The following is a 72,089-nucleotide window of genomic DNA, read 5'->3' as shown; positions in this document are numbered from 1 at the left end:
GTGAAGTTACAAGTGTGGGCTGAGCGTATGAGTGTGTGTGAATTTTTGTGTGAATGAGTGTGCACATAGTAAAGAACTATAACCAAGTAACCAATTCGTTGATCTCTAATCTGCTTCCAGGTTCTTGCTTTCAGTGGTTGCTCGGCTAGCTTTTATGCTGTCCCATGACTCCATTCACAATGAGTAATGGATCGTTTCCGGGCCCTCACTCCCAGTTTTAATGAATACCAACGCTAATTAACTGACAGTAACATGTAGCTGCTCTTGGCTGCATGCATCTCTCACTGAGGTCATAATGGCTGTTGGTAATGTAATTTATTACTGTGTAAGGCACACTCTGGGACTCTCAATGTGAAGACCATTTTTGCAAGTGCCAAAGCATTGCAAAGCAGGCCTTTCATGGTAAGCTAATATGTTCCATAGCTTCTGGGCCTTGGCATAATGACGCATCAAAGTCACTATGGTTCTACAGGAATCCTGTAAAGATTTCCAACCACAGGACCATCTGTTGGGAAGGACAGAAGACCACTGTTTGAAGAAGGACTATTGCTTAGATCCTGGAATCAGAAATAGCAGCAGAACATCCTAAATGATCAGAACACCACATACCATTATTATTATTGTTGTTGTTTGCTTTAGAATTGTTTTGAGAGTGACAAAATTGCATCTCAAGGAGAAAAAACAACATCAAAGCAATACCAAGAATTTCTGTTTAGGAGAATAGAAGGCACTCAAGCCCTTGTATGTCCTACAATGAAGTCACTCGGGCAGCCTGCTTGAGGACCCAACTCTGTACTCCCCGTGAACTCTACCAAATTAGCTTTACACAACGCAGCCATCTTGCTTCTCTAGAGGATCAAAGTAGCTGGACCCAGGCCCAGTGTTCTGCTGATAACCAGTCACAGGATACGTTTGCACCCTGTTCTGCTCCTAGCACACCATGCTGCAGATTCCTCTGTATTTCCCAGCTTATATCCATACAGGGAACTTGGGTTCACATATTTCCTTCTATTATCTGAACTAATCTGGTGACTGGAGATCATTTATGTACCCTACACTCTTGTTACAACGATCTGGAACTATGTAACTATTTTTTTCTCATGTATGGGGCTACTGTTCCCAACCAAGTCCTTTTATCCTTCTTATAATAACTTTTGTAATAGTAACAGCACCTCCTTGTAACACTTAAAATGCTTGTCTCACAAGGGCAGCCTGACAAGGGAAAGTATGTCAATACAATTTTTAAAGGACAGCTGAATAGTGAAAAATCACAAGACTATCTAGTCGAAGTAATAACTAACAATAACAGTGAGAAAGATATATTACCAAAAAAAAAAAATTAGAGAGAATAATATGAGTTAGGATGGAATTTTAGCTGCTCAACAATGGGCATCATTGGTTGATGTGCCACACTTGGCCCACTATATGAATACATAGTAACTGTGACCATAAAATATTGAAACTGACTTTTAAAAAATGCCAGAACTTAAACATCCAAATTATTTTCCTCAACCCTGAAATCCTGTGGTTTTTCCAATACTACTACATTTATCTAAAAGCCTTGTGAAACTGCTCTTTTAGAAACACTGTTGAATTGAGTTTGTGAAAACTAAGAACAAAAAGCAGACTCATTACTTTGTAGTCACATCTTAAATTTGTCATCAAAGTGTTTAATCATCTTGATTACTCATCATATTCAGAGAGTTGGTTCCAAGTAACCTTGAAAAATCAAGCCAGACCTCTTTGAATGAACATTTACTGTCATATTTTTAACTTTATCAGATATTCTTAATAACACAAGTGATGTATGCTCAGTACAGGTCAAAGATATGTATAAGTAAAAAATAATAATCTCCATTTTCTTTCCTTTTTCTAATCTTGCTCAACTGAGCTAGTATAATATCCATGCTAAAGAATAATAAACAGTTATCTGTATTAACCTGGAGGGATGTCAAGATATATTTTAAATAAAAAAGAAAGAATGATATATAGTCAGCACTTCACGTCTACAGGTTCCACATCTGACGATTCAAGCAACCACAAATATTTGGAGAAAAAATAAAATAAAAATGACAATACAATAATAAAAATAATATAAAGAAGAAAAACAATATTCTGTAACAACTACTTATAGCATTTACGTTGTATTAGTGTTAAAAGTAATGTACAGATGATTTAAAGTATATAGGAAGATGTGTATAGGTTATATGAAAATACTATGCCATTTTATATCAGGGACTTGAGCATTGCAAACTTGGGTATCACACAGGTCCTGAAACCAATCCCCTGTGGATACCAAAGAATGACTGTACGCAGTATGACTCCATGTTTTTAAACAATTTTATCTATACATGTATAGCTCTATAGTATTGATATATCCAATTGTATTCAAACACTGCCCTGTAGATGGACAGTCAGGATATTTGCAATTTATTGCCTCTACAGGAAATGCTGCCAGAGACTTCCTTAATCATGAGCCTTTATGCCTAGGTGCCTTTATTTCTGTAGAAGATATCCCCTAAGGTAGAATTGCTGTGTCAAAATGTACATACCATTACTCCTAGGAAGAGGAAAAATGCATAGAATTAATAAAACATTACTAAAATTTAATTAATAGAAAAATTAGAAGCCCAATCTGTGTTTCCCTGTGCCCATGACCAGAGAATACTCGTCAGATAATTTAGTGTCTCCAATCATTCAGGAGAGACAGGATACTCTGAACACTTAACACAATAAGAAAAGCCAAGGTCATTACTGGAGAAAGGTTTTAGTGGGCCTCATAAAGTATACATACTGAGTGCTTCCTCTCTGCCAGGGATAGTCATAGGCATAACAGACATAGAAATGGATAAACTGGTCCCTGGTCCCAAGGAGGTTAAGGGTCTGGTAGAGAAGACAGACCAGTAATCACATTTACAGTACACTGTGAGAAGAGCTATGACAGAGACATGTACAAGTTGCACTGGAAACCCAGATATGGGTCACCCACAGTTCTTAAGATTGCCTAATATACATGTCGAATCACCACATGTGGCCAAGAAAGCACATAGAGCTGAGTTTGCTAAAAAGCTCAGTGATTAAGTACTAAAAACTCAATGATTAAGTCAAGTGGCAAGACACAGGCCAATAAATGATGTAATAGCAAGTTAAAGCTTTACAAGGTTATATTTAAGTTCTTTATTTTGAGAGCCCTAAAGACAGACTTGCATATATTTATACTGTAACTTTATAATGCTCATATTGGGGATAGGAACAAACACAACTTTCCAACTTGTAAAATCAATTTATTAAATGAAAATTTTTTTGACCCCCAGTATATCCACATCCATATAAGAAGACATTGTATAATGGGGTTTGACTGTATTTCTACAATCTTAATAAACAGAAGTCATTGAAAACACAACTCTTACTTTATGATTTGCTTTTTGTCGACAGGAGTGGATTTCCACATGACACAGCAATTACTGTTTAATTTAGCTTTAAAGATGAGCTATAAAATAAAAGAATCCAGGGAATATATTTTTAAATTGATGATGTGTTGGCTTCAAGAACATCTGCATAATCCACTTAAAAGGAAATGGTAAATGATGTGAGTGTAAAGAAGCACTACAGAAAACATTTCCATCAATTTTTTTTTTTTTTTTTTTTTTTTTTTTTTAAGACAGAGTCTTACTCTGTTGCCAGGCTGGGGTGCAGTGGCAAAATCGTGGCTTACTGGAACCTCCTCTGCCTCCCGGGTTCAAGTGATTCTCCTGCCTCAACCTCCCGAGTAGCTGGGATTACAAGCACACACTACCACGCCCAGTTAATTTTTGTATTTTTAGTAGAGATGGGGTTTCACCATGTTGGCCAGGCTGGTCTCGATCTCTTGACCTGGTGATCCACCTGCCTTGGCCTCCCAAAGTGCTGAGATTACAGGCATGAGCCACGGTGCCCAGCCCATCAATGCTTATTTTTAATCTAAAAATATATACTCTATAAAAGCAAAAATTTAACATTTGGGCTTTTCTTTGGAAAACTCTGGTTTTCTCAACCTCCCTGCCTATGCCCAACAGAGGAGAGGTATTTGCTGATTTTACATTTGTTTCTATAACATAAAGAATTCTTAAATAGTTTGCTTAAGTGAAATATTGTATACCTTCACTTAGCGCCTTCCCACAAAGAAATTAAAAATAAGGGTTTTTTTTTCCCCTGCTAAGGTCATTTTGCAAGGACTACAGTATATCAATGCGTAGCACTTATCTACACACCAGCAAACAATTCCTTCTTCCTTCCATCTCTCCCTTCCTTCCCTCCTATCTTCCTTGCTTCCTCTTTTTTTCAACAGTATTAACCAGTGACAATTGAATGCTTATCATGGTGCTATCTACACAGATTCCAAAAGCAATCTATTCCACTAAAGGGTTTTATAACACAGTGCAGTATTAGATTGTAAATATACATGATTAAGTTTAGAAGAGTTGAACATTTCTGGTTCAGTGTTGTTTAATAATTGTATCAATAGTATGAATGATTAAATAAAAGTCTGGTTTCCTAGGGACCAAACTGTTCTTCTGCCTTGGAGGATAATTTCTGAATCCCAAAGATCATAGTAAATTGGAAATGTCGTCAGATGAAAATAGATTAAAATCATTGAGAAAAACTGCCTGCTAATTTAGAAGTAGGAAAACTAGACTATTCAAATGAAATTATTGAGAATAACTTTTTGTGAAAGAATGACAGAAAAGTATTACTTACAGTAAATACAAAATTATTATAGTTATGTAGAATAATCACTTTTTCAGGGTGAACCTAATAGTTTGTAGGACCCAGAGGTAGTTATTGCTTGACATTCACTCACAATATTACTAAAGCACACTCATCAGTTGGGATATAGTAATTCAAAGAAACATTGACAAGCTTATAGAAGATTCACAGATATGTCTATATTTGTGATATAAATATTATTAATTTTGTTTATAAAGGCATTAAGCAGCCCCTGAGTATATTCACAGCATGACTCCACAGTGCCATTCTCTATCCCCACTGAGGGTGGACAAGCAGGTAAAGGAAACAGACAAGGAATAAAAGCTGCCCCTGTGGTTTGAGATCAGATCAATTCCTCATCTTTCTGAAATGTTTGCATGGTCCTTCCTAGAAATGGAAAGGAGCAAAAATCAAAACACTGACTTTAAAGCTAATTAATAAGCAAGCAGCTTGTCAGGAACTGTGAAAGCATAGCTATATTTCTTCCAAATTTTGACTAGAGAAATCTGTAGATACGGATTACTTACATATAACAGAGGCTTGTAATGTATGTGAGGGAGAGCTTTATGTTTTATTTATTCTTTTGTTTTATAATCTTCCTTCCATCACAATGGGTTTTAAACACTTTTCAAGGAGTCTGGGTAGAAGGTAGTGAGAGAGGTATGGTTTTTAAATATTCTTGAGTCCTCTCATAAAGCACAGGCAGAGAAAGTATGATAGCAAAACCATAATCCCTTGGGCAATGTGTGCAGCAAACAGGTGACAAGGTATCCCCTACAAACCCCTAGATACTGGGAGACGAACCACCCACAGCTGCAAGACCAATGTGAGGTCATCCTCAATGAAGGAAGAAGGAAGGTCAACAGGCCATCAGCATCCCTGGGAATAAGAGAACCCAATGAACACTCCCTGGAGGCCCCGTGCCAGCTGAGAGAGTGGCTTAGGTTACTTTTGTTCCACCAAAATTCCCTTCCAGGACAAAATCCCACAATGAGGAGAAATTGCTAGGGGAGAATCCAAATTGGGCAGGATGTGGCAAAAGGAACAGAAGAAAGAGAAGGTCCCAATATGTTCCATGAAAACAACAGAAAAGGGGACATTAGAGGCCTCAAATTAGAAAAAGCTACCCTAACTATCATCCCACTGGAAATGATGGAAAACTCATTTTCCTTAAAAATTAGCATCCAAAAAAAATGAGAGTTGAACTTATACAAAGATATCACATGAGACAGAGAAAGGCAAAACATCCATGCAAACAATTAAAATGAGTCAAAAGGAATACTTACAAAAGATAAAAAGTGTAGTACAATATTTAGCAACCACTTACATGAAACACAAGAAATGATAGAAGACAATAAAGAATAACCAATCAGATCTAAGAAAAACTAAAAAATGCGATAACTGAAGAAAATGAAAATTTGAAAAGAAAGGTGACAGAATTTATGAAAGATTTTAAAACAAAAGAAAAATAATATCATAATGTAAGACTAAACTAGAAGGGACACAAGAACAAGTAAATACAATCAATAATACCTTTATGAATTAGATGACCCAACAAACTAGAAATAGAAGGGAGCACCCTCAACCTGATGAAAGGCACTGATGAAGAACTCACAGCTAACCATACTTAATGATGAAAGACTAAATGGTTTTCCCCTAAAATAAGAAGTAAGACAGGGACATCTGCTCTTACCACTTCTATTTAACATTGTGCTGGAGAGTCTAGCCGGGCAATTAGGTAAATGAATAGACTAAAAGGTATTCTGATTGGACAAGAAAAAATAAAACTATCTCTATTTGAAGATGACACAGTATTGTATACAGAAAATCTTAAGGAATACATTAAAAAACATGATAGAACTAATATATGAGCATAGCAAAGTTGTATGATCCCAATGAGTATACAAAAATCAATTATATTTCTATAGAGTTACAATGAACAATCTAAATGAAATTAACAAAAAGCAATCTATTTTATAATACCATCAAAAGAATAAAATGCTCCCAATCAAAATTCGAATGACATGTTTTGCAGAAATAGAAAAAAAAAATCCTAAAATTCATATGGAACACAAAGACCCTGAATAGCCAACACAATCTTGAAAAAGATGAACAAAGCTGGAGACATCACACTTTCTGATTTCAAAATAGATTACAAAGTTACAGTAATTAAATCATATGGTACTAGTATAAAGACAAACATGTAGATCAATAGAATCAAATAGCCCAGAAATAAACCATGTATATATAGTCACCTAGTCTTTGACAAAAGTGCAAAGAAAATATAATAAGGAAAAGATAGTCTCTTCAACAAACGGTGCTGGGAAAACTGAATATCCACATGTAAAATAACAAAATTAGATCCTTATCTTACACCATACACAAAAATCAACTCAAAATGGATTAAAGACCTAAATGTAAGACCAGGAATGATAAAACTACCAGAACAAAACATAGGAAAAGTTTCTTGACATTGGTCTTGGCAATGATTTCTTGGATATGACACCAAAAGGACAGACAGACAACAAAAAGCAAAAATAAATATAGGACTACAGCAAAATCAAAAGCTGTGGCAGAGCAAAGGAAACAATCAACAGAATGAAAAGACAATCTATAGAAAAAAAGAATAAAAGAAAATCTTTACAAATCATATATCCGATAAGAGGTTAATACCCTAAATATATAAGGTACTACTACAACTCATTAGTAAAAATAAAAAAACAAATAATCCCATTTAAAAATGGGCAAAGGACTCTAACAAACATTTTTCCAAAGACATACAAATGGCCAATATGTATGTGGAAAAATGTTCAATATCACTAATCATCAAGGAAATGCAAGCCAAAACCACATTGCAATATAACCTCACACCTTGTTAGGATGGCTATCATCCAAAAAACACAAGACAACAGTGTTGGTGAGGATGTGGAGAACTTTGAAACCCTGTACACTATTGGTGGGAATGCAAAATAGCCACCATGGAAAATACTATGAAGGTTCCTCAATAATTTAAGAATAGAACCACCATATGATCCAGCAATCCCACTTCTGGGTATATATTCAAAAGAAATGAAGTTCGGATCTTAAAGAGATATCTGCACTACCTTGTTTACTGCAACACTATTTACAATAGCCAGGATGTAGAATAACCTAAATGTCCATTGATGGATAAAAGGATAAAGAAAGTGTGGTAGATGCATACAACGGAATATTATTCAGCATTAAAAAAGAAGGAAATGCTGAAATATGCGACAACATGGATAAACCTGGAAGACATTACGCTAAGTGAAGTAAGCCAAAGAAGGACAAATACTGCATGACTTCACTTGTATAAAGCATCTAAAATAATCAAACTCACAGAAGTAGAGAGCAGAACAGTGATTGCCAGAGGCTGAGGGCAGGAAGAAATGGGGAGTGGCTAACCAATGGATATAGAGTTTCAGTTATGCAAGATGAACAACTTCTAGAGATCTGCTATGCAACATACTGTCTATAGTTAGTAATAATGTATTGTACACTTAGAAACCTATTAAGAGGGTAGATCTGGTAAGTGTTCCTATCACAATAAAATGAAACTTTTTAAAGTTGCTATATCAGCAAATATTTTGTACTTGAGAATCTAAGTTGAATTCATTAGACACTACTTTCTCTATTTTGCAAGAATATTAATAAACACATATCTGCAAGAATAAATACACTTTTCCTAATTTTGCCCACTTGCAAATTCAAAAAAAGAAAAACTTAACCAGTGTCAATAAGCTTTCTCAGAGCTTTAACTGAGATCTCTAAATACCATGCCCCACTGAAAATAACCTGTTCTCCCTGCAGAAATGGCCAATTCCAAATCTGCAACAAAACAGTATGACAAGCCTGGAACACCTTGTCATACCAGAATCAAGGTCATCTCAAAAGATGTCAAAATATATCTTAAATAGGCTCCTGCTGACCAAAGATGGGACATTCTAAACATTACTAAAAATAATATCTGTAATACATCAAATATATGTATATTCATAAGTATATGAAGTATAAAAAACACTGATGGATAACTTCAGAACATGTTCAGTAATCAATTATTATTTTGAAAATTGATGAATAAACAGAAAGAGTCAAGCATTTAAAAGTCAAGCTCTTCCTATATGAATTATACATTAGTTAACCAAATAAGGGGATGTTTTTCTTCATAGAACTATTCCAGCTAAGAAATCATAAAGGAATTCTACAGTCAGATGAGAAGTATGCCAACATTAATAAAGTAATGGATCTAGGAAATACTCATTAATGGTGGCTAGCATGGTGGGAGGGTGGGGTGAATAGAAAGAGAGATTAAGACAGAGAAAGAGAGAGAGAGAGGGAGAACAACTTAAATACATGGACATATCTATGAGGTAATCTTGCTTAAAAAATAAAATGAATCTGACTATGCTCTAGATTTAACTATCAATCTACGAAAAATACAAGAAACATAGAAACACACACTAAACAACATTTCATGGATGCAATCAACAAAATCCAGACTGCAGGACACTCTACAGTACAAATGACCCAGTTCGTCAACAGAAAATTGCAAGGAAAAGAAAGGAAGATAGAAAAAGGTGGAAGGGGAACCAAGAAGTCAAAGGAGTCTTGAGAGACCTATAAAGCAATCTCTATGTATAGACTGTATTTGGATCTTGAATCAAACAAATTGTTAAATACACACACACACACACACACACACACGGCAAACTGCAAAGTGTGAACATTGAGTATTTGATGATAAGAAATTTCTTATTTTTAGGCATGAGAATATTATTGTCATTATATATTTTTTTGGGTCCCTATCTTTACAGAAACATTCTAAAATATTTATAATTTATATACTGTCTAGATTTTGTTTCAAAATAATCAGCCTGAGAGTGAAAATGGGGAGATAGCTGAAACATGATGAGCCATGTGTGGATAACTGTTAACACTAGGTGGCCAGTACATGGGCATTTCTCTTGTCTCCACACTCGGATGTGTTTTAAATTTTGTATAATAAAAAACTTCTAAAAAATAAAATTACTAGAAAATAAAAAATACATTAAATGGCCAAAATATTGCTTACAAGAGTATACAAATGATGGCAAAGCATAATAAAGTTAGACACACAAATGAAAAACAATAATGACACAGAAGACAAGCAGGAACAAAGCTTAAAATTATATCGTAAGGACCTCCACATAGGCTACTGGTGGGTCATGTATTTGCCCAAAAGTTTTTAGTGGTTAATGTAAAAAGTGAAACTTTTGGCCAGGCATGGTCAGACATGTGCCTGTAATCCCAGCTACTTGGGAGGCTAAAGTGGGAGGATCACCTGAGACCAGGAGGTCAATGCTGCAGTGAGCTATGATTGTGCCACTGCACTCCAGCCTGGGCAACACAGTGAGGCCTTGTCTCCAGAAAAAGAAAAAAAAAAAAAAAAAAAAAAAAAGTGAACTCTTTGAGTTACAAAGTTTATAATGTCAGATAAATACTAATTGCTCAGAAAAAGCTGCTTGCTCAGTAGTTTAACCATGCTTAAAGTTAAGATTCTACCAGAATTTCTCTGGAAGAAGTCTCTTGAAGGGGACATGGTGTGCTCATTCATTCATACATTCATTCATTCATTCATTCATTCACTCATTCTTTCAGCAAACATTTTTTGAGCACCTAGCACATTCCAAGCTCTATGTTCGAAACTGGAGTCACAATGATGAACATGAAGACAAAATAGACTCCTGCCTTCACAGTGCTCACAGTTCAGTGAAGAAAATGACGAAACAAGGAATTAAGATGAAGCTGTGATGGGCAGAACTCAGGAAGGAGACCTAATCCCAACTAAGGATAAAGGAAGAATTATTCCCTGGAGAAAGCAACAGTTTTCTTATTTGATATATGAATTGAGGGGCAGGAATTAACTAGGAAAGGGTAGTAGGAGGGAAGAAGTTCTCAGATGGAGAGAAAAAACAAGATGTATGGAGAAAGCAGGAAGAATAAGTTGGTGGTGATGACACTGAGGAGGCGAGCATCAATCCAAATGTGTCCACAACCAACTTCTGATTTTCTCCTAGAATTGGCTCCGCTTCCGGTCTTCTCATGTCAGTAATGACAACTCCATCCTTTTAGTTGCTCAGTCCAAAAATCTTGGGGTCATTTTGGTGCCTGCTTTTTGTGTGGTGGGGTGTGTGTGTGTGTGTTACAACCAACATTCAATCCTTCAGCAAACCCTATGTGTTCTCAAGTAAATCCAGAATCCAACCCCTTCTCACCACCTCCACTGCTGCAGTCATCCCTTCTCACCTGGATTATTTAAACAGCCCCCTCCCAAGTGATCTTTCTGTCCTATCCTTGATTATCCACCACAATCCCCTAACCCCAGTGGCTAGTGGGATTTTTTAAAAAATAAATATCTTAATTCAAACCTCAATGGCTTCCACATTCAGAATAAAATCCACAGTCCTTTCAAGGTCCTGTATGTCCCTACACCATTGGGCCCTCACTGACCCAGTTTCCTGCTACTCTTTTCCAGCTCGCTAATGGCCTCCTTGCTCTTCTTCAAATGTGCCAAGCACATGTGTCCACTAGAGATAGCATTTGTTCTTGCCAGTCCCTTTGCTTAGAATGCCCTTCTCCTAGATATCCCCAAGCTTTCTTTCTCCTTTCCTCAGGTGTCTGCTTAAATACTTATTTGCAAGTGACACTTTCTCTAGCCATTGCATATGAAATAGTAATACCCCTTTCCTCAATTTTTCTGTATAGCACTTGTATTAATTGGAGTAGGCCATTTGCTATTGCAACAACTTCAAAATTTCAGTAGTTTAATACAACAAAAGCTTATTTCTTAGTCATGCAACAGTCCAACAGGATGTTTTTTATCAAGCAACATTTCTAAGTAGTTCCTCTTTTAGTATTGATTCAGGTCCCAGGCTCCATTCTTCCATGACTCTTCCATCACTTTGGTTCTCTGAGTCCATTGATACTATTTGTTGCATCTGCCATCAGATAGGTGAAGAGGAGGCAATAGAGGAAAACACGGAAGTTCATTTTATGGGCCAAACTTAGGAGTGGTACACATCTCTTCTCCCCATATTCCACTGGCTACAGTCACACAGCTGCATTCACTGCAAAAGAAGCTAGAAAATGTAGCCCAGCTCTGTGCCCAGGGGAGAAAAAAGACAGTGTGGTGAACACTTAGCCAATCCTAGTCACAGCCTCTCATTCATTTATGGACACCAAACACTTGTTTTGCTCATCCTGTGATACATAGAACACTTTGCCCTTTTTCCATGGGAGGCAATTCTAGTCCCATTCAGTTACTGTATCCAGCTCAAGTCCAGGACTTCTGGGTCATGTGAAGTCTTCTCCATAGGGCTCTGTGACCCACAATTTAAATGACAAGTTATCTATGCTTTTCACCTAATATTCAACTGGGAACAGGAATGGGATAATCACATCTTTTTTCCTTTCCTTTGGAGAAAGTAAAGCTTTTAGAGCCTAATTCCTGTTGGTACAAGTGTGGGGACCAAAGATGTTTTCAGTTATAAACAGTCAAAAGTTTTGGTTTTTAATCTAGGATCACGCTTTTTTTGGTTATTAATCTTTTCAAAAACTTACTAAGTTTTTGGTTCATTTGCTTCGAATGAGTTCCATATGCAAATAAGGACACTCATCGTTCTTTCTTAGGGATCATTCTCAAGCCTGATTTATTCCCAAGCTTTCTCACCCCATGCCTCTATTTTTCAACATGTTGGCAGTGATCCATGGTTATCTGAAACAATAGGTGGGAAAGCCACATTTTAATTTGATCTTTTCTCTAGGTCTAAGTCATTTTGTTTAATCAAGAAGTTTTACTGGTTCTTTATCTCTCAGAGCCCTTTTTGTTTCTACATCTTGCTGTTGGGTTATTTAGCAGCAATTGGTCTTTCCAGTGTTTCAGTGCACCAGATTTTAGAACTAAGTTTTTCACTTCTGTTTATAAACAGGTCCTTGTCTCATCTATTAATTGCAATACTTTGTCAAAGGCAGCCAATGGTAGTTGACATACTCCAAACACTGATATCGTCCAATCACTTTCTCCAGAGCTACCAGTTTAGTAGGCACAAGGTTTGTCTTCCAAGTTTTCTTAGGCACTAGCTTTAACAAATGGTGAACCACTGTATAATATGGGTCATCTTAGCTCCTACCTCCCATATCAATGTTAATATTGCCCAGTAACTGACTGCTAGGATAATGCTGCACATTCTAGGTTCTTGGTGATAGCAGCCCCTACTTCCTGGTGCTAATATGTGTATTTGTCAGGGGATATTAACTTTCACAGAAAAAAAAAAACCTCCAAAATTTAAATGGCCTAACGACATAAAAGTTTACTTCTCACTCCTACAGCAGTCTAAGGTAAGTGTTTTTGGCTAGATGGCTTTTCTTTAGGAGTGATACAGGCTCTTTCTGTATCCAAGCTCTGACATTGTACAGAGCCTCAGAGTCCTTCAATACATTTATCCATCTGACTGGCAGAGAGGGAGAGAGAGAGACAGAGAGAGAGAGTACAGTGGAGGAGGCTTAGACAGGAAGGTTTATGTGGCCCAGGCTAAAAGTTGTGCATATCACTTTAGCCCATCGTTCAGTGGCCTACTACATGGTTTATTATTTAAAATTGAAATTATATATGACAAAACTGCAGAAACTCAATGAAATGATAGACACAAAATTCCAAATGGCAGTTACCTATGGGGATGGGAATGGAAGTGGGTAGGATTTGGAAGGAACACTCAAGGGTCTTGCTAGAGGTTGATAACATTCCATCTCCAAAGTTTGGTCATGGAGATCCAGATGTTTGTATTGTTCATCTTTGTACCTGTCAAATATACCGAAAATATTCTATTGTGAGTGTGTTCAACATTTCTAAAAGCAATTAAATTGAGTAGTACTATGAGGCAGCATCTAATACATTATCTAACAAAGAACACAGACAAAGTGGGGAATATTACCCAGCAGTGAGTGTGTGAGTGTTTGAGCAGTGTAAAATGTCTAATAATTGTTGAGTTCTTATATATAGCAGGCAGTATCTAGAACATCTTATATTTACTAGTTTAATTTTCTGAATGATCCTATGAGGTAGGCACTATTATTTTGCTCATTTTGCAGATCAAGAACCTAAGGTACAAGGTTCAGTAAGCTGTGTAAGGTCACACAGTGGGTTAGTAACAGACTGGAATTTGGATCCAGACCTCCTGGCTTTAGAGTCCATGTCTTTAATTCTCAATATTCCACTCTCTCTGGATCTGCTTAGACAGGCGATGATGATGGTTGTGCTGTAACAAGTTTGGGAGTCATGCCAGCTATTCACAAGGACCAGACGGGGGAAGGTCAGAAGTCTCATCATTCTTAACTTGCCACAGCCTCCCATTCTCACGGTAAGGCAAGAGCAGCCTGAGAAGGGCAGCTCAGAGATGAGAGCAAGCAGCTGCAAGAGCAAGAGTATCTCTTGAAATGGGCTTAACACGTGCCCTCCTGCTACAATCCCATCTCAGGGGACCAGGTCACATGACCCCTCATGGACAGGGCTTAGGGAGAGAAGGGCTTCCAGCTGCACCTGCAAGCAGAAGCACTATTGCAGTAGTCAAAACACAGGCAATCTAAACCCCAGTTATGGGGGTGGATATGGGAAGGAAGGACCTAACATGAGATCACAATGACTGGTTGGTTATGAGATGGAGCTAAAATCACCAAAAATGAGAGTTTTGAGCCAAAAAAATAGAATAACGGTACTGAGAGAAATATGAAAACCAGAAAGATGTTTGCTTTGAGTAGGCTGCTATTGTGCCCCCTTTTTTTTGAAGCATGGTGGTATAGCAAAGCTCACAAAATTTAAATAAAATTTCAAGTTCCTGATGTACCACCTTGAAGGCTTCAATGAAGGCTAATGACTCAATATGCAATTTTCCCTATACATTCGTGGGGTTTTTTGTTTGTTTGCTTGCTTGTTTTTTGAGACAGGGTCTTACTATGTTGCCTAGGCTGGAGTCCAGTGGTCCGATCTTGGTTTACTGCAACCTCCGTCTCCCAGACTCAAGCCTTCCCCTACATCAGCCTCTGGAGTAGCTAGGACTATAGGCACTCATCACCACACCAGGCTAATTTTTGTATTTTCTGTAGAGACGGGGTTTCTCCATGTTGCTCAGGATAGTCTCGAATTCCTGAGTTCAAGCAATCTGCCCTCCTTGGCCTCCTAAAGTGTTAGGATTACAGATGTGAGCCACCACGCCTGCCCCACCCAGGTGCTTTTGAGAGACTTTTGTTGCTTGTTCGTATTTGGAAGGGAGTGTATATGTAATCTACTCATATGCTTTTTCATGGGATGCAATAACTAATGATACGGGCTTCTCAATAAAAATAATAGTATCTATTGCTTGAGTATTTATTTTGTTCCAAGCATTACGTTAAGCACTTTATACACATTCCAGGAATACATGCTGACCATAGCACTGTACAGGCTACTATTGTTCTCATTTTGCTGATGAGGAAATTTAGGCACTGAGGAGTTAAAAATGCTAAGAAACTTGTCCTAAAACACATGACTAGTAAATGGCCAATCCATGCTTTAAGCTCAGGCCCAACTCCAACACACCTTATCCGTGGTTACAAATAGTTTACATTGCTTCTGATTTCACTTTTTTAGTATCTGTATGAAGCTCTTGCTTTTAACTACAAGTTTTTCTCTAAAAATTAGCAGGCGTCCTTTTCACTCACTCCTGACTCACTAGCTATTTAACTGAATTGCTAGTCAACCAGTTTAGTCAGTACCCGGAAGTCCTTCTTTATTTGTGTAAGTCTCTTATTAATTGAACATTTACCATGTGCCAACCTCTTCAATCTGTTGGAGAAATTGAAAACAGGGACTTCCCTTCCATGTCCATAGTTCATTAACTGTAGAGAAACGTATTTTGAGAAATAAAATATAGCACTCTAAAACGATGTGGACATATCATTACACAGTAAACCAACTAGACCCATATTATAGTAAAAATCGATTCTGGGGTTACCCATTTGATTCCAGTTTGGAGAAAAGGCTACACCTTTTACACAAAATGACAGCAAGAACTGGGATGATAATCTAATGTTGTATATTGTTTCCACCCCCAATCCTTGCAAAGAAACTAAGGCAATAAATTTAAAAATAAAAATAAAAATGAAAATGATATAGTACCTCAATAGATACAAACCAAAAGACAAATAATTGAGATTATTTTTTAGAATTAGTCAGGTAGAAAGCTGTTTTTTAATTGAATCATTCAAGTACTTCAAGTCCCAAATAATTATTTAGGTCTGAATGACACATGTAATTGCCTCAGTTGTCTACCTTGCTTTACCAGTGGAGACTTAGAAAGAGAAGAACATTTCAGATGAAAGTTTGGGAAATAAAGGCAGAAAGGAAAAGTTACAGACCTGGGTTACTTCATCTTGAACTAGGAACAATAATAATTCAGTAAGTCCTCAAATACACGAGAGGTTGATGACCACCATTCTCCACCTACACAGAGAACAGAACTAGCATATTCCTTGATATGCCAGGGCTGCACAAACAAGGCACAGGGAATGAATTGTCCATTGATAATAACAAGGTTCCTTCCAAACAATGTAGCAAAAGGTAATTCGGTGAGAATTATCTCTTCCCCGAAGTCTTTAAAAACTAAGAATTTAGGCCAGGTGCGGTGGTTTAATCCTAGCATTTTGGGAGGCCAAAGCAAGAGGATCACTTGAGGCCAGGAGTTCAAGACCAGCCTGGGCAACACGGTAAAACCTTATATCTACAAAAAATTTAAAAATCAGCCAGGTGTCGTGGCACATGCCTGTAGTCCTAACTAGTCAGGAGGCTAAGGATAGAAGATAACTTGAGCCTAAAAGTTTGAGGCTGCAGTGAGCTGTGATCATGCCACTGCATTCCAATGTATGAGACAGAGCCAGACCCTGCCTCTAAAAAAAATAATAATAAATTAAGTAGTTAGAATAGTTTAGATTTAGGCATATTTCTTAAAAGCAGGTAAAGGACTTGAAACTAGAGTTCAAATGTTCCTAAAGCAGCATGGGACTAGAGCTTTCTCCCAGATCACAACATTAGCCCTCTCCCCACATCCTTTTATTCCATCAACAGGACTTCTCAAACGGGAGCCAGTTCTGCTCTCAGCCATATCTTAGGCCCTAAGTACGATTCTCTCATGAATATTTGCCACAATGAGCTAGTTACTCCCACCCATTCCATGTTCTGTCATCTTGAGAAATGAATTCACACTCCAAAATCAATTGTCAGATAGGGATTTTAGATCTAAGTGGCATTAAACCCAAGGAGAAAAAGGATAGTGATTTCTTAACAGTTCTTAGTATTTTTCTCTCCAGCTTTATCTTAAAATTGCACCTCTTCATAATTCAGGATGAATATAGAATACTTAGCAAGCCATTTTATGAATGTTCAGACTTTTGGCATTAAAAATAAAATCAATGTGATAAGGTAAATGGCTTGCTAAGAGATGCAATGACTTAGAAGTAAGTTCAATAGCTTACATCTGCCTAGTCTCAACCCAGATAATACTTTAAAAATTGTCTCAGGTTACCAGGAGAACATATCTGGTGACATTGTCCCATTTAATAAGTAATGTATCATTATTCAGAAGCATCACTGAACTAAACTCACATCCTAGTATAACAGATCCCAATGTAGCCTTCAAATTAGTCATCCGGAGAAATACACTATGAATTGAAACACTTTTGCATGTGTGGTACAACACAGAAGCTATTTTGTTTCACAAGTACAACATGATGGTTTTTATGGGGGAAGTGAAGAATAATTCATCCAGTGGGGGAGGAATGTAATTAGCTTGAATACAAAGTATTGGAATTTGGCCAGGACAATAACCCAGTTATTTTTTCTAAAAGACTCCATTATGGATTCTTCCAAGAATTAAACTTAAAATAGTGCCCCCTGTAGAAGATTGTATTCTCATGGTTATTATTATTTTTTTCTTTGTCCTTCAAATATAGTAAGGGAACAGACCCGTAATAGCATTTGCTGAGCATTCATCGTGTGTTAGGCACTTTGCTAAACATTCTCATTGTTCATGATGCCTATATGCCAGTTTGTACAGCCAACCTCCTTCTTCATCCTCTGCAAAACGCCTGCTCTTTGGTCCTCTCTTGAGCCTACAAGCGGTCCGCCAGTGATGCAAGGCACTTTCAGAACAGAGCTGGCAAGAGACCCGAACAGGTCAGGAATAGACTGGGCTATTTGGCCAGGAAATTCCACAGTCCCTGGTACCTGGACTGTGGCCTAAAAGGTAAAGTGGGTGCAAGGAGCACAGGCTCCACTGGGTGCTGCCCTGGACCCTGCCTGATTCTAAGCCCAGAAGCCAGGAAATGGAGCCTGGTGCAGGTCCTCATGTGCCTTCTCACCTCCTGCCATGGTCAAAGCCTCGTGCTACCAACTTGAGACTGACTCCAAAGATTTATGCTCTTAACAACTAGGCTAAATAAGCTCCATAGAACACAATAGGAAAACTGCTAACTGAACAAGTGATTGCACAAGAGACATGGTACTTGTCCTCTTGGAGTTTCATAGCAAAAGACGTGTATATTATCTATGAAACAAAAGTTTAGGCCAGGCACATTGTCTCATGCCTGTAATCCTAGTATTTTGGGAGGCTGAGGTGGGAGGATCTCTTGAGCCCCGGAGTTAGAGACAGCAGTGAGCTATGATTGCTCTCCAGCCTGGGTGACAGAGTGAGATCCTGACTCAAAATAATAATAATAATAATAATAATAATAATTTAATTTAAAAATAAAAATTTTTTTTGGCCGGGCGCGGTGGCTCACGCCTGTAATCCCAGCACTTTGGGAGGCCGAGGCGGGCGGATCACAAGGTCAGGAGATCGAGACCACGGTGAAACCCCGTCTCTATTAAAAATACAAAAAATTAGCCGGGCACGGTTGTGGGCGCCTGTAGTCCCAGCTACTCGGGAGGCTGAGGCAGGAGAATGGCGTGAACCCGGGAGGCGGAGCTTGCAGTGAGCCGAGATCGCGCCACTGCACTCCAGCCTGGGCGACAGAGCGAGACTCCGTCTCAAAAAAATAAATAAATAAAAAAATAAAAATAAAAATTTTTTAAATGCTGGGCTAGAGAAGTAAAAGAGCCCTGGCTCTGATTATCACCAGTTTTCATACCTGTGACACTTGGTTAGACTTTCCATGAGGAGCACCTGTGGCTTAGCTATTCGACTAAGACGGTTTTTCACAGTACACAGTACAGGCTCCAGCATGCTGGCTTCTCTGCCACAGTTCAGGACTCAGCGTTCTATCCATGATAATCTGTCTCAAACAAGCCCATAGGCAATACTGGGATAACAATATACACAAGAGAAGAATAAACCCAGGTTAGGTTACTTAATCTGTTGTACTCTTTCAGGAACTAAAAATCAGTCTAATCAGCATCAAAAATTATCCTCTGATGATCTCAACAGGGCCTCCTGGTAAAAGGTTAAGGTGTTGAGTCATTGGATTGTGTTTAAGTAAAATAACCCCTACGTGTAAGGGAAATGGAAATTTAGAGTCTTTATTGCTCTTTTTACAACAAAAGAAAGAAGTTTTTTGTTTCAACAAAGATTTTATTTTATAATTATAAAAAAATGTCATATGCTCTTTGGGAATAATGTTGAAAAATTAATCTCCTAGAGATTTGTTATATCAAATCTCCCTGAGTCCCAAACAATGAAAAATCAACCAAAATCCCACTAACCAAGATCATGACTATAAATATTTTATTGTACTTTTGTAAGCTAAAATCAGTACCAGCCACTCAATTATAGCTTCTCATTTCCACTAATATTTAAATAATTATTCACCCATATTATTAAAAATCTTTGGAAGCATTAATTTTAATAGCTACATAGTATTCAGTCATATACATCTACTTGTTAGTAATTTACTTAACAGTTACTCTGTTAGTCTCATTTTGTTTGGGGCCTTTGTTTCTTCATATTCTTTGGCTTTGCTTTTATTTTCTTTGATGAACAATATTGTATTTATTTTCTTATCTTGCCTGGAATATAATATGGTTAAAACATTTCTATAGGCCGGGTGCGGTGGCTCACACCTGTAATCCCAGCACTTTGGGAGACAGAGGTGGGCGGATCACAAGGTCAAGAGATTGAGACCATCCTGGCCAACATGGTGAAACCTCGTTTCTACTAAAATTACAAAAATTAGCTGGGCATGGTGACGCACGTTTGTCCTCCCAGCTACTTGGGAGGCTGAGGCAGAAGAATTGCTTGAACCCAGGAGGCAGAGGTTGTAGTGAGCCGAGATCGTGCCACTGCACTCCAACCTGGACAACAGAGCAAGACTCTATATCAAAAAAAAAAAATTCTATAATGAATATACATACATAAAATATAAGAAGAGGATATGAAGTCAAAGAGGTAGACCATTATCAAGGTTCTGCTATACTGCTTTCTAAAATTGTGGATCTAGTTAAACACCATATTCTCATTCCATGTCCCCCACAAGCATGGAATACTATCATTTGTTTGAATATTTGATAACTGAAAGGTAAATGTGGCATCCCATTATTATAACTTGTACTTACAAGGAAAGTAATTTAAATAAATGGAAGCATGCCACATTTTTAATTGAAATGTATTAAAAGATCATTTTATCTGATCATTAAAAATACATCCAGCCTGGTCAACACAGTGAAACCCCGTCTCTACTAAAAATACAAAAAATTAGCCGAGCGTTGTGGTGGGCATCTGTAATTCTAGCTACTTGGGAGTCTGAGGCAGGAGAATCGCTTGAACCCAGGAGGTGGAGGTTGCAGTGAGCCGAGATTGCACCATTGCACTCCAGCCTGGGCAATAAGAGTGAAACTTCATCTCAAAAAAAAAAAAAAAAGTACATCCTGACTTTCAATCAGTGGTAAATACATGATACATACCTCTGAATTTCCTTTGTTCTTAAACATTTTATTTTACTCATTGCTACTTTTTTTAAAAATAGAGATGAGGTCTCACCATTTTGCCCAGGCTGCTGTCGAACTCCTAGGCTTAGGCAATAATCCTTTCATCTCAGCCTCCTAAAGGGTATTGTTACTTTTAAAAATCCGAGTTAAAGATGTCATTGGTTTGGTCCACAGAAAAGGCAGACTTTTTACTGCATATCCAAAATTTGCAACTGAGTTCAAATAATTCCATTTTATAGCTGAAAACTCTATTTTTAGACACCGAAATTTAATTCATTAATAGTCACAGTAGTCTCACACTAGCTGGAATTATTGTTTTTTATCCTCAAAACTTGTCTTAATTTTGCTTTACATTTATGGCATTTTATTTTTATTATACATTGTTTTCCAAAGTATTGAATGCTATATTCTTATTTTTTTTTAACTCAAACCTAATTGTTGGTAGGCTTCTACAAGCATTTTGCATTATCATTCAAGCTAATTGTACTTAAAAACAACAAACAAAGAAAACAGGTATGAGGATTACCAGCTTGAAGGCAGACTCACTCCCTAGAAAAGTGTCCACATACCAACTTTAGCAGGATGTGGGATTTTTGCCATTGACTTTTTTCCATTCATGGTCTCACTTGTGAACAGTGTAAGTGAAATGAGCTGGTTGGTGGTCTGCGCCTGTCCGGTCATTGCTGGGAAACCGTCAGGATTACAATGGTCCTTTGTTGGCTGGCTTGGCAGCGATGCCAGGAGCTGAATGGGCCACAGAGACTGAACCAGTTACGACGACTGCTCTGTCCTCTCAAACAACCAGAAGCCCTCCCCATCTCTTAGCCCAACCACCCTGAGATGACAGCATGGATGTGGAGATGCTCCAGTTGCCCCCACCAAAATGCTGCACCAAACTGCTCAATGGAAAATTCTGGCTTTCTGGTGGTCACTCTCAAATTCAGGAGGAACGCTAATCTCACCAGAAACTTGCAAAAGAATGTAGAAAAGCCAGATAAAAAGTAAATCACACAAAAAAACACGGGTATAATGGTGTGCTAATCAATCTCACTGAAATCACCTGGTGATTGTTAGCTAAATAGCTGAGAGGAGGGAGAATAAAAGATGAAAAAAGAAACAAAAATCAGAAAGAAAAAGAAACAGAAAAAAAAAAAAAAAAGGCTCCTGGAGGCAGGCAGCCCAAAAGTCTGATCTGACCAATTTAGGTCATAGTGATTTTTTATTTGTTGATTTTTGTCATATTAGATCTCCGAGAGCCTAGATTTTTAACTTCACATGCAGCCCCTACTGACAGAGAGAAGGAAACTGAAGATGATGAAGCAGGTAGGATAAAAAGATGATTAAATATAAAACAAGTTGCTTTCTCTTCTAACAGCTTTCTGCTCACCCAGACTTCTGGTTTTATTTAAAAAGGCACTGCCTTTGGAAACACATAGGGTCTTTTCAATAGGAAAAGATCAAATGATGTTAATCAGGCCATGAGGCCTAATGCTTTAATGCAACTGTCTCTTTACATTATACACATTCCAGTTCTATAAGGGGGAATGATTTTTATCCTAGCATTTCTTTTTTCTCCTCTTCTCTTCCTCCCCCTCCTCCTCTTTCTCTGTCTCTCGCTTTAAATCTTAAGTTTGACCAATCCGTACAGAATATGCTTTATTCTGTAATACTTCCTTTCCAACCCCCAACAAGGAACAATCTATTGTTGTGTCTTACAATGAAGAAAGACAAGATGGTGGGACAATGCGTCCGCCTTGTCTTCTCCACGTTCCTCGCATTTTTGGTTGCTCATTTTGGGCGACATTTCGGTGCACTGCAGGTAGCCCAGGCTTCTGTCTTCTCATCACCTTTTCTCCTGCTCAGCTATTGGTTCTGCCTGATAGATTCAGTTCCATTTAACTACAGATGTAAATGCATTTACAGCTGTTCTCAATAGCTTTTTTTCAGTCAGTCTTTTCTTCAAGAACACAATCATCATAGTTTGAATTCTGTGGCATGTTAAGCCTGAAGATGCAAAAATTGAGGGGTTGGGGGAGAAGATGCATAATGATTGTCTTCAGATATTTGACCTGCCACCCTGTTGATGTAGGATTAAACTTCTATAGGAATATAGAGCTATTGGAACAGTGATTCTGGAAGAGGGGCATGTGGTAAGTAGAGTCACTTGGGGACTTCCTCAGGTTATAATCTCTTTCTCTGCTGAGATGCTAATATCCCTGCTGTAGAGTGCCTCTGTTACAATGGGAATGTGATCTATTTCTTAGGGGCATTAGGATGGAAAAATTCAGAGAACTAGGGAAATGGACTATAAATTCCATAAGATCAGGTAAACTACATGTAACTTCCTCGTCTTTTTGTTCCTAAGCCCTCACAGGGACTGGCACATGGCAGATGCTCAAAAAAATCTTAAAGTATTGTCCTGTTTATGAATTAAAATAAAAACTTCAGGGAAACAAATTTTGTTTTAATATAAGAATTATCTAATAGTATGAAGCATTGTCCGAGGTGAGTTGTCATGACAGACAGAAACTGGGGGTACTGGTATATCCATAGAGAGTTGACCCGATCTATGGGACTAACAGAAGGGCAGCCAGTTTGTCCCCAGGCCAAGAGAAAACCCTAACATGTTTTATTTTGTGGCCACGAAAAGATTCATGATTTGGAGGGTATAAAGACATGCATGCTGTCATATCATCAGTTTAAATCAGGGAAACAAATCCTTATGCCTTGCTGTCTGAGGATTCTGTTAAATTTGAACTAGAGTTTATTAAATCCTAAAGTTTAAATTTCTATGTATAATAATTTGGGGTTTATTACTAAGAATAATACTTGTACATTTGAAAGTCTCTGCGTACTTGGGTCTCTTTCTCTAGAGCTGGCACATATGAATGCTGGCACATATCAGCACAAAGATGCCTTCCGCCTGCAGACAGCAAAACCTTTTCACCTCACCTCTTTGCCATGGTAATTTGGAAACCAAATTTTGAAATAAGCTTGATAGTGGCGCACAAGAAAAGTCCAACATTTTCTTGAAACATTGGAAGTCTTTTGAGGTTTTGCCCTCTTCCTCTTCCTTTTTCCTGCTCCTGTGTAATTCTGAACATTCATCATCCAAGGGAATGCGGTACGGTGATAATCATTTTTTGATATCAATGTGTTGCACAGTCATTTACACTGAACATCTGTGGCCTATTATAAGGAAGTCATAAAGTGGGAAGCCTCAGTGCCCACACAGGGCAAGACCATCAGTGTTGATGTGAAGATATTTTGGTCAAGAGCGCCACCTCTCGGCAGTGAATCAAACTGGCCCCCTGTGGGCCAAAATCCGAGGAACCATTGGCCAGTGGAAGAGTGAATCGTCTTGTCACTGGTATTTTCTCATTGCTCTTCACCCAATTACTTTTGTATTAAACAGTGAGAAAGTGCCTGAGACTGTACATTGTGTCTGTTTTAGTGGAAGCGCACAGGAGGTGGATAAACCTGGGCTCTGAAAAATAGCCCTGAGTTTTCCGTGTCAATAGTTTTGCACTATCTATGAATCCGCTACTAAAAGAGGGTAATAGAAAATTCTTAGCTACTTATTTAAAAATGTAGATCCTTACAGAGTAAAACAAGTCTTCAAACTTTATCAAGGTTAAGAATTATTCCTTAGCATTTTAGAGATCTTTGAGTTCTTCTAAGCCCTTTGCGTTATCGGTGAGGAATGTGGGGTTCAGAGTGGTGCAATGACTTTCTACGACACCCCTGTTGACTCCCCAGTCACTGACTGCTGCCCTCAGGCCCTTTCTTTTGAACTCTTTTCTTTGGATTCCCAGGATTTTACAGCTTGGAGGATACCGGAAAATTGAGACTAAATAAAAACTAATTGTGATATCTTAGACTGTATCTAAATAGATATTTTATCTTTATACATTTGTTGTATGTGGCTAGTGCTAATAAAGTACAAATCTCTCTATCCATAACACACACACAAAACACAGATGTTGATTTCTGAATAAACTTATGTAAATCACTGCACATGTGTCTGAATTTATTCATGCAAAAATTTTGAAAAAGCAGTTTTAGATTCTTCTTTATAGGGAGCTTTTAAGTGATTTAAAATATACACCTGTATGTATTAATATGATTTGATGTTCATATAACATTTTCTAAGTAACTTGCCTTTTTATTTATTTATTTATTTTCTGAGACAGGATCTCACTCTGTCACCCAGGCTGGAGTGCAGTGGTGCGATCTCGGCTCACTGCAACCTCTGCCTCCCGGGTTCAAGCGATTCTGCCTCTGCCTCGTGAGTAGCTCGGACTACAGGCACGCACCACTATGCCCAGCTAATTTTTGTGTTTTTAGTGGAGATGGGGTTTCATCATGTTGGCCAGGCTGGTCTCAAACTCATAACCTCAAGTGATCCACCCACCTCGGCCTCCCAAAGTGCTGGGATTATAGGTGAGAGCCACTGTACCTGGCCACTTGCCTAACTTTTAACAGAAACTTTTGGAGATAATGTCATGTTTTGAGTGACATGGAGGAAATTTTACCTCTTTTTTTTTAATTTTTTTATTTTTTTTTACTATAAAGTGGTGTTGCTGTCACAGGAGAAAGGTAGTAGGCTGAGGATGAGAACATTTAGCTTCAAGTTCAGGGCCAACCACTTAGTAGCTCTGTGGTTTAACCCAAGTCACTTAAACTCTCCTGGGAGGTGTGTGTGTGTGCACATGCATACATGTTAGAGGGCAAGTGTGATAATAAGAAAATCTAAACTGCCTTTCTCATTGGATTGTTCTTAGCATCAAATTCAATAATGTACTTGAAACTTCTTTGAAATATAAATCAAGTTTAAGTTAGTATTACAATGACCAGAGCATTTGCTCACCACCATGTAGCATGCCAAGTGGAGGCGGTGTATTTAAAGGTTAAAAGCCAAGCTCTTTGACCTGCCAATTTGGATGGAATCCCAGCTTCACCACTCACTAGCTGTGTGACCTCTGGTGAGTGCTGAACTTGCCTAAGTTCAACATCCTGATGGAATATGAATGTAGTATTCTAGATACCTTGTTGGGTTGTTATAAGTACAGTGATGCATGCAAGACACGAAGTGGGAGGTCAAGCCCATAACACATCAATGTTAGTTTGTCTTCACATTATGAGATTCCTGGCTCTTGCTTTTCCTATGGTTCTGGGGGATAATCAATCTAGGAGAGTTTGACCTGTTATCCCTTGAAACATTTACTTAGATCTCCTTTACTTATTTACAGAGCTAAGATGTCACCTCAAATAACATAGAACAAGTTAATGTGTCATGAAACAAAATCATCTTCTCTAAAGATTCAAGAGTTTGAGGGCTAAACCTGAGAATATATATTTTTTATTCTAACTTCCTCACTCACATCTTCAGAGCTCTGTCCCTTTCAGAAAAATTCTACTTCAAGAGAAGATTTGGTTCAAGATGTCTCCTGGACTGGAGGCATGTACCTAATAAGTGTCCTCAATAATTTCCCTTTATAAACTTTATGGATTTCATACATAACTCATTTTTTTTGTATTACAAACAATTTGGTTCATTTACTCTATTTTCCCTTTTCTGATTTTGAACTTCACAAAGGGTTAGACTTTTTCTCTTTTCTCACTATACCTAATATTTATGTCACATGAATGATTTAAAGATCATTAATGCTCTGACATTGCGTAAGCTTGGACTCCTGTTTTGTCTCACTTCCACTCTCGTTGGGTATCTTTGAAAAGTTTGCTTTAATTCTCTGAATCTCAGCTTTTTTGCTCACAGAATGTAGGCAACCTTACAGAGCGCCGATGAGTTTGGGAAATAATATCTGGAAAGCCCCCAGTATATAAACAAAAGCCTTCAATTAAAGCTCACTATTTTTTACAAATATAAAAAAAAAATCAGGCTTTCGGGGATTGTTGCAGAAAAAAAAGGCCAAGCGCAGTGGCTCATGCCTGTAATCCCAGGACTTCGGTAGGCTGAGGCAGGATGATCGCTTGCGGCCAGGAATTTGAGACCAGCCTGGAAAACATAGTGGGAACTCATCTCTACAAACAAATTAAAAAGCTCACTATCAGTATTCGTCGTCTTTAAGTTGTCTATTATGGTTATTGCCAGTACGATGGCCTTCATCTCTATGCATATGCCTAAGTATTGGCTCAGATTCCCAAGAAAACCATGGGAAAGGAGAAAAAAAAAAAACGGAGGGGCATGATGAAAGCAGATCCCTTTTGCTAAACCCAAATCAGCCAACACAGAACAATAAATGTATTCCGTGGTCCAGAAGAGAAGGCCCAGCAGGTTTCTTGAGCCTGATAAAAGAGAACACTAATGAGATGGTGCCACTTAGTGGTCGTCTTGTAATACTACAGGTGGCTAATTAGCAGTGAGGCGTTCACGACCAAAGGAGCCTCCATGTGTTTTCCCTCTTGTCTTTATTGAGTAGGTGGGAAGATAGGCACAATGTTTCCACACTCTTCTCTCTAACCTGCCCTGAGAGGTGCCATGGCCAGCACCCATGATCTGTTTAGCAGCGCTTTGCAACTTTGCATGCTACTCCTATGTCATAGTTAGATCCTCTCTGTGCATATAAATTAGCTCATTAGCAACTCGTCAGCAATTAACTAATATATTAATCAATCAAAAATAACAAAGAATGATGAGATTCTTCTTGACATTTGCAAGTTAAAATGTGGCCTTGATCACCATTCAGAATTCTCTTTCCCCAGTCTGAAAAGGCCGGCAGGGTGGGTGGTGGGGAATGCTTATCATTAATTATGAAAGCATAAGGAAAAATGTTTTATCTGATGGTGGCTTCTGAAGCTACTTGCTGACAATTATCTTTTACACTCAATGGTGTTGAATGAGGAGTCCTAAAGTGCTCTACAGACATTATCTGATTCAGTCCTAAATCCCTAGGAAAGAGAAAATGAGCAGATTTAACTATCCTTGTATTATTCATTCACTTCTTTATAGTAGAATCTATGGAGGGAAACTAAGCCCACCAATAGGGAAAAAACTCCAATAGCCCAAGTATAAAGCCGTGTGTGCTTCAACTGTGAGGGAATCTTGTTTTAAAGGTTAGAATTTTAGAATTAGAAGCATTTTTTAAATTAGATGGTCTAGCTCCTTCTTTTATAGATGACAAACAGTTCTATGTTTATCTCACTCAGCTTTTGGTGATTTTGTGTTTTAACCTTGATTGCCATGTTTGGTTTGGTAACAGAATGGTCTGGCTCTATTAACAAGTCAGGCTATAAAACACCTTCTACAATGTGTCATTTATTGGGAGAGAGTGGGCCTGGGAGAGAATTAGAAACAGCTGAAGGCACATACAGGGCCATTGTGGCTCCTGTTTTAAAAGCAGTTTAAAAGCTCAAATGAAGAGAATGGGGAGAAACAGAAAGTTAGAAGAGAACAGATGTTGTTCAGCTGTGGCTCTGGCAATAAATGTGCCCTGGCCTTAGAGACAAGGAAGAATTATCTCTGGCAGTGTAACATGGTTTCTCCCCAACTCCCTGCCACCCTAGCCTCACCTGGACATGGGATAAGAGAGGGACAGGTGTGTCACAGTCCTGAATATGCTTGCTTTATAGAAATGTCACAACCTGGCCGAGCACGGTGGCTCGTGCCTGTAATCCCAACACTTTGGGAGGTGGAGGTGGGCGGATCACCTGAGATCGGGAGTTTGAGACCAGCCTGACCAACATGGAGAAACCCCATCTCTACTAAAAATACAAAATTAGCTGGTGTGACGGTGCATGCCTGTAATCCCAGCTACTTGGAAAGCTGAGGCAGGAGAATCGCTTGAACCTGGGAGGTGGAGGTTGTGGTGAGCCAAGATTGCGCCATTGCACTCCAGCCTGGGCAACAAGAGCAAAACTCCATCTTAAAAAGAAAAGAAAAGAAAAGTCACAACCCTTGGACCAGCAGCATCTATTTTTATGGAACTTGGGAAACATCTCCCAAATATATTGGTTTTATTCATTAAATGAACTTTTTTTTTTTTTTGAGACAGAGTCTCACTCTGTTGCCCAGGATGGAGTCCAATGGTGTGATCTCAGCTCACTGCAACCTCTGGTTCCCGGGTTCAAGCAATTATCCTGCCTCAGCCTCCCAAGTAGCTGGGATTACAAGCACCTGCCACCATGTCTGGCTAATTTTTTGTATTTTTAGTAGAGACACGTTTTTACCATGTTGACCAGGCTGGTATCAAACTCCTGACCTCAGGTGATCCACCCACCTTGGCCTCCCAAGTGCTGGGATTACAGGTATGAGCCACTGGGCCCAGCTAAATGAACATTTTTGAGCTCCTGATTTGTGATGCTCTACAAACACCTGATGGTGCACACTTCCTTGCCTTTGGACAAGGTGATTCTGTCCCTGAAATGTGTCTCCTTTCTAAATCCACCACCATCACCACAATTTTCTTATCACCATGTCTAGAGGAGGCCATACTGGGTTCTAGGTTCTGGAGATAAAAGATGGATCAGACACAGTGTCTACCCTTAAGAATCTTTCTGTCTAGTATCACCATCATGATAAAACTGCTTGAGAAATCCTCTATGAAATCAGAAATGCAGTTCCAAAAAGTGAGAGAATTCTACAACTTTATGGTTTGTCATTTGGTATTTCCACTTTCTAAAGTCAAGTCCCACTTTGAAATGACAAGGGCAGTCATCAAAAATGCAACTTTGCCTAACATATAAGCTAAGAAAATTGTCTTTTCAATCAGGATGAACCAAAGACACACATATTTCTTGATATGCACTTTATATAGAATAACATTTCTGCTCAGTATTACCTTGCAAGCTCTAAAATATGATTCCTTGGCAAGACAGCCACCTCAGATTCACCCAGTATTTACATGACAGTGTAACATTCTAGCATAGCTCCTCTCCAATTGAAGTGTTATCCCCACACAGAAGACCCTAATGATTGTCAGAATCTCCACATTTCAATTTTGGAAAATCCAGGAGACCATGCAGGTACTGGAAAATATATAATCCATGGTGTTAACAAAGTTTAAGTCCTGACACAGATGTGGAACATTGGGCAAGTTATTTAACCTTTCTATGCTGTTTCCATACCTGTGGAAAGCAGATAATGCATTCTGCAGGGTTGTATGGATTCAAATGATAAGGTAGAGATCACAGCAAAGGGCCTGGCACAATAGGTGTTGTGTAAAGAAAGATATTATCATTGTCATATAAATACTTCTTGTACTCGCTCCCTGAAACTCTTGGCCACTCCTACAACTCCTGTCCCTTCAATGAGAGTGCCCAACTGTCCTGTACTTTTAGTGCAGCAAACATTGCCATTTTAGTAGCTGCCCTTTTATTTAATTTTTTTCCTTGTGTCAAAATCTGTTACTTGCAATATTCCCCCACTTGTTGCCTTTGTTGTTTGCCATTCCCCTTCCTTATTTTCTTCTCTTTTCCACCACACATCTACACTTCTTGGCTTGCATGCTGACATGGTTTGACTTTTATGACTCTTATAACATTTCAGCAGCTTTATCTTTTCTGGACATCAAACCAAGGGACCACTAAGTGCCAAGTGTCATTTGGGCAAAATTCAAATCCTGTTTTGGTTCGATGGTTTTACTGCTGGATGCTCTAGATTTTTTTTTCTGTTAGACATACTTTTAACTCTTCCCCCCCTTTAATTTTCTGGTTTCTATGCCATCCCAGATGCATGATATCACTGGAATTTTGGCCTCTAGGATAACTAAGATTTTGCTGCAAAATGTATATCTACTCTTTAATATTTAGAAATGCACTAGAACAACAACAACAACAGCATTTCCTTTGGTTAGAAGAAGAAATATTCCAAATGATTGGAAACTGAATATTTTCAGAAATGTTTCCTAGTTCTCGTTTCATGTAACTCATTCGGTGTATTACTTAACTTTGCTGCTGTTTTTGAGGAGTAACTATATTCCTTTGTATAACAGGAAAATGCTACTACTGAGTGTATGCCATTGTTTCATTTCTTTTTCTCTGTTTGGAGAAGGATTATGCCACCAGGTCTAAGACATCTGAGATTCATCACATAACAGCTGCCAGAGGCAGTGGCAGACCTCAAAGTCCTCTGTGAAATTCACCTGAAACCCTGCCTTATTCCTTATGATGCATGTAGATAAGCAGAGTCAAACTGTAGCTTTGGTCACTCTGTAAAGATAAAAGTTCCAGTCTATCCCATAGAATAAAAATGGGGTTGTAGGGTAGCTAAAGCCTGTTATACAATTATGAAAATCTGTAGTCTTTGAAGATGGTCATCCATGGAGAAGCTCTGAAGGCTCACTAAAACACTGGTGTAAGAGATTATGGACTCAGAGAATTAAAACAAGATAAAACAGTAACGTTGTCTTTATATATGCAGAACCTCTCCACTCTGTAAGTCAGATGTGTCCAGAGGTGGCTCTAACACATCTGTTAATGGTGATTGGTTTCGAGCCTGAAGGCCAAACTGTCCTTGCTTAGCTTCAAGTTAACTGGAAGGAAGCCCCGTCTTTTGTAGAGCAAAGTCTTCACCATCACTCTCAGCCACCAGAGACTTGGTTCACTCTGCTGCTGCTCCTTTGAACAGAAAGACCTCCGTTGGCTCTTTAGTGAACGTCTGATTTTATGGGGAAAGTAGTATGCACCCTTTGACCTTTTTTTTTTTTTTTTTTTTTTTTTTTGCTGTGCTGCAATACTTTGCCACAGGCAAGAAAGTGGCAAAATAGAACAAAGCCCAATCTCTTTCCCTTGAACAAACATTCCTTTTGTAATGTTCCTGTGCTCCCAGACTTAATATCCTACACTTATCTTCTTTGAGCTGCATTTCTCTACTATAACCTAGTTACATAAATGATCAAAGCCATCCTCTAATTCCTCTCATCTTTCCAGTCTGTCAGGGGTAAGCTCGAGAGCTTTTCTACACTAATTAAAAGAGGAGATACTATGTGAAACTTATTTGTTTACCTTATAACTCTTTCATTTTAATATAAACATAGCATCAATTTTCTCCTGATTATAATTCATTGATGATGTAAGGAATGTAATTTTAAGCATTTTATGTTTAAACATATAGAGTGCAGTCTCCTAATCTTAGCATTATTGGTGTTTTGTGCTGGATAATTCTTTGTTGCAGAAGGTTGTCATGTACTCTGCAAGAATTTTAACAGCAGCCCTGGCCTCTGCCTCTTATTTGCTCCTCCCTTTCTCTGCCCCATTTCTGCGACAACCAAAAATGTATTCCGATATTGCCAAATGTCCCTTTTGGATAAAAGGAACCTGGGTCGAGAATAACTGATGTAAACCATATTCAACCGTTTTTATCAAGGAAGATGCAGCAGGCTGGTGCAGCACTTCTTCCTTGCTTAAAGGAAAAAAAAACAGAACTTGGATTTTTGGTGAGACTTGATCTCTACTCTTTAGTCATCTCTCAGAAAGTACTTATGAATGTTTTCTGACAAAATTTCTCAGATCCATCTACCTCTACCTATTTTCTTGCCCAATTTTTCACATAAATAAATTTACAAAATCCATTTCAGACATGTAATTTCATTGAATTTCCACAACATTAAGAAGTGGGTACTAATAGCCACTGGGGAGTACCAAGTGTCACAAAAAGAAAGATTTGGAAGGAGACAGGCTAGAGCTTCAGTTCTTGCACCGTTTCCTGGCTCTGAAAACTGAGGCCAATTCTTCAGCTTTGGTGCACCTCAGTTTCCTCATCTGAAATGTGGAATCATTAACACCTTGGAGTGATACTGAGAGAATAAAACAAGATGAGAGATGTAACAATGCTTCACACTAACAGAGGCTCAATCAGCTGTACCTTTGATTATTATCACTCTGAGTCCAGAGTTTTGTGTGCTACATCACAGATACATAGCAGCTTTCCCAATAGTGGCAGATTTTGCCCCTGTTCTGGCAACAGACCACTTTAAGAATCTTCTAAACAAAAAAAATTCTCATAAGCAACACAGTTTGTAGACAATTTCAGGGTATCCACAGGTTCCCCTAAAGTGTATATGGGTCCAAGTAAAGAATCCCTCTAATGAGAGTCTTCTAATTTCAAACATCTTTCCTTTCAATTGACTCAAGTACATTGTGCCAAATCTCCTTCCTTGCTCACTGCTTTAAAGTGGAACCACCTTCTGTGGAAATAAATTGATTCTTATTTCCTCTAACCGAATGCTAGAGGAAGATGCTTGACCCACACATCATTGAAATATGTCTTTGGTTTTGTGAAATAGAAACAGGCTTGCCAATTTCCCTTTCTCAGCAGAAAAGGAAAGGAAGGGTATTTGGTAAAAAGGGATTCAGGACATTCAATATGATTATCCACTATATTAGTTTCCTATTACTATTGTAACAAATTACCATAAACTTAGCACAAACTTATTATCTTACAGCTCTGGAGGTCAAAATGTGCCTCATTAAACTAAAATCGAGGGGCAGGCCACACTGCAATCCCTCCTGGAAGCTCTAAGGGACAATCTAATTTTCCTGTCTTTTTCAGCTTTAGAGTCTGCCTGCATTCCTTGGCTTATGGCCCCTTCCATCTTCAAAGCCAGCAATGGTCAGTTGAGTCTTTATTCCATCACATCTCTTTGGCATTCACTCTTCTTCTTCCCTTTTCCACCTTTAAGAACCCTTGAGATTACATCTCACTCATTGGGATAATCCAGGATAATCTCCCTATTTTAAGTTCAGCTGATTAGCAAAGTTAATTCCATTTGCTACCATTCTCCTTTGCCATGTAATATAGAAATATTTACAAGTTCTGGAAAAATTACCACAGATATCCTTAAGAGGCTACTAGTCTACCTACTAGAGTCAAACATCTTGGTGTCTTTAATGATATAGTAGGAGTAAATCATGTTACAAACCCTGATGTACATATGCAGTTTACAAAAGCAAGAAGTTGGCACTGCATTTTGAGTTTTCGCAATAACAATTTATTTTTAGATAGTAATGTCCCCTCCAAAAATTCATATCATCTTTAAAGAATGTCCCTCAAAAACTACTTATACTCAATTTATAATTTTTCAGCAACTTGACGTCTTCCAACTTCTGATCAATTAGGAAACTGGAGAAATTCTTTACAGCTCTCTACACAAAGTTAAGATAACTCACATGTATTTCGCAAAGAAAGTTGCAAATACAGACAGAAATACCCATGGAGACTAAATCAAGCCTGCATGAATCAGGAGGAGCTCAAAGCAAATCAATGCATTGTTGGCAAAAGAAGACAAGGCTGCTTACAAGGAACCAGAAGGGTTACACTGCACATTCACCAGTTAGCTTGCAGCCCCATTGCTTCATGGCAGCAATCTCTAGAAAGCCCCTTATTACATCCTTCTGCAAATCCAACATCCTCATCTTCCTTATCCTCCTGGATCTTTTTGGTCATTGCTTTTGTGTTCCTCCAGTGGACTGACTTTGCTTCTGATTCTTGATCCTTCTTTTTTTATCTTTTATCTTTCCATTTTTTAATTTTTAATTGTTTAGAGACAGGTTCTGTTTCCCAAGCTGGAGTGATCATAACTCACTGCAGTTTCAAACTCTTGGCATCAAGTGATCCTCCCATCTAAACCTCCCGAGTAGCTGGGATAAAGGCACAAACCATACCTGGCTTGGTATTTCCTTTATTTAGCACCACTTACTATCATAAAAATGGCTTCCAGGTCATTATCCTAACCACGTTTAATACAAGCCCCAATATCCTTGGCATTTATTCGGTTCTTAGTCATATTTAATGTTGTTGCTGAACCAGTCTTCAAAAAACCGATTCCATGCCTTTTTTCTCCTTGTATTAGTCCATTCTTGCATTGCCATAAAGAACTACCTGAGACTAGGTAATTTATAAACAAAAGAGATTTCATTGGTTGTACAGGAAGCATGGATGCAGAAACCTACAATCATGGTAGAAGGTGAAGGGGAAGCAGGCATTGTCTTCACCTGGTGGAAGAGAAGAGAAAGAGAGCAAAGGGGGAAAGTGCTACACTCCATTAACCAGATCTCATGAGAATTCACTCACTTTCACAAGAACAGCAAGGGGGAAGTCTGCCACCATGATCCAATCACCTCCCACTGAGAAGTGACTACATGTTAACAGCACTTGCTTGCTCTCGGTGCCTCCTCAGCCTCCGCCTCCACTCTAGTCACGCTTGAGGAGCCCTTAGAGGCGTGGGTGGGAGCCCGGGCTGAACAGCGCTCATGGGCTGGCGTGGGTTCCGGGTGGGCGTGGGCTTGGCAAGCCCTGCACTTTTTGTGGCCAGCTGGTGCCTGCTGGGCTTGATTGGGGACAAGCTCTCTCTGGGCTACCCTAATGCCTGGGCTAGGTGCTGCAAAGTCCTGTGGCAAGTGCCCTTGAGAGGTGAAGCCAGCTGGGCTTCTGGGTTGGGTGGGGACTTGGAGAACTTTTGTGTCTAGCTAAAGGGTTGTAAATGCACCAATCAGCACTCTGTGTCTAGCTAAAGGACTGTAAATGCACCAATCAGCACCCTGTCAAAATGGACCAATCAGCTCTCTGTAAAATGGACCAATCAGCAGGATGTGGGTGGGGTCAGATAAGGGAATAAAAGTAGGCTGCCTGATCCAGCAGCTGCAGTCCCCTTCCAAGTTGTGGAAGGTTTGTTCTTTGCTGTTCACAATAAATCTCTCAATGCTGCTCACTCTTTGGGTCCATGCTGCCTTTATGAGCTGTAACACTCACTGCAAAGGTCTGCAGCTTCACTCCTGAAACCAGCGAGACCACGAACCCACTAGCAGGGAGGAACAACTCCGGACAGGAGGGACGAATGACTCCAGATGTGCCACCTTTAAGAGCTGTAACACTCACCGAGAAGATCTGCAGCTTCACTCCTGAAGCCAGAGAGACCACGAACCCACTGGAAGGAAGAAACTCCGGAGGCTTCTGAACATCTGAAGGAACACACTCTGGTCACACCATCTTTAAGAATGTAACACTCACCGCGAGGGTCTGCGGCTTCATTCTTGAAGTCAGCAAGACCAATAACCCACCAATTCTGTACACATTTTGGTGACCACGAATGGACTATCACCTATTGCCAAGCGGTGAGACTATCGCCTATCGCCAAACGGTGAGTACCATCGGACTCCTTGTGCTTGCTATTCTGTCCTATTTTTCCTTAGAATTCGGTGGCTAAATACCGGGCATGTGTCGGCCAGTTAAAAGCGACTAGTGCGGCCACTGGACTAAAGACACAGGTGTCGGGCTTTCTGGGAAAGGGCTCTCTAACAACCCCCGACTCTTTGGAGTTGGGATCATTGGTTTGCCTGGAACCGGCTTTTGCTTTTCCTGTATTTCTGGGCTGAGCCAAGGGTCAACAGAGAGGAAAGCCGTTCAACTCCAGGGTCCCGACAGCAAGTTGGTTGATCGTGCGGCCATGAGCGGAACTCTCAAAGGCATGTTGGCCAAGGGAGGCTCTATTCTATTCTATCTACCCTGACCTTTGCCTCCTGGGTCCTAATGCCTGCCAGACAAACTTCTTCTCACCTCTCTTCTCTGAGGCTAGTCCTGGTTCTAAAAACCACTCCGTCTCTGGTGCTTTTCTAGTTTCTCCTGTAAGAATGATTTCTAGTATAAACTCCAGGACTTTGCTACCTTCTTTAGGCACCCGGGCTCGCCAATCAGAAAGACATAATTTTTCCCAAAGCCCCGTCATAGGGGGGACTATCTGGAGTTTTAGGATCCCTCCTCAGACAAGCAGGGCTAACAAAAGCTATTCCTGAAGCTAGAATATGGGAAGCCTCAGAAATTTTATCCTTCCTATTCCTATAAGTGTGGACAAAAGGCGTCACTCTTCCAACTCTGGAGATCCCTTCCCTCCCTCAGGGTATGGCCCTCCACTTCGTTTTTGGGGCCTAACATCTTTACAGGACACGGGTAAGGTTCCAATACTAACAGGAGAATGCTTAGGACTCTAACAGGTTTTCGAGAATGTGTCAGTAAGGGCCACTAAATCCGATTTTTCTTGGTCCTCCTTGTGGTCTAGGAGGACAGGCAAGGGTGCAGGTTTTCGAGACTGTGTCGGTAAGGGCCACTAAATCCGACTTTCCTTGGTCTTCCTTGTGGTCTGGGAGGAAAACTAGTGTTGCTGCTGCTGCATCAATGAGCTCAACTATTCCGATCAGCAGGGTCCAGGGACCATTGCAGGTTCTTGGGCAGGGGTTGCTGCTGCTTTGGTGAGCGCAACTATTCCGATCAGCAGGGTCCAGGGACCATTGTGGGTTCTTGGGCAGGGGGAGAAAGAAAACAAACCAAAACCGCGGGAAGTTTTGTCTTTCAGATGGGAAACACTCTAGCATCAACGTGCTCACCCTTGAAATGCATCCTAAGCCATTAAGACCAATTTGACCTGCAAACCCTGAAAAAGAGGTGGCTCATTTTTTTCTGCCTATGGCCTGTCCCCAATATTCTCTCTCTGATGGGGAAAAATGGCCACCTGAAGGAAGTACAAATTACAATACTATCCTGCAGCTTGACCTTTTCTGTAAGAGGGAAGGTAAATGGAGTGAAATACCTTATGTCCAAGCTTTCTTTTCATTGAAGGAGAATACACAACTATGCAAAGCTTGCAATTTACATCCCATAGAAGGACCTCTCAGCTTACCCCCATATCCTAGCCTCCATATAGCTCCCCTTCCTATTAATGATAATCTTCCTCTAATCTCCCCTGCCTCAAAGGAAATAAGCAAAGAAATCTCCAAAGAACCACGAAACCTCTGCCCAGGCTATCCGTTATGTGCCCTTCAAGCTGTAGGGGGAGGGGAATTTAGCCCAACCCAGGTACATGTCCCTTTCTCCCTCTCTGATTTAAAGCAGAGCAAGGCAGACCTGGGGAAGTTTTCAGATGATTGTGATTCATACATAGATGTCCTACAGGGTCTAGGGCAAACCTTCAGCCTCGCTTGGAGAGATGTCATGCTACTGTTAGATCAAACCCTGGCCTTTAATGAAAAGAATGTGGCTTTAGCTGCAGCCCGAGAGTTTGGAAATACTTGGTATCTTAGTCAAGTAAATGATAGAATGACAGCCGAAGAAAGGGACAAATTCCCCACCGGTCAGCAAGCCATCCCCAGTATGGATCCCCACTGGGGCCTTGACTCCAATCATGGGGACTGCAGTCATAAACATCTGTTGACCTATGTTCTAGAAGGACTAAGGAGAATTAGGAAAAAGCCTATGAATTATTCAATGATGTCCACCATAACTCAGGGAAAGGAAGAAAATCCTCCTGCCCTCCTTGAGCAGCTACAGGAGGCCTTAAGAAAATATACTGCCTGTCACCCGAATCACTCAAGGGTCAATTGATTCTAAAAGATAAGTTTATTACCCAATCAGCCAAAGATATCAGGAGAAAGCTCCAAAAGCAAGTCCTGGGCCCTGAACAAAATCTGGAGGCATTATTAAACCTGGCAACCTCGGTGTTCTATAATAGGGACCAAGAGGAACAGGTCCAAAATTAAAAGCGAGATCAGAGAAAGGCCACAGCCTTAGTCATGTCCCTCTGACAAAAAATCCTTGGTAGTTCAGAAAGAACAGAAAATGGAGCAGGCCAATCACCTGGTAGGGCTTGTTATCAGTGTGGTTTACTAGGACACTTTAAAAAAGATTGTCCAATGAGAAACAAGCCACCCCCTCATCCATGTCCACTATGCCAAGGCAATCGCTGGAAGGTGCCACTGCTCCAGAGGACAAAGGTTCTCTGGTTCAGAAGCCCCCAAACAGATGATCCAAAAACAGGACTGAGGGTGCCTGGGGCAAGCGCCAGCTCATGTCATCCCCCTCACTGAGCCACGGGTATGCTTAACCATTGAGGGCCAGGAAATTGACTTCCTCCTGGATACTGGTGCAGCCTTCTGAGTGTTAATCTCTTGTCCCAAACGACTGTCCTCAAGGTTTGTTACCATCTGAGGAATCCTGGGACAGCCTGTAACCTGGTATTTCCCCCACCTCCTCAGTTGTAATTGGGAGACTTTACTCTTTTCACATGCCTTTCTTGTTATGCCTGAAAGTCCCATACCCTTAATAGGGAGAGACATATTAGCCAAAGCTGGAGCTATTATCTACATGAATATGGGGAACAAGTTACCCATTCATTGTCCCCCTACTTGCAGAGGGAATCAACCCTGAAGTCTGGGCATTGGAAGGACAATTTGGTAGGGCAAAAAATGCCCACCCAGTCCAAATCAGGCTAAAAGACCCCACCACTTTTCCTTATCAAAGGCAATATCCCTTAAGACCTGAAGTTCATAAAGGTTTACAGGATATTGTTAAACATTTAAAAGCTCAAGGTTTAGTAAGAAAATGCAGCACTCCCTGCAACACCCCAATTCTAGGAGTACAAAAACCAAATGGTCAGTGGAGTCTACTGCAAGATCTTAGATTCATCAATGAGACGGTAATTCCTCTATATCCAGTTGTACCCATCCCCTATACCCTGCTCTCTCAAATACCAGAGGAAGCAGAATGGTTCACTGTTCTGGACCTCAAGTATGCCTTCTTCTGTATTCCCCTGCACTCTGACTCCCAGTTTCTCTTTGTCTTTGAGGATCCCACAGACCACACATCCCAACTTATGTGGACGGTCTTGCCCCAGGGGTTTAGGGATAGCTCTCACCTGTTTGGTAAGGCACTGACCCAAGATCTAGGCCACTTCTCAAGTCCAGGCACTCTGGTCCTTCAGTATGTGGATGATTTACTTTTGGCTACCGGTTTGGAAGCCTCATGCCAGCAGGCTACTCTAGATCTTTTGAACTTTCTAGCTAATCAAGGTACAAGGCATCTAGGTCGAAGGCCCAACTTTGCTTACAGCAGGTTAAATATCTAGACCTAATCTTAGCCAGAGGGACCAGGGCCCTCAGCGAGGAACGAATACAGCCTGTACTGGCTTGTCCTCACCCTAAGACATTAAAACAGTTGTGGGAGTTCCTTAGAATCACCGGCTTTTGCCAACTATGGATCCCCAGGTACAGTGAGATAGCCAGGTCCCTCTATACTCTAATCAAGGAAACCCAGGGGCAAATACTCATCTAGTAGAGTAGGAACCAGAGGCAGAAACAGCCTTCAAAATCTTAAAGCAGGCCCTAGTACAAGCTCCAGCTTTAAGCCTTCCCACAGGACAAAACTTCTCTTTATAAGTCAGAGAGAGAGCAAGGATAGCTCTTGGAGTCCTTACTCAGACTCGTGGGACAACCCCACAACCAGTGGCATACCTAAGTAAGGAAATTGAGGTAGTAGCAAAAGGCTGGCCTCACTGTTTATGGGTAGTTGCAGCGGTGGCCGTCTTAGTGTCACAGGCTATCAAAACAATACAAGGAAAGCATCTCTCTGTCTGGACTACTCATGATGTAAATGGCATGCTAGGTACCAAAGGAAGTTTATGGTTATCAGACAACCGCCTACTTAGATACCAGGCGCTACTCCTTGAGAGACTGGTGCTTCAAATGCGTACATATGTGGCCCTCAACCCTGCCACTTTTCTCCCAGAGGATGGGGAACCAATCGAGCATGACTGCCACCAAATTATAGTCCAGACTTATGCTACCCAAGATGATCTCTTAGAAGTCCCCTTAGCTAATCCTGACCCTAACTTATATACCGATGGAAGTTCATTTGTGGAGAATGGGATACGAAGGGCAGGTTATGCCATAGTTAGTGATGTAACTGTACTTGAAAGTAAGCCTGTTCCCCCAGGGACCAGTGCCTGGTTAGCAGAACTAGTGGCACTTACCTGAGCCTTAGAACTGGGAAAAGGAAAAAGAATAAATGTGTATACAAATAGCAAGTATGCTTATCTAATCCTACATGCCCGTGCTGCAATATGGAAATAAAAGGAGTTCCTAACTTCTGGGGGAACCTCCATTAACTACTACAAGGAAATTATGGAATTATTGCACGCAGTGCAAAAACCCAAGGAGGTGGCAGTATTACACTGCCAAAGCCATCAAAATGGGAAAGAGAAAGGGAGAACAGCAGCATGAGCAACTGGCAGAGGCAGCAGACAGGAATGAGATGGAAAGTCAGAGAAAGAGAGAGAGAGAGGAAGAAACAGAGAAATAAAAAGAGGGAGTCAGAAAGAGAGAGAGACAAAGAGGGAGTCAGTAAAAAAGAGAGGAGGAGAGAGATAAAGAGGGAGTCGGAAAGAGAGAAATGAAGAAGTCAAAGAGAAAGAGAGATGGAAGTAGTAAAGAAAAAACAGTGTACCCTATTCCTTTAAAAGCCAGGGTACAGTTAAAGCCTCTAATTGATAATTGAAGGCCTTCTCTGTAACCTTAAAACACTCCAATACCACCTTGTTTTCAGTGTAAACAAGGGCGTAGCCTGAAAGCACTGAGGCCACTGACAACCCGTAGCCTTCCTATCAAAAATCCTTAACCCAGCAGGTTTCCTAATGGGATCTAAATCTGAATGTCCAACCAGACAAAGGAGGAACTCCCTTCAGGACAGGACTATAGATGGTTCCTCCCAGGGGATTAAGGAAAAAGACACAATGGGTATTTAGTAAGTGATAAGGACACTCTTGTAGAAGCAGAATTAGGAAAATTGCCTAATAATTAGTTTGCTCAAACGAGCGAGCTGTTTGCACTCAGCCAAACTTTAAAGTACTTACAGAATCAGGAAAGAGCCATATATACCAATTTTAAGTTAATATGAACTGAACGAGCTCTTATTAATAGCAAAGAATAATTAAAATCCCAAACTTACAAGGTTTTCAACAAAAGTAAAGTTTGCTAAAAGTTAACAGTGTAACAAGTGTTATCCTACTACCACACACTTTCTTTCTCAGACAGTTTGCAAGAGATAAAGAAATCTATCCTTACTCTACAATCCCAAATAGACTCTTTGGCAGCAGTGACTCTCCAAAACCACCAAGGCCTAGACCTCCTCACTGCTGAGAAAGGAGGACTCTGAACCTTCTTAGGGGAAGAGTGTTGTTTTTACACTAACCAGTGAGGGATAGTATGAGATGCCGCCCGGCATTTACAGGAAAAGGCTTCTGGAATCAGGCAGCGCCTTTCAAATTCTTATACCCACCTCTGGAGTTGGGCAACATGGCTTCTCCCCTTTCTAGGTCCTGTGGCAGCCATCTTGCTGTTGCTTGCCTTTGGACGCTGTATTTTTAACCTCCTTGTTAAATTTGTTTCCTCTAGAATCGAGGCCATCAAGCTACAGATGGTCTTATAAATGGAAGCCCAAATGAGTTCAACTAACAACTTCTACCGAGGACCCCTGGACCGACCCACTGGTACTTTCACTGGCCTGGAGAGCTCCCAACTGGAGGACACTACAACTGCAGGGACCTTTCATCGCCCCTGTCCAGCAGGAAATAGCTAGGGCGGTCATCTGCCAAATTCCCAACAGTAGTTGGGGTGTCCCGTTTAGAGGGGGGATTGAGAGGTGACAACATGCTAGCAGCCCTCGCTCACTCTCAGTGCTCCTCGGCCTCGGTGTCTGTTCTGGCCACACTTGAGGCGTCCGTCCTTCAGCCCACCACTATGCTGCGGGGGCCCCTCTCTGGGGCTGGCTGAGGCCGGAGCTGGCTCCCTCTGCTGGCAGGGAGGTGTGGAGGGAGAGGCGCGGGTGGGAGCTGGGGCTGCACGTGCACTCACGGGCCAGCGTGGGTTCTGGGTGGGCACAGGCTCGGTGGGCCCTGCACCCTTTGTGGCCAGCTGGTGCCTGCTGGGCTTGATCAGGGGACAAGCTCCCTCTGGGCTACCAGAGTGCCCAGCCTAGGTGATGCAAAGTCCCATGGCAAGTGCCATTGAGAGGTAAAGCTGGCTGGGCTTCTGGGTCGGGTGAGGACTTGGAGAACTTTTGCGTCTAGCTAAAGGATTGTAAACGCACCAATCAGCACTCTGTGTCTAGCTAAAGGATTGTAAATTCACCAATCAGCACTCTGTGTCTAGCTAAAGGTTTGTAAATGCACCAATCAGCTCTCTGTGTCTAGCTAATCTGATAGGGACTTGGAGAACTTTTGCATCTAACTAAAGGATTGTAAATGCACCAATCAGCACCCTATCAAAGCGGACCAATCAGCTCTCTGTAAAATGGGCCAATCACCTCTCTGTAAAATGGACCAATCAGCAGGATGTGGGCAGGGCTCGATAAGGGAATAAAAGCAGGCTGCCTGACCTAGCAGTGGCAAGCTGCTTGGGTCCGTTTCCAGGTCGTAGTTGTGTTCTTTTTCTCTTTGCAATAAATCTTGATGCTGCTTACTCTTTGGGTCCGCCGTTATGAGCTGTAACACTCACTGTGAAGGTCTGCAGCTTCACTCCTGAAGCCAGCAAGACCACGAACCCACCGGGGGGGACAAACAACTCTGGACAGAAGGAACGAACAACTCCAGATGCGCTGTCTTTACCAGCTGTAACACTCTCCGTGAGGGTCCGTGGTTTCATTCTTGAAGTCAGCGAGACCAAGAACCCACCAATTCCGGACGCACCACCAGGACCCTCCTCCAACTTTGAGGATTACAGTTTGACAGGATATTTGGGTGGGGTCACAGAGCCAAACTATATCACTCCTTAAACCTCAAATGCCTCCTCCTCTGTTCATAAATATTCTAGCCTCCTTTCTTCCCAGAGGCCTAGCAAGATTGCAGTCCACAGGCCCCCTTTGAAGTTAGATGTGACAATGTTACTTATTTTGCTGATGATATGTAGACGAAAGGTCATATATCACTTCCAGAGACAGGCTTTAAGAACCAGAGTGCCACTTTTCTTTTTTTACAATCTTGGCAAAAGAGAGCAAAGAAAGCCTCCTAGCTCCCTAAATGAGGTTAGAGCAAGCAGCATCCTCTAGCTGATCTACAATGGACACTTAGCATGAGAGAGAAATAAACCGTTGCTGTGTTAAACTGCTGAGATACAGGAAATAAGGAGGTTGTTATTATAACATCCCAGCCTATACTTTACTGCCTAAATTGGTGAGAAAATAGAAGCAATCAGAAGATAACTTCTACAACCTCCCATGACCACATCTGTGACTGATTAGTCACCATATACTCTGTCCTCCTCTAATATTTGAATGAATTCTCTATAGTCCTATCTAAAGTCCGTCTTTTATCTTGTATACCGGATGGGAACTACTTTTCGTTACTCAAGGCTGACATTCAAACATTTCTCTCCTTTGTCTTTTATATAATCAATGTTTCCCTTTCTACTAGATCCCCTTCATCAGTAAATAAACATACATAATATCTCCTGTTTTTAAAGAATCTCTCCACTAGTTAACAGCACCTCAATCCCATCTCCAATGTGTTGTAATACTTGCTCCCATTCTCTTCAGAATTATCTCACTAGGTTCTGCTTGTCCCACTACACTGAAAACTGCTTTTGTCCGGGTAACCAATAATATGGAATTTATTAAGTCTGGAAGTCAAATCTTGGTCCTGATCTGACATAACATTGACTTGGTTGACTGTATTCCTTCCTTCTTGAAATATTTTTGTACATGGCTTCCAAGACACAACTATCCTACCTACTAATCCTCTTCCTACCTCACTGGCTGCTCCAGCTTGATCTCCCAAAGTCTAAATGTTGGGGTTCAGGCCTTGGGTGTCTTTTCTCCTTCATTCACACCCTCTTGCCAGGTTACCTCATCCAGTTTCATGGTTTTACATTGTCAACTGAAGAATAACGAGGTTCATAAATTTAGAAAGGAGAGCTTTATTTTTCACAAAGAAAAATAAAACTGAGTGTCCAGTATGTGCTAAGCAAGGTGTCTGCCACTGATGGAGCAATGCCCAAGCAGCGGACACCAAGGCCAGGAAGGGGAAGGCTGGACAGAAGGGTCTGAGAAAATCGTGAGAAAATGGAGGAGGGAGAGGAGGAATAAGAACAGGAGGAGGAGGAAGAGGAGGGGGAGAAAGGATGAGGGGCAGGAGGAAGAGGGAGAGGAGAAAGCGGAAGTGGGGGAGGAAGAAGAGGGATGAGGAGGAGGGAGTTGGAAGGGGAAGAGGAAGGGGGCAGAAGTCAGAAGAAGAGGGGGAGGAGAAAGAGGAAGAAGAGTAAGAGGAGGTGGAAGACAGACAAGGGGAGGAGGAGGAGGGCGGGGAGGAGCTTCGCCGCGGCCTGCTCCGCCCAGCCAGGTTCCGTGGCCACATGGCTTCGGTCTCCTCTGCGACCTTCTTGGGCCACGGGGCTCGGTCCCTACTGCAGTTCCTGCGGCTGGTGGGGCAGCTCAAGGTGAGCGGGCGCCAGGCCCGGAGGCTGCGGCCGAGCGGGCGGGACTGTGGGGCGGCGGAGCTTCCGGCTCCCCGCTGGGCCCGCGGCCTTTCCCCTTCCTGCGCTGGGTCCGCCGTGCCGAATTCGGGAAAGGCCCCAGTCCAGGGGATGTGGCCGCGCCTCGCGGACTGTGGACAGAGGAAGAAGCCGGAGGGGCAGCCGGGCCAGCTGGGACGGCGCGCAGTCTGAGCCTAGAGCTCGGGGCCGCGGGGGCCGCGAGCTCCGCCCTGCAGCCGTGCCAGTTCCCAGAGAGCAGCCGGCCTCGCCCTTCCTGCACTGAGCTTTTCCGGGGCTCAAGACCCCAGAACCACGTGCGTGTGTGTGTGTGTGTGTAGGGTGGGGCTGCTTCTGAGCACGGGTGGAAAGAATAGAATCTGTCGGCTCTGCAGATTTTAAGTGGAGCGCTTTACCTCTGCCTCACAGTTACTTCCAGAAACAAGACTTTTCTCAAGGCCACCCCCCAAACAGGATTTAATGTCATACACATGAGTTTCATCATGTGCGTCTTCCCCGTCTCTCTCCCAAGTTCAAAGTAAATTATCTGTTTCATGCCACTCTGACTACTAGTTATAACATTCCTTAGCGATGTAGAATTCTGAGGAAGAAATGCAGTTTCACAAGATGAGGTTATGATGTGAATAAAAGGAAGAGTCCCGGCACGTGGTAGCATCAAGCAATTAGAAGTGCCCTTATCCCTTGTGCCTCAGAATTTGGAAGCCTATCACTCGTTCACGTTCAGAGCCTTCAATACAGTGTTTTCTGCTTGTGTAGGATTATTTGAAGGCAAAAAGCCACAATTCTTGTAGTTAGTAAAAATGCAGTTTTTGGTTTTTTTTTTGTTTTTGTTTTTTAAAGAACTTGCATATGTTCCGTCATTATACATCAGTAACAGAGTAATCTGACGAATGGACTTTGTGACTTATCTCTCTCTGTCTTCTCCCCCTTTCATTCTCTGAGCTCTCAAGTTCATTTGATTCCAGATGTCTATCATTTTAGCTAGTTTAGCAAAACATTTTGTAATAGGTTCTGAAACTATGACCCGGTTTCTGTGTGTTATATCCTGGACATCTCTTGAAGAGCATAGCAGATAGTTAGTATTTGGTTTTTAAAACTTTTTTCTTCTTCATATTTATCAGAGAGTCCCACGGACTGGCTGGGTATACAGAAATGTCCAAAGGCCGGAGAGCGTGTCAGATCACATGTACCGGATGGCAGTTATGGCTATGGTGATCAAAGATGACCGTCTTAACAAAGACCGGTAAGCTGAGCTGGACTTTGATGCTCGTGAGGGATTCTGGTCTATGGGTGTGCACCCGTTTTTACCACTGAGACCCGTGTCAAATCCTTGTAGGTTAGTTTATAGGTCAAGAAAAATTATTTGAAGCAAACCATGCATATTTAGGATGTGGGTTGTGTTGCCTCCGTTGTTGTAAACTGCAATCTGGGTTTTATGTTGGCAAGTGATAGAGCCTGCCTAGGGTATCAGAGGAGACTTAAGTGTGATATTGGGGCCTTGAAGGCGAGTGTGTTATGTCTAAAATTCTAGCATTGTATTAGTATACCGTGTGCTCTTTTCTAGTGCCTTTTATGGATAGTAGCATACATTCATGAGGCTCTTTTTGGAGTTGTATGTGCAAGACAGCTGAGAAAGAGGTATCCTCTCCCCCTTCATTCAATTGACAAGTGTTAAAATGCTTTTTGAGCACAGAACAAAAGTAAGTTTACTAGCATATAAGAGAGTAAATAAATCCCAAGTGACTTACACAGGCCCAAAATAACTTCTATAAGAAGTGAAATATAAGTTATAGTCGAAAATGTTAAGTATTTTAAGAGTAGGGGAGATCACCTGTTCTTGGTTGATCTTTATGGAGGAGGTGCAATCTGAGTTGAGCTCTAGAGGGTTAACATAGGCAGAGAGGTAGGAGAAGGCACTGCATGCAAAGAGAAGGGCAGATAAACCAAAGCCCTGAATGTAGGAAAATAAAGGAGTATTTTGCAAATGAGAAATAAATCAACTTGACTGCAGCAAAGGGTTCACTGGGGAAGCCTGAGTAGTCCTCTGTTACTCAGCAGATGGTATGGAGCTGAGGAGGTTTTTGGCAAATAGTACAAAGTGAAAGTGAAGTCCAATAGAGATGCAATTTGGAGTAGTCTGGGATTTGAACTGGACCAGAAAGAGAGTAGACGCAGGGAAATCTCAAAGGACACTGTTGGGCCTTGTATTGCCTCGGTAGTATGGGAGGCTAAAACATACTGGCCCGATTGGGCATTTATCTCATTACTTGACTTCCTGTTTTGATGACGATTATCACAACTACTATTCCTTAACCACTAATAATCATAACCACTTATTGAATGATTCACATGTGTCAGGAACATGAAAGTTGTTAAATGTAATTTTTTTTTTTTGAGACAGAGTCTCACTGTTGCCCAGGCTGGAGTGCAGTGGTGCAATGTCAGCCCACTGCAACCTCCGCCTCCCAGATTCAAACAATTCTCCTGCCTCAGCCTCCTGAGTAGCTGGGATTACAGGTGTATGCTACCACACCTGGCTAATTTTTGTATTTTTAGTACAGATGGGGTTTCACCATATTGCTAGGCTGGTCTCAAACTCCTGACCTCAGGTGATCCTCCTGCCTTGGCCTCTCAAAGTGCTGGTATTACAGGTATCAGCCAGCACACCCGGCCTATTTATCAGCCTTTTAAAGTGAGATTTCAGAGACAAACCATTTAAGAAAAAAAATTCATGCTAACAATTTCCCCTCCACTCACATGTATTTTATTGAATATGAACTAACAGTTTTGATCAGAACTGTTGTAGGCTGGCAGAATGTAACTACTTTAGAAAATACTACATTAAAATACTCTGTTAAGGTGGAGAAAAAAATATATTTTATGCAATTTTGGAAGAGTATAGAGAAGGAACTTGTAGTGAATATAATTCTGTGTAATTATTCAACATTTCTTGCCTGATCAGATGTGTACGCCTAGCCCTCGTTCATGATATGGCAGAATGCATCGTTGGGGACATAGCACCAGCAGATAACATCCCCAAGGAAGAAAAACATAGGCGAGAAGAGGTCAGTGTTGACTGTTGACTCTGCAAAAAACCACCAGAAAAACCTGTTGCTGAAGCAAAGCTAAGTTTATGAGACCTGTTGCGGTTAGGGAGAATACTGCCTTGATAGTCTTACTAGTGTCTTAGGAAGGGGAAGGTCAGGGGAGGATAATTTTAGAGATTCAGGGCCTGGGCTGGAGAGTGTTAAGATGGATCTGACAAGTTAGGCAACTAGCTGGGATTGCACAGTTTAGGACATAATAGATTTAGATTAGTAAACATATGAAGGAAGGTCGTAATGAGTTTTGAAGAGTAAACTGTTAGTGTTGACTCTGTTTTAGGGGTTTACAGCCTTATCTTCCAGAAGCAGGGATTTTCTGGAGTAAGCAGCAGATTGGATTTTGCTTGTTGTGTTAATCTGTTCTTTTGTAGCTTTTATAAAGAAATACCTGAGGCCAGGTAATTTTTATTTTATTTTATTTTTGTTAATTTCAACTTTTATTTTAGATACAGGATATATGTGTAGATTTGTTACATGGGAATATTGTGTGATGCTGAGGTTTGGAGTACACATCCTGTCACCCTGATAGTAAGCCAACAGGTAGTTTTTTTAACCCCCCTCTCCCTCCACCCTCTAGTAGTCCACAGTATCTGTTGTTCCCTTGATTATGTGTATGTGTGCTTAATACTTAGCTTCCACTTACAAGTGAGAACATCCAGTATTTGATTTTCTGTTCCTGTGTTAATTTACTTAAGATTATGACCTCCAGCTCCATCCACAGTGCTGCAAAGGACACGATTTCATTCTTTTTCATGGCTACATAGTATTCCATGGTGTATATGTACCACATTTTCTTTAACCAGTCTACCAGTGATGGGCACCTAGGTTGATTCCATGTCTTTGCTGTTGTTAATAGTGCAACAGTAAAGGTATGAGTACATGTGTCTTTTTGGTAGACTGATTATTTTCTTTTGGGTATATACTCAGTAATGGGATTGATGGATTGAATAGTAGCTGTAAGTTCTTTGAGAAATCTCTACACTGCTTTCCATACTGGCTGGACTAATTTACATTCCTACCAACAGTGTACAATCATTCCCTTTTCCCCACAGCCTCACTAGCTGTGGAGGAAAAAAAGTCTTTTTTTGACTTTTTAATAGTAGAGTAATTTATAAAGAAAAGAGGTTTAACTGGCTCACACTTCTGCAGGTTGTACAGGAGGCATAGCACAGGCATCTGCTCCTGTTGAGGGCCTCAGGAAGCTTCTAATCATGATGGGAGGCAAAGGGGGAGCGGGTGCATCACATGGCAAGAGCGAGAGCAAGAGAGAGAGGGTGGGGAGGTGTCACCCTCTTTGAAACAACCACATCTCATTTGAACTAATTGATCAAGAACTCACTCGTTATGAAGGGGATGGCGTTAAACCATTCATGAGGGATCCATCCCCATGATCCAATACCTCCTTCTAGGCCCCACCTCTAACACTGGAGGTCACATTTCAGCATGAGATTTGGAGGGGACAAACATCCAAACCCTATCACTTGTCTCATCCTTAACACAATAAGAGGGGTTTATGTCTGCTCCCAGCTTTGTTTAACACAGGGACAGAAAATTGTGTTGGTTTCAGTTCTCCCTAATATGTAGCTGTAGATAGTATAACTTTCATTAGAATAGTAGAAATAGCTGGAATTTAAATGAGGTTGTAGGAAATTCTCCATGCTAACTAAGTTCTTTGGAGAGAAGTTCTATAAATCACAAATTGAATCATTATTATAATTATTATTTAGTAAATTTTAAGTTACTCCTTTAACTTAGGGGTTGAAGGTAAAGAAAAATCAAATATTTGTATTAGAAAGAAATGAATAACATCAATAATGTATTAAATTACCATCAATTTGGACTCTAAACCCAGAGCCCAGGGCAAACGAGGAAGATGTGTTTGAAGCAGAAGTTGGAAAATGAAGGAAGCCTTTTTTGAATGCTGAATGGTTGGTTTTCAATTCAAGAGTTATTGCTAGCTACTTTTTTTGGAGGCCTAAGAGGTTGGTCCTAAACTGCTGAGTAGTAGGAGTCTTTAGTGAGATGGTTTAACAGGGCAAGTAGGCTTAAATGTCTATTCTTAGAGCTGGGGAGACTGGAGCTTGTGGGGAAAGGAAAGAGAGATCAGACTGTTACTGTGTCTATGTAGAAAAGGAAGACATAAGAAACTCCATTTTGATCTGTATTTTGAATACACCTATAGACTAACAGGGGCTCAGTAGCCAGCAGGATTTTTGCCCTCCAAAGGTAAGAAGGGCCACAAGGAATGAGGGTCCCAGTTTAAGAGTTCCAACCTACCCAAAAGTATAGGCACAAGGGGAATCGTATAAGGAATGTGTTCATCCTGCCAAAGTTTAGGTCCAAGATACAGGCTGACCAAGACAGGAAAAAGGGAGGAGTCTAAGGAAATGTTTCTCTATATGAATCTGCACTGCTATGAATAAAGAACTGTTCTGTTGACTGGCCGAATTAATATAAAGAGAAACCAATTAGTTCGAGATTCTGAGTTGCAGAAAGGAATTGGTACCTGAAGCAGAGGATGGTGAGTAATGAAGTATAACACAGGGAAAGGAAGGGAAAAAATTCCTCAATTATACAGCTCATTGCAGGATAGTTTTATTCAAGGGTAAGTCTGGACATTGTGGATGAGAAATCATATTCTAAAGTACCAGTGAGTCATCGAAGTCCTTAAAGTGAAGAGAAGGCAAGGAGAAATGGGGCCCAGAAAAAAAAGACAGACTTCCCTCTGGAAGCACACAGTGAATTTGAGATTCACTCCACAGAGGAGCAAGTCAAAACCTTCTGGAGAAGAACCAGTCAGTGTGAACCATCTCCAACAACTGGAAATGAGGAAGATCTACGACTGTTCCTACCAGAGCTGAGTCCTGGCTGGTGACACCCCATGGACAGGCACAGAGGGGACCTGAGCAATCAGAGGGTACTGCTGCCTTCCAGGATGCTATTTCCTGGCTTTGATGAAAAACCTTTCCAGCCTCATTAAACCTCCTGACTGCTGCCCACTCCTGCTGATTCACAGGGGAATCAATGTCATAAGCAGAAGGCAATGGGGAAACATCTTAAAGAATCACAAGGTCTTGGACAAGAAACCAAAGGTTTGGAGAGCACTGATGTTCTATTGCCTCTTCCTGCTGCTAGTCAGGATTTGGGAAGAGAGAAGAAAATGAGGGAGGTGAACAATTCTTTATGCAGATGGTGTTTATGAACAAGATTTGGATGTCTGAACCATGCATTAAGATAATTAAATGAGGATTTCTTGGCTCCTGGTGGAATCTGCCTAATGAGAACCAGGAAACCTCATTTGCCCTTGCTGGCTAGATCATTGAGCCTCTGAACTGAAGTAGGAGGGAGAAAAAATACAGTGGTCCCTCAGTATGTATGGAGTATTGGTTCCAGGACCCCCATAGATAACCAAATCTGCAGATGCTCAAGATAAAATGGTGTCATATTTGTATATTACCTGCACATATCCTCCCATATACTTTGTCATCTCTGTTTTACTTATGATACCTAATACAATGCAAATGCTATGTAAATAGTTGGTAACACTGTATTGTTTTTTATTTGTATCATTTTTTTTTCATTTTTTTTTTTTAAATCTATGGTTGGTTGAATCCATTAATGCAAAACCCGCAGATATGGAGGACCAACTGTACTTGATAAACCTGGAGGGCTGATTGTTTTGGAGAAAAGTGGGTATGAAGATGAAAGGGAGAATGAGGGCATAGAAGAAGCAAATTTAGAAAGGGGGCCAAAAGCAATACTTGTAGTCTGGCCTCATTCCTAAACATATTAACATACACTTGATATTATAATTCAAGTTGATAAATGATGTCTGATAAGGATCACCATGATCTAGTGAGGTGGAGCTTGAAGCTGGAATACAGCAGTGGCAGGTCATATTCCTTTGCAAAGGGAAAACCTTATTGAAACAGAAGGCAGAGTCGTGGTATGCATGTGTCTGGGAGGGTTAAAGTTGCTAAAGAACTGGGAGATTACAGCGAGAATGGAACTTTATTATAGAGTAAGCATGACAAGAAGGAGAAAATGAAAAACATAGCAAACATGTATAGAGTGCTTATTATGTGCCAGATTTATAAAGTGCTTAGTATTGGCACATAATAAGCACTTTATGTGTATTAACTGCTTAATCCTTATGATCCTCTTAGGTAGGTACCATTATTTGACCCCATTGTGTAGATGAGAAACCTGAAGGACAAAGAGGTCAAATGACTTGCTCAGGGTTCCACAATTAGTATTAATAAATGGCGAGCCGGGTTTGAAACCCAGTCTGGATCTGGTCTTCAGTTGACTGCTACACTTTTCAGCCTCATCAGTGTCTGAATGATGAATAATACCTTCCAGATACTTGTCACAAAACTGACACAAAATATTTGCCGAAAGCTTCATTCAGCTCAGCGCTTTAGGCAGATTTTTGACATATTTTGCTAACAGAGGAAGAGGCTAGGGAAGCTGTCACTCTAAATCTATGTCTGAACAACAAGGTGAAACTCAGTATAGAAGTGGAAGTGGCAGGGCTCATCGCTTGCCAGGAAGGGAAAAGACTGGCATACTTAGCTATGTGCCCTGGACCTGAGCCATGTTGATTTCAGAGGGTTCAATTAAAAAGGTGGGCTTGATTCTGGTATATGCTGCCAAACAAAGAATATTAACTCTCTACAAGGTTGTAAAAATGCAGTTCTGATTGTGTGATAACAAATACCAATCAGCCTAGATTCAGAAAATCATAGTTCAGTTTCAGGAAGAGAGCAACAACATAGTTGCTGTTTTGTTTTTTAAAGAATATGGTGATTTTAAACAACAAGAAGCCTATTAATAACTTAGTAATTGGACATCATCACCAAAAAGCCAAATCAGTCTTACACTGCTCTTAAAGGAATATAGTATCTACCATGAGGAAGGTGATGATTCCATTTTCTTCCACCTTGGTCAGATCATACATAAATCACTGTATGCAGTTCTGGGTGTGTCGTTTTAAAGAGAATAAAATAGCCTCTTGTCAGAGCAGGACTTTCATATTTGCATTCTAAAGTTGAGATTTTCATATAACTGTATGTACATATGATTTAGTTCTTTCTTTTCAACTGGAAGTAGTTGGCAAACTTGTGTTTCTGGAATTATGTAGAGAAAAGCAATCTATAAAGACACAGTTGATTTGTGAAAATATAAAGTATTTTCTCAAGTATTCTTGGCTGAAATTTATGAAAAAGAAACAAGAAAGAATGCATGTACAACATAACACTAAATTTTTTCATACTAAGGGTAGTGTGATGCTACCACTCTATAACTCAATAAGCCATTCAAGATGGTGATGTTATTTATAAGAGGGGATTGTTGACATTGGCAAATGTGGTTTGCTCTGGAAGTGGTTGTATTCTGTAACATTTTTTTCTCCCAGTAATAAATAAATATACACACAAATGTCCAATTTTGTTTTCATTGCTTTCCTGCAAGTCACTATTTTATTTTATGTAAGACCTTTATATTGCCAAAAATGGTTTTTATAGCCATATTCCATTCAAAGAGCCTAGCCTCTGTGGTTAGAAGGACTGAGCCTGATTAAAAGGTATGGAATGAAGGTGGTGAAGGAATTTGAAGCCATTTGAGAATACTCGAGTAATTCAGAAATAAAGGAAGGATACTAGAGTAACTCATAAATAAAGGAGGAGAGTGGAGGATAAGGGTAGCTCCTGAAATCTTTGGGACTACAAAGTACAGAAAGCCTAGAAGTACAGGACAACCTCTACTCTCTTATTTCGTCTATGCTTTTCATTAGGTTTTGGCTAACTCTCACGCTTCTCCTTGTGGTGGGGAATATGGCTTCTCTCCTAGCCTCTGCTTGACAAATGCAAATAGCCCCTGAGTGGCCTGGTTTGAATTATAAGGTTATCTCTTGGACCAGTCACTGTGGCCACAGATAGTCCAGCCCAGTGGGGTCACTGTCCACCTGTTTGACATTGTGTTTGTGGGTGAGAGAGGAAAGCAGGAGGGATGGGTTAGGTGTGGTAGAAGAACTACAGGGAAGATTTTCAGCTTGATGTAAGAAAGTAATTTCTGCCAGTACTGCCGAAAGCCATGGGGCAGCCTCTTGAGGTACTAGGCTTCCTCCCACTGCATACATTTTTGGAAAGAGAATAGAAGTGTTCCATGATGCTATTGAAGGGTTCAGATACTACATGGATGGTTTAGCTAATTGCTGTTTAATATCCCTTTTCAGCCTGTGAGTCTGTGAGCCTACAAAATTCTATCATGTAACTTCATTTATGTTAATGGCAATAATTGCTCATTTGTGTTGTACTTTACATCTTGCAATAAAAACATATTAACAATAGAAAATGAATATACAAAAAATCTCTTTGAGCTTCGTAATTCAGTACTCCTTTCCCATTCTCCCCACTCAGGTTTGTTTTGAACTCTTATATGCTTATGATTGAAATGTATGTGGGTATGTTGTGATTTATCCACAGATGTAACATCCTTGGAACACCTCTGATATTTTTGTAATTGTCTCATGACCTCTTCATTGTCCTTTTCTGTGTCTGTTGTGTTGTAGACCACAAAATAGGTGCTAAGCAAAGCCCATATGAAGATTACACTTATTTTTTTAAGGTATACAACTGCCTGCCTTCCTTACAAGCTATAAATATTGTCCAATATAGGCCAGTTTACTCTGCTGCCCCTGTGGGAGTTGTTTGTAAGAATCCGAACCCATTTGTCTTTTGCAGAGTAGTTGTTAACTTTGATAAATGTCAATATAATTAAAGTAATGGTTTGATATTTCAGGAAGCTATGAAGCAGATAACCCAACTACTACCAGAGGACCTCAGAAAGGAGCTCTATGAACTTTGGGAAGTAAGTATATATAATGCATTACTGTTTTTAATTTCTAACTGAATTTATATGGCTCCCTGATGCTGTAGTTGACTTAGATGATCTTAACAAGGGGTCTCTAACTTATTACTGTCTGGTTTGTGTCTGTTTGTCACTTCCCAGCTGCTGCAGAAATTTCTCCTGATGGATAGAAATTTTGTATCTCTCTAAGTTCCCCATTTCCCTCGCCACCCCAACTCCTGGCACTTGACTCACAGCCTTGGATTTCTTGCTGCTTTGCCCACACCCACCCATTTTTGGTCCTTGAAGAGAACATGGACTTGGGGATAGTTCAGAGCTGGGATTGAATCCCACCTCTCCACTTTGAAGTTCTGTGACCTCGGCACGTTTCCCTCGCTGAGTCTGTTGCTCATCTGTAAGACCCTGGAGGGTTGTTAGGGTTGGATGAGGTCAAGGTAAAGTGCCACAGAGATGCGTGGCATGGAACAGGGCTCTACCAGTGCTCACTCCCTTCCCAGTGCTGCTGACAGTGAAGGGAGGTTGGGCTGGAAGGAAAGGGCAGGTTCAGCTCTTTTTTCCCATTGCTTCCCTCTTCTGCTGTTGTCTTTCATTTGTGAAGGGGAAAAAAAAATTCCCATTTCCAATTACAGTTTCTCTCTTCCAGCCAGTCCACACTGGCCCTTCCTTGCTTGAGCCCTAAGCCTCCTCTTATTTGTGAATAGCCTTCCCTCCCACTCTTACTTTTCACATTTTCTTCAAAGTCCATATTCATCCTCCTGTCTTAGAGCTTGATCTTCCACCTTCCCTTTCTACACTCAGGCCCCTTCCACTTTGCCTCTGCCAAAACTGGCAGAATTTCCTGTCTTACTGCCTCATGTGTTGGGGTCAGGTCGTCCCTTGTCTTAGGAGTGAGAGAGGAAGTGCCCAGGGTTGAAACCCTGTACAACTCCCTCTCCTAGAAATGCCGTGTAACGCTCAGATTCTGTATGGCACTGCCATTTTCTGTGGTTCGGGTTGATGATGGGATGAAATAGCCATTGTAAGGCATTCAGGTGTGATGCAGAGACCAGAGCCTTGCAGCCAGAGACCTGAGTTTGAATTCCAACTCCTATTTACACACGCATGTGTGAGTTACTTGACTCTATTTAACCTCATTTTCTCCGCTAGAAAATGAGAGTCATACAGGTTCCCACTCCCTTATCCCCAGTCATGAAATTTGAAAAGCTCAGAGAACCAGTTTTTAGGAAATTTGACCTGACCTGAACTCATTAGACAGCAAATCTTACCTGAACCAACGTGAGGCTATTTAGAGTCCTCATCCATCTCTCTTGGCATGAAAATTAGTATTCTTTGATGCAGAAATCTTCATCCAGCAACTGAGTGCTGTCCCAGACCTCATTAGAGGCGTGACTTAGTATATACCGCATGTACCATATTATTTTTCAAAAAAAGAAAATGCTGAAATCTGAAAGCTCTAGCCCCAGGGTTTAAGATGAGAGATTGTAGGCCTTCAATACCTATCTCATTGAATAATCATGAAAATTAAACCTGGCAAAGTATGTGTGGTATCTAACTTGGAACCTGGCTCAGATGGTACCTGTTACTACTAGGTATAGCAGGGTTTCTTTAGAAAAGTGTGCCTCATCTCAAAGTATATACTTTCAAATGAACTTTCAGAACATTCCTTATATGTTGGGAAATAATGGAGTGGAGTTAGGTTGCATCTCATACATAAAAGAAAAAACAATAGCACCTCATGTATTGTCGCCTAAGGGGGAAACACTCTTGTATTAATAATTTGAAAAACTTCTACAATAATTTGTACCTTTGTGCCTAATTATTGTAAACATGGTAGCAGTTATCTATCAAAATATTTTCTTAGCTATCAACAACTGGTGAAAAACTACTGCAAAATTTACTGTAGTGTCTTCCAAAGATAAATGCTACAAAAGCTGTTTAGAACGGCTTTGAATTTGAATAAATATAAAACACAGAGAATTAAAACACTTGATAACCCCTAAACAGGTAACAATTTTACTATCTTATAAATGTCATTGGTTGAATTAATGAAGCCTGATAAAGATTTCTCTCCAAAAGCAAAAGGAGGATTCTTCCTTGCCTTTTTGTAGCTTTTGGTTATCGCAGTCCTTGTCTCGCAGACACATCACTGCAGTCTTCCCTGTAGTTACATGGTATTGGCCCTATGTCAGAACCCATGTCCAAATTTCCTTCTGTTGAACAAGGGTCCACTCTCATCCAGTATGACCACATCTTAACTTGATCACTTCTATCGAGACCCTGTTTCCAAATAAGGTCACATTCACAGGTCACTTTTATAGGCTGTAGGTGTACATACATTTTTCAACATAGTATTCAACACAGTACAAGATTCTGTAATAATTTATGCATTTGATACTTCATGTCTGTTGTTAGTACATAAGCTTCAGACTTCCAAGGTTCAAATAGTGACTCCCCTGTTTACTAGCTGTGAGATCTTGAGCAATTTACTTAATCTCTATGCCTTAATTTCCTCGTCTGTAAAATGAGGATATAATTGGCAATATATGAGGCAATAATTATAGGGTTATAGGAATTAAAGTAATTAATATACATAAAGCAATGAGGATACTGCCTGGCACATAGTAAGCTCTATTTTTCTCTGTCTCCAGTCCATGTATCAAGGTTTTTGGTTTAAGAAAGTAGGGTCATTCTGTACCCATTGAGCTTAGAATAGCATGTAACTAACATAGAAAATGACAGTTGATTGGTTTTAGAAATGCTAATTACAACTATTTATCACTTTAAAATGTTTCTCAGCCCAGAGGATCACATCTATTTGCAGCCATTAAACATCCTTGATGATAATTTATCTTTTATCATAGAAGGTGAAATCACATTTCACCAAGCCAAGAAAAAACATTTTTTTTTCTGAAAGTATCACAGAAAGATGTCTACTGAACGACCTGCATTTTGCCTTAAAGAAATGTCCTTTTCAGCCCCAAGGCATGAGGGGAGCCTCTCCTGCATGTGAAATGCCTAGCACTCCCCACCGTCCTTGGATTGTTTCTAACCCCAAGTTTTCTCTCCACATTGTCAGAAGTTCAGTCAATTGTAGATACAGTTAAGGTAACAAGTACCCTTTTAAAAATGTCTCCCCCCAATTCATTCTTCAAAGTACAAGTGGGGTTGATGTAGAGCAGCATGAGGACCCCAGGACCCTGGAGGGAGAGTTGCTAGGAGGTTGGAGAGGGGAAGATGCAAAAGATAAACTTTCAAGAGATCAGCACTTCACTCAGGGCCAACATTTTCCCCAGGAAGGAGAAGGAAATGTTAATCTCACTGTTTTCCTTTCCTCTGCCTATTTAGTCCTCCATTTTCAGGACCTAGAATTTGAATCTCCAGCCTGCTTGGACTCCTTGCCCCTCTGTTTCTTCGAAACCCCAATCTGAGTCATTTGGTCACATGTCCTCTCTTGTCCTACCAGAAGGCTGCGAAACACTGATTCAGAGTCTCTGTGCCTGGGGACTGGGGTCACAGCTGCCCTGGCCACCAGGCTCTGCAGAGCCTCAGGGCTGCTAGCACCCCATCAGTGGGCCTCAGGTCACCTCCCTGCTCCTCTCTCTGCCTCCCCTGTCTCTGCCCCACATCAGCTGTTCAGCCCTCTCTTCAAGCATCTACCTTGCCACTTCTCCCCTGATTTTATAGCAAGTATTCTTGCCCCTTCCTTCTTTAAGAACATAGACGCTGTCAGATAGGAAGCTTTCCAGCTTTTTAGAAGACTTGCGAATATGTTCACACAACCCTGTTTCGGAATAATTTTCCCTGAATGCCACATTTCCCTACTTCTCTTCACAACTAAACAGGTGAGGAGTTGCCTGCACTTCCCGCTTCTGCTTCCTCACGGCCACCATGCTGTGACTGACAGGCCCACCAGGCGCTGCTCTCGCTAAGGTCACAGCCGGCCTTCATGTGGCTGAATCCGGCAACCCCGCTCTGCCGGTGTGCTGCCTGACACTGTGGCAGCCTGAGGCGTTGCCACTCCCCTGCTGAAAACCTCATCCCTCAGGTTGTGAGATTGTCCTCTCCTGGTTTTCTCTGTGCCTTTCTGGCTGTTTCTTTTTTCAAATGTTCCCCTCCTTCAACCTACATCTTCAGAACCTGTGTCTTCCTCTTGGGGCCATGTCCTTAGCCTTCTTTTCTCTCCACACCCCTCCTGTGCCTCAGCAATGATGTGCTGATTGCTCCATAGATTCTACTGAAAAACCTTCCTCCTAAACCCCAGACACGTAAATCCAGCAGCCTCCCGAACAGCTCCACCTAATCATCCACAGGAACCTCGACTCAACAGCTTCACGCCCGTACGTGTTCTCTTCTGCCATTTATATTATTTTTAAAGCCTTTTATCGAGAAATAAAAAACTCAAAACCATGCAAAAGCCCAAGAGTAGCATAATGAATTATTAGAAAGATAACTTTCTTCTAACTCTACAACTCAGGTAAAGATTTAGAACTTTTTCATTCACCACAGAAGCCCTTCCCTGTGCCATGATCCAAACACCCTCCCCACCCAAATTAACCACTACCCTGATTTTCACAGATATCCTAGAATGTCTTTAAGGTTTAATCACTTAACTCTTCATTTCTAGATATTTTAGTTTAATCATGCTCACTTTTTTTTTAAAGCTTAATGTCTTTTAAATTTCCTTTAATCTACAGTCTCCCCCTGCATTTCTTTCTTTTTCTTATAATTTACCTGTTGAATCCAGACCATTTGGCCTATAGAGTTTCCCATAGTTTCCCAGTTGCACACTTGTGGTGCAGGTCGTGTTCCTCTGTTCTCTTATTTTATACAGATTGGCAGCTGGATCCACAGACTGGATCAGACTCAGGTTGGAACCTTTTGGCAAAACTAGGGGGGCATATTGGATTCTTTTGGTCATGCACTACATAATGACTAGTTTTTCTTCATGCTTACATTCCTTAATACTTCGGGGCTTCAGAATGGTAATATTCTAATATTTTATTTTTGTTTTTATTTATTAGCTGAAATACTTTTGTGCTTCACTCTCATCTACTCTGATTACAGTTCATATAGGAAATAATGCTTCTTCGATAGCAGAAATGGCAGGGCGTTCCAGCTTCATCTTGAGCATATTCCACCCTGACCTCCTGTTTTGCTTTTTGTTTGTTTATTTTAAAATAGCAAATGGTATTTCAAGACCACATAATGAGCATTATGGATGGTCATTGTACATATAATACCTTGTGAGTTCATACTGATGTTTTCAATTCAACTTCAGTACTACAGAGGTTTTACTTAACCACTTCTCTATTATGGTACATATCCTTTTTTCCACAACAGGAATTCTGGCTATATAGTACAGAGAGGATGCTAGCATTAGAATGTTTTATACATACTCATTTGCTTTATCCTTTTTCACACATGAACCAGTCTCAGAATGACAGTTGTATATACCACCATCATTAATTCTGATTACTGAAAACAATTTTTAAAATGGTTTTGCCTATACTATCCCTGAGTCACCCTATTTTTTTAAATAGTTGTACTATATCTACATTGTTAAAACATTTCACTATTACACACTATAACCTTTTCCTTTTTAACTGCATTTAGTTTTACTTCTACAGGTAACCATATAGTTATGTTCAGCACCAGTCCTTATGTCAATTTCTCAACAGTTTTGGTTTTCTGAGACTCGTTGCCTAGTAGATTCCTCATGAAAGGCTCACAGAACAGTATTCCTTCTTCTTGCATGTTATTAATGGTTTCTCTGTGTTCTTTATACTTGAAAGTCAGTTTCACTGCATGTAAAATCTTTGCTCCCAGTTTCTTTTCTTGAATATCTTAAATCAGATTATTTATATCAAAGTAGAAGTAACAGATTGAAGATTTAAGGTCCCGGGATCCTTATACTGCTCTACATCAAGCCTCACCTGTACTTTGAGGGACAGATGGGGAGAGACATTTTTAAAAGGGTACTTGTTAAGGCAACTGTATCTCCAGTTGACTGAACTTCTGACAATATGGAGAAGCTGTCGAAGTCTGATCATAATTTTATTTTCCTTAAATGCCAGATACTCTTTTTACATAGGTGTCCAAAGGATTTTTTTTCTTTTAAGTCTGGTAATTTTATTAGACTGTATCTTCATGTTGCTCATTCTGGGTTAATATCCTTAGGTATTTAGCATGCATTTTCAATATATACTTTGAAATTTTTTATAAAAAATTTAATTTTAAGGGTTTCTTGAGGTATAGTTTTCCTTTTGCTTTGCTTTTCTTTTTTCTGGGACTCTTCTGTATCTGTATGTTGGTTCTTCTTTGCCTGTCTTCACTATTTGTCACCTTATTTCAAACCCTTTATATCATCTTCATTTCTGTTCAACTTTTAAACTTATCCTCCTTTTCCATTTCTATTTCTCTTAAGGCATTATTTATCATATTTAATTACCCTTGTGTTTCTTATTGCTTAGTTTCTAAAACAACCTTTTATCTTACATTTCACTGTTTTTATGTTGTTCTTCTATGTCTTATATCATTTTCTTTTTTTTTTTTTTAAATACTTCAAGTTCTGGGATACATGTGGAGAATGTGCAGGTTTGTTACCTAGGTATACATGTGGCATGGTGGTTTCCTGCACCCACCAACCCGTCATCTACATTAGGTATTTCTCCTAATGCTATCACTCCCCTTGCCCCCCACCCGCTGGCAGGCCCCAGTGTGTGATGTTCCCCTACCTGTGCTGATATGTTCTTATTGTTCCATTCCCACTTACGAGTGAGAACATATGGTGGTTGGTTTTCTGTTCCTGTGTTAATTTGCTGAGAATGATGGTTTCCAGCTTCATCCACGTCCCTGCGAAGGATATGAACTCATTCTTTTTTATGCCTTCATAGTATTCCATGGTATATATGTACCACATTGTCTTTTTCCAGTCTAACATTGATGGGCATTAGGGTTGGTTCCAAGTCTTTGCTATTGTGACTAGTGCCCCATTAAATGTATGTGTGCATGTGTCTTTATAGCAGCATGATTTATAATCCTTTGGGTATATTCCCAGTAATGGGATGGCTGGGTCAAATGGTATTTCTACTTCTAGATCCTTGAGAATTCGCCACATTGTCTTCCACAATGGTTGAACTAATTTACACTCCCACCAACAGTGTAGAAGCATTCCTATTTCTCCACATCCTCTCCAGCATCTGTTGTTTCCTGACTTTTAATGATTGCCATTCTAACTGGCATGATATGGTATCTCATTGTGGTTTTGATTTGCATCTCTCTAATGACCAGGGATGATGAGCTTTTTTTCATATGTTAGTTGGCCACATAAATGTCTTCTTTTGAAAAGTGTCTGTTCATATCCTTTGCCCACTTTTTGATGGGGTTGTTTGTTTTTCTTGTAAATTTGTTCAAGTTCCTGGTGGATTCTGGATATTAGCCCTTTGTCAGATGGATAGATTGCAGAAATTTTCTCCCATTCTGTAGGCTGCCTGTTTACTCTGATGATGGTTTCTTTTGCTGTGCAGAAGCTCTTTAGTTTAATTAGATCCCATTTGTCAATTTTGGCTTTTGTTGCAATTGCTTTTGGTGCTTTAGTCATGAAGTCTTTGCCCATGCTTATGTCCTGAATGGTGTTGCCTAGGTTTTCTTCTAGGGTTTTTATGGTTTTAGGCCTTATGTTGAAATCTTTAATCCATCTTGAGTTAATTTTTGTATAAGGTGAAAGGAAGGGGTCCAGTTTCAGTTTTCTGCATATGACTAGCCATTTTCCCATTTATTAAATATGGAATCCTTTCTGCATTGCTTGTTTTTGTCAGGTTTGTCAAAGATCAGATGGTTGTAGGTGTGTGTCTTGTTATTTCTGAGACCTCTGTTCTGTTCCATTGGTCTAAATGTCTGTTTTGGTACCAGTACCATGCTGTTTTGGTTACTGTAGCCTTATAGTATAGTTTGAAGTCAGGTAGCATGATGCCTCCAGCTTTGTTCTTTTTGCTTGAGATTGTCTTGGCTATATGAGCTCTTTTTTGGTTCCATATGAAAGTAGTTTTTTTCTAGTTCTGTGAAGAAAGTCAATGATCGCTTAATGGGAGTAGCATTGAATATATAAATTACTTTGGCCAGTATAGCCATTTTCACGATATTGATTCTTCCTATCCATGAGCATGGAATGTTTTTCCATTTGTTTGTGTCCTCTCTTATTTCCTTGAGCAGTGGTTTGTAGTTCTTCTTGAAGTGGTCCTTCACATCCCTTGTAAGTTGTATTCCTAGGTATTTTATTCTCTTTCTAGCAATTGTGAATGAGAATTTGCTCATGTTTTGGCTCTCTGTTTGTCTATAATTAATTGGTGTATAGGAATGCTTGTGATTTTTGCACATTGATTTTGTATCCTGAGACTTTGCTAAAGTTGCTTATCACCTTAAAAGTTTTGGGGCTGAGATGATGGGGTTTTCTAAATAGACAATCATGTCATCTCCAAACAGAGGTAATTTGACTTCCTCTCTTCCTATTTGAATACCCTTTATTTCTTTCTCTTGCCTGATTGCCCTGGCCAGAACTTCTAATACTATGTTGAATAGGAGTGGTGAGAGAGGGCATCCTTATCTTGTGCCAGTTTTCAAAGGGAATTCTTCCAGCTTTCGCCCATTCAGTATAATATTGGCTGTGGGTTTGTCATAAATAGCTCTTGTTATTTTGAGATATGTTCCATCGATACCTAGTTTATTGGGAGTTTTTAGCATGAAGGGGTGTTGAATTTTATCAAAGACCTTTTCTGTATCTGCTGAGATAATCATGTGATTTTTGTCATTGGTTCTGTTTATGTGATGGATTATGTTTATTGATTTGCATACGTTGAACCAGCCTTGCATCCCAAAGATGAAGCCTATATTTAGGATAGTTAGCTGTTCTTGTTGCATTCATCCCTTTACCATTATGTAATGCCCTTCTTTGTCTTTTTTTATATTTGTTGGCTTAAATTCTGTTTTATCAGAGACTAGGATTGCAACCCCTGCTTTTTTTTCTTTCCATTTGCTTGGTAAATCTTCCTCCATCCCTTTATTTTGAGCCTATGTGTGTCTTTGCACGTGAGATGGGTCTCCTGAATATAGCACACCAATGGGTCTTGACTCTTTATCCAATGTGCCAGTCTGTGCCTTTTAATTGGGGCATTTAGCACATTTACATTTAAGGTTGTTATTGTTATGTGTGAATTTGATCATGTCATTATGATGCTAGCTGTTTATTTTGCCCACTAGTTGATGCAGTTTCTTCATAGTGTCGATGGTCTTTGCATTTTGGTTTGTTTTTGCAGTGGCTGGTACTGGTTTTCCCTTTGCATATTTAGTGCTTCCTTCAGGAACTCTTGCAGGGCAGGCCTGGTGGTGACAGAATCCCTCAGCATTTGCTTCTATGTAAAGGATTTTATTTCTCCTTCACTTATGAAGCTTAGTTTGACTGGATATGCAACTATGGGTTGAAAATTCTTTTCTTTTTCCTTTTTTTTTTTTTTTTTTTTTGAGATGGAATCTTGCTCTTATCAGCCCGGGCTGGAGTGCAATGGCACAATCTCGGCTCACTGCAATCTCTGCCTCCCGGGTTCCAACAATTCTCCTGCCTCAGCCTCCCGAGTAACTGAGATTACAAGTGCTCACCACCCCGCCTGGCTAATTTTTGTATTTTTAATAGAGATGGGGTTTCACCATGTTGGCCAGGCTCATCTTGAACTGCTGACCTCAGATGATCTGCCCACCCGGGCCTCCCAAAATGCTGGGATTACAGGCATAAGCCACTGTGCCTGGCCCTTTTTTTTAAAGAATGTTGAGTATTGGCCCCAACTCTCTTCTGACTTGTAGGATTTCTGCAGAGGATCTGCTGTTAGTCTGATGGGCTTCCCTTTGTGGCTAACCCGACCTTTCTCTCTGGCTGCCCTTAACATTTTTTCCCCCATTTCAACTTTGGTGAATCTGACAATTATGTGTCTTGGGGTTGCTTTTCTTGAGGAGTATTGTTGTGGTGTTCTCTGTATTTCCTGAATTTGAATGTTGGCCTGTCTGGCTTGGTTGGGGAAGTTCTCCTGGATAATATCTTGAAGTGTGTTTTCCAACTTGGTTCCATTCTCCTCGTCACTTTCAGGTACACCAATCAAACATTTGGTCTTTTCACATAGTCCCATATTTCTTGGAGGATTTGTTCATTCTTTTTCATTCTTTTTTCTCTAATCTTGTCTTCACGCTTTATTTCATTAAATTGATCTTCAAACTCTGATATGGTTGCTTCCCCTTGATTGATTTGGCTGTTGATACTTGTGTATGCTTCACGAAGTTCTCATGCTGTGTTTTTCAACTCCATCAGATCATTTATGCTCTTTTCTAAGCTGTTTATTCTAGTTAGCAATTCCTGTAACTTTTTGTCAAGGTTCTTAGCTTCCTTGCATTGGATTAGAACATGCTTCTTTAGCTCGGAGGAGTTTGTTGTTACCCACCTTCTGAATCCTACTTCTGTCAATTTGTCAAACTCATTCTCCCTCCATTTTGTTCCCTTGCTGGTGAGGAATTGTGATCCTTTGTAGGAGAAGGGGCATTCTGATTTTTTTGAATTTTCTGCCTTTTTGTGCTGTTTTTTCCTCGTCTTTATGGATTTATCTACCTTTGGTTTTTGCTGTTGGTTGGAGTTTGGATGGAGTTTTTTGTGGTTGTCCTTTCTGTTGATGTTGATGCTACTCCTTTCTGTTTGTTAGTTTTCCTTCTAACAGGCCCCTCTTCTGCAGGTCTGCTGGAGTTTGCTGAGAGTCCACTCCAGACCCTGTTTGCCTGGGTATCACCAGCAGAGGCTGCAGAACAGCAAAGATTGCTGCCTGTTCCTTCCTCTGGAAGCTTCGTCCCAGAGGGGCACCCCCTAGATGCCAGCTGGAGCTCTCCTGTATATGGTGTCTGTCGACCCCTGCTGGGAGGTATCTCCCAGTCAGGAAGCACGGAGGTCAGGGACCCACTTGAGGAGAGAGTCTTTCCGTTAGCAGAGCTTGAGACTGTGCTAGGAGATCCACTACTGCCTTCAGAGCCAGCAGGCAGGAACATTGAAGTCTGTTGAAGCTGCACCCACAGCCGCCCCTTCCCCCACGTGCTCTGTCCCAAGGAGATGGGAGTTTTATCTATAAGCCTCTGACTAGGGCTGTGGCCTTTCTTTCAGAGGCCCTGCCCAGAGAGGAGGAATTTGGGAAGTACTCTTGCTACAGCGGGTTTGCAGCGCTATGGTGGACTCCACCCAGTTAGAACTTCCAGCAGCTTTGTTTACACTCAAGCCTCAGTAATGGTGGATGCCCCTACCCGCACCAAGCTCGAGCGTCCCACATTGACTTCACGCCGCTGTGCTGGCAGCGAGAATTTCAAGCCAGTGGATCTTAGCTTGCTGGGCTCTGTGGAGGTGGGATGCACTGTGCAAGACCACTTGGCTCCCTGACTTCAGCCCCCTTTATAGGGGAGTGAGCAGTTGTGTCTCGCTGGCATTCCAGGTACCACTGGGGTATGGAAAAAAAAACTCCTGCAGCTCGCTCACTGTCTGCCCAAACAGCTGCCCAGATTTGTGCTTGAAACCCAGGGCCCTTGTAGTGTAGGTACCTGCGGGAATCTCCTGGTCTGTGGGTTGCAAAGACTGTGGGAAAAGCATAGTATCTGGGCCAGAATGCACCATTCCTCACAGCACAGCCCCTCACAGCTTCCCTTGGCTAGGGGAGGGAGTTCCCTGACTCCTTGCATTTCCTGGGAGAGGTGAAGCCTCATCCTGCTTCGCCTCGCCCTCCATGGGCTGTACCCACTGTCTAACCAGTCCCAATGAGATGAGCTGGGTACCCTAGTTGGAAATGCAGAACATCACCCACTTTCTGCTTTGGTCTTGCTGGGAGCTGCAGACCAGAGCTATTCCTATTCGGCCATCTTGCCCGGGGAATCTCGTCTTGTATCATTTTCTTAATGTCTTTTATCTGTTTCTGAAATACAGATTCGAGTTCTCTTTTAAAAATGTAGTATCTTTTTTTTTTTTTTGAGACGGAGTCTCGCTCTGTCGCCCAGGCTGGAGTGCAGTGGCCGGATCTCAGCTCACTGCAAGCTCTGCCTCCCGGGTTTACGCCATTCTCCTGCCTCAGCCTCCCGAGTAGCTGGGACTACAGGCGCCCACCACCTCGCCCGGCTAGTTTTTTGTATTTTTTTTTAGTAGAGAAGGGGTTTCACCGTGTTAGCCAGGATGGTCTCAATCTCCTGACCTCGTGATCCGCCGGTCTCGGCCTCCCAAAGTGCTGGGATTACAGGCTTGAGCCACCGCGCCCGGCCAAATGTAGTATCTTTTTGATATGTCTTTTTGACACAAATTGGCTGTGAGATGTTATTTTGCTGCTTATTCTTTTTATCTTATGGGATAGCTATATAGGATATGACCTTTCTGCCTTTCTGTTGCTTATTTTGATTGGCAGTTAGTTTTACTGAACTTTGAAGGGAAATTTGGTTCAGGTTGCTCTTTTTCTTTGTTTTTTCATTTTTATTTATTTTTAAATTGACAAAAATTGTTTATATTTATGGTTCACAACATGATATTTTGAAATATATAAATATGGAATGGCTAATCAAGCTAATTAACATATGCATTACCTCACATACTATATTTTGTGGTGAGAACAAGTTGCATTTTTAACTTCAGAGCTGCTTCTGCTTTTGTTGTTGTTGTTGTGTTTTTTAAAATGTAGCATTAAAAAAAATGTGGTGGCTTGCTTTTAGAGATGTTCTCCTGGCTTTGTTCCCCTTCCCCTTTTTTATCTGGGTCTTTTTTTCATCAGTGTTATTTGTATCCCACTCAATTTTGATTTTCTTCCCAGCAGTTTCTCCTCATGTGGGCCCTCTCCTGGAAAGGAGCCCCAGCAGGTCAGATTGGAAAATTCACTAGGGCTGGGCTGTCTTTGATGTAAGCTCCTTGCGCTCATCCACTATTGGAGTGGGCAAGATCCCTCCCAGTGTCAACTACTGTTCTTAAAATGTGAGGTTTCTAGAGAAAACCTTTTGGCCCTTTTGAGATTCTCCTATTCTCAGGTCCATCAGACATTAATCCTCTTACTCCCATGCTGATGTCATGCAGGGCTTATGGCTGGAGGTGGTTGTCTCTACTTGCATATATTTGGACTTGATTGGAATGTCATGTCCCCCAGTTTTTGATTGGGTTTTGCTGTTTCTTTGCTGTGTCAGTTTTTGTCTGTTTCTTCTCTTTTGCTGACCCTTTTATCAGGAACCTAGTTACTCAAACCAGAAACTAGGCAGTCATTTTCAGTTTTCCTTCTCGTTTACTTTTATATTTTAGTTCACTTCTTTATCCTTAATATTTCTTAAATCCTACCACTTCTTTCCATTTTCACTGTTACTATCTTACACCAGATTGCTATAACATCTCTGCTAGTGCTACAGTCTTAGAATCTGATCTCTCTGTTTCCAATCTAGATATTATCCACCTGTAGTTAGTGACCTTTCTGAAATGCAAATCTGAACCCAACTCTTCCTGACATTAAGAGCTACTTGCAATAATTTCTCCAAATGCCAATCTTTTTTCTCACCCCTAGAGTTCTGTCTGTAGTATTATATTGTGTGCTTTGCCTTTTTATTGGAGAATGCCTATATCATTATTTTTTGAGAGAAAATTTCAAAAATTTATATTTCTTTTAAAAGAAATCTGTAAGTTCACAAGAACTTGTTATAAGATGTATTGTATTTCCTAATGGTCTTTAAATATTTTTCTCACTTTCAACTTTCAACAGAAAAAAATAAATTCTAGACTGCTATGCCTGGAGTATTCCATTTCCTTTTGTGAAATCATGAACTTGAATTTATTAAACATAAACATATAACTGTGAATGTGAATAAACAAATAAAATGAAATTATTTTTAAGTGCCTTTGAGATAAAGCAAAGTGTGTTTGGTTCCATATTTAAATGATTCCCCTGTACAGTTCTCAGCTTTATCAAATCCAAGTAGCTGCCTTTATAAGAATAAGCATGTAATAAAAACTAAGAAACCTTTAAGTGATTCATATCACATCACCCTGCCAAGAAACCATGACAGGTTTATTATCTGAACACATCTGGGGTAGAATTACAAACAAGAACTTGGCAGGGAAACCATTTGGGAGCACTTTGGTCTTAATAGAAGAATGAATCTATATAGTATTAATTGGGACTTGCAGTTGGGTGGCAAGCATCATTCTATAAGAAGCAGACCTCCTGGAGCTTCTTGTTCGAAGTCTGCACTGCAGAGGGAGGGACCAGTGGGAAGAGAAAGGTAAAAAAACTGCTCCCACCCACCACATTCACCACCCTCCCGCTGCAACACATGCACACACCAGTGCATGTAAACCTCAGATCTTGGCTGTGTCCTCAATAGTCTTAACCCAGAGAAACTTAATTAAATCTACCCTATGTGGAAAGTAAGCAGAGAGATTCCCAGGTGAAGTGGTAACCAAAAGTAAATGATAAAGCTAGAAATTCACTTACAAATGACAAGGAAACCTGACATGAAATGGAGAGGGAAATACAAGTTTGAGAGGCATAAGATGAAACATCAGCTTGAAGTTAAAAATATCTAAACTACTTAGGTAGATTAAAGAATAATGATCTGAAAATGAAGACAGGTATTAAACAGGAAGAAAAGATCTTGGAAGTACATAAGATGAATATATGAGACTTCCACGGATTCTGGTAGAATACTTAGAATGGAGAGCACATCTTTCTTGTATAGAGTGCTGGTGTTAGGCTGTGAAATTACAGGAGAAGCGTCTCTGAAGGATTTCTAAACAGTAGAGAAATGGGGCCGATACAGAATGTACTTGTAGCTGTCACTCTGATTTCTGGTGCCAGAGTCAGAATTTTCCCGGGATACCCTATTGTGCAGTGCTAATCATGCTGCTTTAATTGTCCCTTTACTTAGGAGTACGAGACCCAATCTAGTGCAGAAGCCAAATTTGTGAAGCAGCTAGACCAATGTGAGATGATTCTTCAAGCATCTGAATATGAAGACCTTGAACACAAACCTGGAAGTCTGCAAGACTTCTATGATTCCACAGCAGGTACTCAACACCATTTTCAACAAGAGTCCGTTTTAGTTTGGCTTACTCAGTGTAGTGACCAATTTTAACATTAGGGAAACCCACTGTTAGTACCCTTATCTGACCCTTTCACGTGGAGCATCTAAAAAGAAAGGGAAGGAAACATTCGGGTAAGAGGTTGAGGATAGGAAATAAATGGAATAGAGTTTAATGTGGAATGAACAGTAAGCAACAACAGACACAGGCAAGAACAGACTGTGAGAGAAGAGATGTTGGGGTGAACAGTCCCCCATGCTAGCTGTCATGGACCTACGATAGCTTAGAGCTTGGTTGCTACCAAAGCAGAAATCTGGGGAGGTCTGAGGAGCAGGGATGACAGTACAGATCAGCCAATTGAAGTGTAGAGGTGTTTACAAGAGAGACACCAGCATCCTTGTTTACATCCTGAGCCGGCCTAGCCCCTCTGATCTTCCTCCTTGTCTTTTCACATATAGGTGCTTCATTCTCCTTACTTAAGTGCAGGTTTGGGATGGGCAGAGATTGTCGTCAGCTTTCTGAGCTCTCACACCTGAGTTTTCCCATAGTTCCTGGTAGAGGCACTCAGGAGCCTGGTGAAGTTTCCCCTAGCTCTGCCTAATTGATGATTCCTTGCCTGAGTCTCATCCTTATTCTCAGTTGCACCTGGGGTGACAGAGCGTAAATGCCAAGTGGTCCCCTTCGGCCCCTTCCCAGGACCTGCAATCTCCTTCTGCTTTGGAGTGAAGCATGGGTCAGATCACAGACTAGAGCCCCCAGTGAACCCTGGGATCAAGCTGGGGAAATGAATGTACTCTCTTGTCAATATGGGAATGTATTTTTTGCTGTTCTTTTGCTTTGCAGGAAAATTCAATCACCCTGAGATAGTCCAGCTTGTTTCTGAACTTGAGGCAGAAAGAAACGCTAACATAGCTGCAGCTGCCAGTGAGCCACACTCCTGAGACACTCTCTAAATTGCTGCACTCCTGTAAAAAACATTATTTTTCCATTTCATTGTATTGTGTTTTGCCATTGTTGGTCTGTTGATTTCCCTAGATGTGAGTCTGTTTGTTTTCAGTTGTCTGGACTTCAGCAAGAAATGTGATATAACTTGGGCACTAAAGCCACAGAACAGGAAGCGGTTATGAAAGTGCCATGGATGAAGACTTGAGGGGGCAGTGCCTGTTTATGAACTAAATAAATAAATATTAAACACCTAAAACTTTGGAGTATTTATTGGAGATTTAAAATCATCTTATTCTGACTTAATTACCAATATCCCCGAAGGCCAGATTCATTGAACAACAGAAAATTTCATTATGATTGCTTTTAAGAACAGATTCTTCAGCTGATTTAGTGATAAGAATCCAGAAAAGAAAATGTACTAGTAATGTATTCTCTCCCCGGATGAAATTGCTGCCTTATTCAGATTCACTCTCTTGAGCCAGATTTTGAATTTCACTGCAGACTGCTTCAGACTCCTAATCATAGGCTTGTAAACCTACTAATAAATAGGCTCTTCCCCTCTTCCCAGTACTTTTTGTCATTTAGAGATATAAACTTGGGCATATAAAAATGCAACTTGTATTCCTCTGTATATTTCTCCCTGACTTATAAATCTTGAGACTTTGATTGTAAGAGCATGTATCATCAGATGAGAAATATAAATAGGAACTGGGGTCATTGAGCCTTAGGTAGGGAATATATCAACCCAATTTCTTCCTCTCTTCTCCCTTTTATAGGACAAATAATCTACCTCATCTGCTCTTACATTGAATAGTGCAAAAAGGAATACGATTTCCACAAACCTGCCACATATTTTGTGTGGAGCAATGATGCTTGTCCCTTTAATTCAAATGTCACTTTCCATTTGAAGGCCTTTGAGGCTGGCATGCTGAAAATTCTAGGCAGCGTTTCTTTGGAAACTCTTTGCAGTATCCATGGATACCCAATCTGCAGGAAGCAAGGTGCATGATCTTTTCAGAAGCAACACACATATGTATGTGTAAATGATCTG

The 72,089-nt window shown here is 40.5% G+C and overlaps 1 protein-coding gene across 4 annotated transcripts; it reads left to right on the top strand.

Moving 5' to 3' along the window:
- Positions 1–22,015: 22,015 nt before the first annotated feature.
- Positions 22,016–71,394, top strand: HDDC2 (HD domain containing 2). 4 transcript variants are annotated; one of them, XM_028846840.2, is made up of 6 exons: positions 22,016–22,072; positions 46,135–46,256; positions 47,976–48,078; positions 54,919–54,987; positions 69,940–70,078; positions 70,937–71,294. In XM_028846840.2, the coding sequence occupies exons 1-6, from the start codon at positions 22,025–22,027 to the stop codon at positions 71,032–71,034; spliced, it is 579 nt and encodes a 192-aa protein (XP_028702673.2). In that variant the 5' UTR covers positions 22,016–22,024; the 3' UTR covers positions 71,035–71,294. The 4 variants fall into 4 exon arrangements, with proteins under 4 accessions (XP_028702673.2, XP_002803953.1, XP_077855032.1 ...); XM_002803907.3 differs by lacking the exon at positions 22,016–22,072 and adding an exon at positions 44,838–44,959; XM_077998906.1 differs by lacking the exons at positions 22,016–22,072; positions 69,940–70,078; positions 70,937–71,294 and adding exons at positions 44,838–44,959; positions 65,754–68,911.
- The last annotated feature ends 695 nt before the right edge of the window (positions 71,395–72,089 follow it).

Source organism: Macaca mulatta, chromosome 4, assembly GCF_049350105.2.
Source record: "Macaca mulatta isolate MMU2019108-1 chromosome 4, T2T-MMU8v2.0, whole genome shotgun sequence".
NCBI classification, from domain to species: Eukaryota; Metazoa; Chordata; class Mammalia; order Primates; family Cercopithecidae; genus Macaca; species Macaca mulatta.
Note: the sequence above shows the minus strand (reverse complement) of the source record. Positions and strands in the feature narration are given on the sequence as shown.

Bases quoted from the DNA above. Each gene is read 5' to 3' on its own strand.
- HDDC2 (XM_002803907.3), top strand. From the start codon at position 44,876: ATGGCTTCGGTCTCCTCTGCGACCTTCTTGGGCCACGGGGCTCGGTCC. The intron at 44,960-46,134 runs GTGAGCGGGCGC...CATATTTATCAG, and splicing joins GGCTGGTGGGGCAGCTCAAG to AGAGTCCCACGGACTGGCTG. The intron at 54,988-69,939 runs GTAAGTATATAT...CCCTTTACTTAG, and splicing joins AGCTCTATGAACTTTGGGAA to GAGTACGAGACCCAATCTAG.